The 72089-nt window shown below is 48.8% G+C and overlaps 1 long non-coding RNA gene across 1 annotated transcript; it reads left to right on the top strand.

Moving 5' to 3' along the window:
- Positions 1-31411: 31411 nt before the first annotated feature.
- Positions 31412-34740, top strand: LOC139181252 (uncharacterized). The gene is made up of 2 exons (XR_011565273.1): positions 31412-31555; positions 34054-34740. It is a non-coding gene; the product is annotated as an uncharacterized lncRNA (long non-coding RNA).
- Positions 34741-72089: the final 37349 nt, after the last annotated feature.

Below are 72089 nucleotides of genomic sequence, written 5' to 3'. Positions count from 1 at the left end.
CTTTCCACCATGTTGCCCAGAACACAGGGAACTCAGAACCCCCAAGTCAGGATTTCAGTATGGCTGGTTGTAAATAGAGAGGAGATATTGGAGGACCCTATTTTAGCTGCCCAGCATAGCATCTGAACTCAGATCTTACCCAAGCACTATTAAAAACAAAAAGCAATGCCAGCACCCCAGGTCAGCTCTGATAAACCCTGAAATGCAGAGGGGGGATTTTTTCCTGCCTGGAGCTTGTGTGATGGCAGTTAGTATATTTGCTCCATGCCTTTTCTGCTGTGGACTTGTCTTCAAGTGACCTGGCAGCTACTTCTGGTTGTGCCATGGACTCTTGGTCTGCAGGTTGGAGGCACAGGGGTGGCTGCAGTCATGGTGAGGATCGGAGGATTGCAGAGTCGATCTTAGTCACCCAGTTGTCCTCAGTGAGAAGCTGGACCAACCTGGCCACCCTGCCATCAGCAGCACTCCTGGGATGGCTAATTTCAAGGCACAGGATAACAGGAATGCTAAAAGGATGATGGTGTCAAGATTGGATGCTTCCAGACTCCATCTGGCATTGAACTCCTGTTGGGCCCTTTATACACCCTATTTGATGGTTCTCTGAGCACTTCTGGCTTCCCTGTTGGCTCAGATGATAAAGAATCTGCCTGCAATGCAGGAGACTTAGTTCAATCCCTGGGTCAGGAAGATCCCCTGGAGGAGGAAATGGCAACCCACTCCAGTGTTCTTGCCTGGGAAATCCCATGGACAGAGGAGACTGGTGAGCTTCAGTCCATGGGATCGCAAAGAGTCAGACACGATTGAGCAACTAACACTTTCATGTTTGAACAGTTCCGAGGCATGTGTTAGTGACTGAGAGCTACAGCTCAGCTGTCACACTGCCTGGGTCTGGATGCTGGATCTGCTGCCTCCAGACTGTGTGACTTTGTGGGCCTCAGTTTCCTCATCTGTCAAATGGGGTTCTACCTACCCCCATCAAGTTGTTACTGTATTAAATGCAATGGTATCTGTGATCTACCGTGGTCAGGGTCCAAGCTTAGCTCACTGGCAGCTGTGGGGCCTCAGGCCAGCAGGGCCCCAGCTATCTGGGGAAGTGGCAGGTCAGCTGGGCCCCTCTGCAGCACAACTTCCCCGTTGTCACACAGATGGCAGCCAAAGAAAAGAGTGTGACTAAAACTTTCCACTTTCGACTGTTGGCTCTGTGATGACATGCAGGCCCCAGATCTTTCCGCCAACGGTGGCTGCTGCTGCTGCTCCTCCTGTTATCGCCACCTGGGAAATTTCTTACTCTCACTGCCTCGAAGGCCGGGGGGCTTTTCACCTCAGGGGACAGACCCTGGGGTCGTGGTCATCCCCTTAACCTCTTAGGGTCACGTTTCTCCCCCACAGTCCTCACAGTCAGCTGTATACAGTGCCCAATGGGATGATGGGATGCAAACCATTCCCAGATTACAGAGGTTAAAGGTTAAAGGTTCGCAGAGCTGCCTTCTCCAGCCCAGAGACACACATAATCCAGGCCTCGGTAATCATTCCCAGCGGCCTAATTAGTTCGCCCTTATTTCCAATCACAGTTCAGGGTGCCAGATAGAATACGGGATGCCAGGTTAAATTTGATTTTCAGATAAACCACAATTTTTTCAGTATAATTATACCCCTGATAGCACATAAGGCATACTAAAAACGTATCCATTGTTTACCTGAAATCAAAGTGTAAATTGTAATAAATACTGGTTGACTTACAAACAACAGACCATAGACATTTATTGCTCCCAGTTCTGGAAGCTGGGGAAGTCCAAGGTCAAGAACTAACAGATTCTATGTCTGATATGTGTTCATAAGATGTCCATCTTCTTACGGTGTCCTCAGTGGAATGGGCAAGAGAATTCTCTGGGATCTCTTCTATAAACCACAAAATCCATTCATGAGAGCTCCACCCTCATGACCTAATCACCTCCCAAAGGTCCTGCCTCCTACTGCCATCACACTGGGGGTTAGGTTTCAGCATACAAATTGGTTGGGGGAGGGACACAAACATTCCATCCATAACAGGTACTCCTAGAAACCAACCCTGGGAAAGGGAGCGTGGCTGAGTTCGACGTGGTCTTGGGTGTCCCAGTTTGGATGTCTGCACAGAAGACGGACTGGATGAGCTCATGTGGGGCAAGGGTGTAGGCAGAGAAGAGAAGGGATGTGGGTGAGTCCCTGGGTGCCGCAAAGGTGAGAACGATGCCCTGGGAGTCAAGTAAAGGATGGGGTGACCTTAGGATTAAGGCATCATGAGTGTCAATGCAACCACAAAAGTTTCCCCAACAACAATTACAATCCTTCCATGGACATGGGACTCCTTGCATTCTGTATGCCTGGTTCCATGCTTTCCCGGCATCCCCTTGTAAACAAGGTTGCGTCTAAGAGCCCCATTGCCTGGTCCCCGTTTATTTTAATCTCTTACTGCTTGATCACCTGCACATGTCTAGTCTTGGCTTCTGTCCTGCCCTTTTGTATGGTACCTCTTAGCACCTAGCCCTGTCTTCGGCCAAGCACCCATGAGCCTATCTGTGTGTGTCTGTCCCAGGTCCCCTCTGGTTCCCTTGGCTCTGGACCCATCAGCCGCCCCTTCAAATCCACACCTGCCAGGGTTCGCACCCACAGCAGCCTCAAATAACATGGAGACGCCTCCAGGGCGCGCCCTCCCAGCACGAGGCTTGTGATTTGTGCTCTTTGTTGGCCGATGCACCGACCACCTACAGCAAGCCCCATCCTTCTGGACATTCTCCAGCAAGAACATCTTCTTGCCTCCCACGTGATCAAAACAAAAGCACCCAGCACTAAAAAGCAGAGCCGACTTGGTTGTGAAGAAGCACAGATGCACCCACGTGCACTCATGTGTGCACCTGAGTGTACACACACACACACACACACACACACACACACACATACCACCAACATCATCCTTTGCAACCAAACTCATTGCTGAACCACTCAGCTGTCAACAGCTATTGGGAATCATGACTGAAGAGGCCCAAATTGCGTGTGTACCTCTCTCCTCTTCTTGCCACTCCGAGGCAGCAAGAGCCCTTAAAAACCGATTAGAACATCCTCCCCTCCTACAGAGTAAATAAATGCTGGTCTCTGAGGAGGGAGCGGGGAAGGGAGGCTGGGAGGCATTGGGTGGGTTTTTTCCCTTGTCACAGCAACCTCTTCACTCATCGGAGGCTGCCTCAGAGGTTTTAGAGGGAGGCAGCGCCGTAACTCACGAGATTAAAACATGCCCGCTTCTCCTCAGACATGTATTCTATATGAAAATGTGGTTTATGGGCATCAGGTCCACAAATCTAAAGCCCAAGCAATTCTACCTATGACCATCAGTCATGGAAGTTACACTCACTGAGAATGAAAATTTACACGACCACTGTTAGCCCATAACCAGCCACAGAGCATCCCCCCTCCCCGGGAGCCAGGTCTCCCTGACAACAACTACCCACCCCGTTTTTACTGGCTGGTACCCAGGCTAGTGGCAATGACTCTCAAATGTGAGTATTTATCATGAGATGCTCTCAAGGCCCATCCCTTTTACTTTGTAGAGGGGGGACTAGATTAGGAATCAGAGAAAAGAGGTCAATTTCCACCTCTGCCACTTACCACCCAAGTGAAACTCAGCCATTCACCCTTTCTATCCAAGCTTCTCCCTCTATCCTGACAACCTCATTTGCAACAGCTGTTACAAGAATAATCTTAAATCACTGGAGCACAGTGGCAAAGCCCTAAGGATCTGGAATCAGACTGCTTTTCTTTTTTAAATATTTATTTATTTTTGGCTGCATCAGGTCTTAGTTGAGGCACAGGGGATCTTCGCTGCAGCATGCAGGCTTAGTTGTCCCGAGACATGTGGGATCTTAGTTCCCCAATCAGTGATTGAACCCATGTCCCCTGCTTTGGAAGGGAAGATTCTTAGCTGCTAGACCACCAAGGAAGTCCCCAGAGTGCCTTTCAAATTCTGACTATCAGTTGCTCTGCAACCTTGGGTAAGTTACTTAACCTCTCTGTGCTTAAATTGTCTTCTCCCTAAAATGAGGATAATAATAACACTTGCCTCACAGTGGCATTATGAGAATTAAAGGAGTTAACATTTGTGTAGGGATTAGAACAGTGCCTGGCATATGGTAAGGACTTAAAAAAAAAAAAGCGTGGCTTCAAATTCATTTATTCAAAAAGCATTCATTGAGCACAGTATTCGTTTCTCAGTGCTGCCATAACAAAGTACCAAAAATTGAGGGACTTACCACAACAGAAATATGCTGTCTCACAGTTCTGGAGGCTAGAAGTCCAAGATCAAGGTGTCGGTAGGGTTGGCTCCTTCTGAGGGTGTGAGGCAGAATTCGTTCAGTACCTATCCTCTAGCTTCTGGTGGTTTGTTGGCAATCTTTGGTGTTCCTGGGCTTCTCGAGGCATTCACCCCAATCTCTCCCTTCATCTTCACATGGCATTCTCCCTATGTCCACATTTCCCTTTTTATTAGGACACCAGTCATATTGGATTAGGGCCTGCCCTAGTAACGCCACCTCAACTTGACCACATCTGCAAAGACCCTATCTTCAAATAAAGTCACATTGTGGGATCCTGATAGTTAGGACTTCAGCCCCTAACAAGCACTTACTAAGGATCAAGGACTCTGCAAGGCGCTGAGAATACCTAAATTCATGAAATGTGGTCATGCCTGAGGAAGTTCATATCTGAATGTGGGAACCAAACTCATTCATATTAACTTCGTAAGTATTGTACCAGGGAAACAAACAAAAGACAAAGATGAAAGGAACAGGGGCAGTGTCACCAGAAGACAGATTTCAAAAGTTTTCCCATGTTTGCTGAGCCTTCAAGGATGGGCTGGATTGACATGCCCCCAAGGGGTAGCACATAGGTGGAGTCACAGAGAGTCTGGAATCACACCGTTTTCCAAGAATGCTAGTCCTTGATGTCACATACAACTTAGGAACAATGAATCCAGAAACATTGTTAGGCCAGATTTTGAAGGGCTTTGATTTCCAAATTTAGGGGAGTTTTTTCTCCTCAAATATTTGCCTTAGGTCAAAGTCCCCAGAAGCTGACTCAGAGACAAGGCTTCTTAGGAAAATGATTTATGAGGAGATGTCACCAGCAAGAGCTAGAAAGAAAGTAGGAAAAGGGCAAAAGCCAAGACAAGGGGCCATACTAAGCCAAGCCCTCCCAAAGGCAACTTCAGCCTAATCCTCCAAGGGAACGCTGGGGACAGAGCTCTCCAGATGGCAGCGGGGCAGGGGGGGTGGTGGTGACTTACAAATGCCCACCCACTAGTCAGGGCTGCCTCTTTGGGAAGTTGGGCTGTCCTTGCTCCACGGCAGAGAGGAAGTGGCTGTGGCAGCCTGAGTGTAGTCCTTCAGCAAAGAGTCACAGGCCATCAGGAGGAAAGGCACATTGGATGCCCACGTCTGTGCAAATGGCGAAGAGATTAGAGGGCAGAGTGCCGGTAGTGTCTGCTACAGTCACGGAGAGTTATTCCACTGTTTTAAATCAGGGATTTCAGTGATCTGATCTCTATGTCAGAAATCTAACTGGTCATGGTGAAGACAAATGGAATGGTAGGGAAATCGGCTGGCACCCAGGAAAGCTTAGAAAGCCATGGCAAAGGTCCAGGCAGGAGCTACTGGGATCTGAGCAAGGAGAGTAGAGGAGAGTAGAGAATGGGGATTAGAGAAACATTTCCAGTTAGGATCTGATGATCATTTGGCTTTGAGGGGATAAAAGGTGGAAAGCAGCTTTACTGAGGATTATAGAAGGATGGTTTTGGACATGGTGAATGTATATAGGATCCCCAACTCAAGATGCCCAGTAGGCTGGTAGAAATATGGGTCTGGAAACTAGGAAAGAGGCTGGATCTGGAGCTATAAATTTGGAAGGTATTGGTATGTAGACAGACAATGATAGTAGGAACTTGGCAGGAAGGTAGAGTTTGAGAAAAGATCAAGAAGAGAACAGTAGAGCATGTCAAACTTTGCTGTTGCTGCTGCTGCTAAGTCGCTTTAGTCATGTCCAACCCTGTGCAACCCCATGGACGGCAGCCCACCAGGCTCCCCCGTCCCTGGGATTCCCCAGGCAAGAACACTGGTGTAGGTTGCCATTTCCTTCTCCAATGCGTGAAAGTGAAAAGTGAAAGTGAAGTTGCTCAGTCGTGTCCGACTCTTAGCGACCCCGTGAACTGCAGCCTACCTTGGGCGAAGAAAAAGAGAGTAAGGAAGAGCAATAAAATGGGTTCCAAGCTATAAGAGATGTGTAGCAGGAAGCAAGGGAGAGGGAAGTTTGTAAGGAGAAAGTGGTGAATGGCATTGAATGATACCTAGATGCCAAAGGAGGGTAAGGAGTGAGCAGAAGTCACTGGGTTCAACTATTATACAATCCTGGTGGAGGGAGAAAGCACACTGTACCAGGTTGAAAGAGGAATAGAAGGACAAATGGAGGTGCCAATATATACCAGTGCTACCAAAGCATGGTCTGCGGATCAGCAGCATCAGCAACATCTGGAAGCTTGTTAGAAACACAATCTTGGGCCTTGCTGAGTCAGACCTATTGAATCTGAAATTCTGAGGGTGGAGTCCAGGAATCTGGTTTTTAATAAGCCCTCCATGTGACTCTGATGCAGGCTAAAGTTTGAAACCACTGATGCATATAATTTTCAAGAACTTTGTGAGCAGAAAACAGGGTGACAGCTAACTACAGGGGAGCCAGTGCACAGTTAGAAGTAAAAATTGGACCATAATTCTCACATAAAAGAAAATATTGAGAGAACATGCAGATAGTCCAGGCTTCCCTGGTGGCTCAGACAGGAAAGAATCTGCTTGTAATGTAGGAGACCCAGTTTGATCCCTGGGTCAGGAAGATCTCCTGGAGAAGAGAATGGCAACCCACTCCAGTATTCTTGCTGGAGAATTCCATGGACAGAAGAGCCTGGCAGGCTACAGTCCGTGGGGTCACAAAGAGTGGGACACGACTGAGCAACTAACACTTTCACCTTCGCAGATAGTCCATTGGTTTTTCAACTAACCAACTATAGACAACCTGCACGTTAAGATTGACATCCATAGATGAGCTAAGACAATGGGATGCTGGTTTCTTTAGGAGAACAAAATCATCATTTGGTTTGTAATTGTCACCTACATCCCTCACAGCATTTTCTGATCAGACCAGGAACTGATTATGGCTTTGTGTACCCAGTGCAAAACCACCCATCAACCAGGTCATGAAAAACAATTAAATATCTTAGGTTTTAGAGGCAGATAAGTTGAGATGCTGAAGTGAGCTTGTTGTGGCAAATCTTGCCATAGTACCCAGACTTCTAAATCCTATTGTATGACTTCAATTTAGTCTTCTGTTGCTGTGAAACAAGCCACCCCATTAGCATAAAACTGCAACAATCAGTTGGGGATTGCCTGGACTTTGGCAGGTGATTCATTGTAGTTTCTGTCACATGGTGGCCAATGCTGGAGTCATCTCAAAAGCGTGCTCATTGCTTGTCTAGCTATTGATTCTGGCTGTTAGCTGGGGGCTGTTGTCAGGATCCTTTCCATGTGGCCTCTCCATGGAGTGTGCCCTTTCTTACAACATGGCGGCTAGGTTTTGAGAGTTGTGTCCCAAGAGAGAAGCAAGCTGAAACTGTACTGCCTTTTCTGACCCAGCCTCGGAAATCACATAACCTGACTTCCGCCCTACTATATTCTTAAAGGCCACCATAAGGCCTTGCCCAAGTTCTAGGGGAAGGGACATAGATTCCTCCTTTGCATGTGAGTGAGAGAACATTTCCGGAGAGTGTGTAGGGCAGAAATTATTGTTTTAGCCATTTGTGCAAAATACAATCTGCCACAGGAAATAAATTCTCAGTGGTCAACCCCATTATGACCTTGCTCACTCTGGCAGGTAAGCTCCAGCCCACCTCTAATTACCCATGACCAGGCTGATTTGTCATTCCAGTGACCTTCCTTCAGAGGAGGGGTTTGAACAGTTGGAAGACAAATCCTCAGAAGGTCTCCATGGCCAGAAATACTGCCTGCCCTGGGTCCAGGCTGGAGGCTCTGGAAAACCCCCACAGAGAGTCCTCCTTTAGGAGTTAAGCACAGGGAGGGTGTGGTTGCCCGAGGGACAAAAGGAATTGATCAACAGCTGGAATTACATCACCCCCTCTCTTTGTTCATTTTTCTTTACTGTTGTTCTTTTTTCCTGTGTTTAATTTCTCTCCTTCCTCACTGTCCCCTAGGACCTCCCCCTGAGAGATGGGGTTGGGGGGTTTGATTGATTGGTGCTGAAAGCAGGGAGGTTGGAAGTAGAGAGAGATCACCTTACCCCAGATAGTTTCCATGGCAACAGGGACAGGTTGGTGGGAGGGGTGGGCAGATAAGGGCCCCACTTTGGGGTTCAGTGTGCAGTGGAGGTGAAGGCTGGAGTGTTTACAGTGGAGAGAGAAAAAAACAGCCTGTTCAGCTGTGTCAGGGAGTGGAAACCTAATTCGAGACAGCTTGGAGGCTGGCCTTTGCTGGCCTCACGCTCTTCCCTCTCCCCTCGTTCATTACCCACCAACCTTAGCAGTGGCATCTGCATGGCCGCCACCCCGTATCTGGACTTGTAGCCCTTCCAGTCATTATTGCCTCCAGGAGAGGCTCTCTCTTTCTCTTCTTTTCCTCCTTCCTCTCTCTGCTCTCACTTCTCTTGTTCTGTCTTGGCTGCTTAACTGGGGAAAGCAACAAAGCCCAATTCACATGCCGCCAGGGTCTTGGGTGAGCGAAACAGTCCAGCTTGCTCTGTGCTGCAGCCTGGGGTAGGAGGTTTCTCCTGGTCCACCCTCCCACCTCCCACAACACCCTTCACCTGCCATTGTGGGAGTGAGGCAGGGTGGAGGTCACAGGGAAAGAATCTGGAAAATCACCAAAGGCTGTTAATTAGCTCAGAATACATAGGAAGCCCCTGAATGCTGACCACCTAGGCCCTGAGTACCCTCCCATGCCTAGCAGTTCAGTTCTGCCACCAGACCTGGCCTCCTTGGCTCAGGTGCAGCCCAGCAGCTCCACTTGAGGGCAAACAGGGATTTTACCCTTTTACTTCGAGGTTACTCCTCCTTTCCCAAGGATGGGTCCAGAAATTGACTCTCCCTCCCTCCCCTCACCCCATGTCTTCCTCTCTCCATCTCTTGACTCTCTGTCTCTGGCACCAGCTCTCCACTCAGTTTCTTTAGCCCTTGTAGGCTCCTTCGGTACAACTGAGCAACACAAATCTCTGGAATTGGCTCATCCTACAGTAAATATGCCCCTAGTTCCCCCAAAGGAGACTAGAGAGCAGGAGAATGCAAAATGATGCTATCCAGCCTGGGCCAGCAACCAAAGGGACTGAGGGGCACTTGGGCAGGCAATGACTCACTATGGAAGGATGCTGGCAAGGGCAGAGTCCAGGTGATGTTCATCTCTGGATCCAAAGGGTCTTCTCAGTGCCCATCACACAGGGGGACTTAATGTGTGTTGTTTTCTCAGCAAGTTAAACACAGAACTCCCACATGAGCCAGCAATTCTGCTCCTGGGCACAGACCCTGAAGAACTAAATGCAGGGACTTGAACAGATACTTGTACAGCAATGTTCATAGCAGTATTATTCACAATAGCCAAAGGTGAAAGAGCCAAAATGTCCATCAAAGGTTGAATGAATAAGCAAAATGTCTCTGCATACAATGGAATATTATTCAATCATAAAAAGGAGTGAAATTCCAACACATGCTACAATGTGTTAAAAACACTTTGTGAAGTGAAACAAGCCAGATACAAAAGACCACATACTGTCCGTTCTATTATTTGAAATGTCCAGGATAGACAAATCTATAGACAGAAAGTAAGTTGGTAGTTGCCAAGGGCTAGGGAGGAGAGGAGAATGAGAATGATGGCTAATGGGTATGGGGCTTCCATTCAGGGGCATGGGAAACATCTGGAACTAGAAAGTGGTGATGGTTGCAGGACATTATGAATCTACTTAATGCCACTGAATCATCCACTTTAAGTGGTACATTTTCTAATATTTGTATTTGTAACCACGATTTTTAAAAAATGCTTATTGTGATGATGCTCTGCCCCAGAGACTGGGAGTTATCTGCACCTATGATGTGAATTGAACACGCACTGGTTTTCCTGAGGCCATGTTGCTTTTAGCACTGAAAGCCCCACAGTTCTGGTCGCAGAGGGCTGGGAGCTGGGGCAGCATATCTACCTTGTCTGAGTCTCGGTTTCCTGCCCTATGGATATGCTGCAAGAGTAGACAGATAAAGAATGGTAACACTCATCACAGTCAACTCTTAAAGCACTTACTCCACTCCAGGTGCTGTTTCCAGCCAGTGTTTATAGCATCCATGTGAACCCCCTGGGGATCTTGGAAATATGCAGATTTGGATTCAGCAGGCCTGGGACAGGGCTGGAGACTCTGCATACCTAATGATGGATGCAGATGCACGGCTCCACAGACTGCACTTGAAGTGCGTGCGTACGTGTGAAGTTGCTTCAGTCGTGTCCAACTCTGTGTGACGCTATGGACTGTAGCCTGCCAGGCTCCTCTGTCCATGGGATTCTCCAGGCAAGAATACTGGAGTGGGTTGCCATGCCCTCCTCCAAAGGATCTTTCCTACTGAGGGATCTAACCCAAATCTCTTACGCCTCCTGCATTGGCAAGCGGTTCTTTACCACTAGTGCCACCTGGGGAGTCCACACTCTGAGTACAGGGGTTCTAAAATATGAGAGAAGAACAATTATATCCCCTTCCTTCAGACAGCCAGAGAAGGTTCCATGACTCAGCCAAGGTCACACAGCTGGGATATGGTGATAGAGTCAGGATTGAAACCTAGGGCAGCGTGGCAGCAACAGGTCACGGTGGTTATCAGCGCCCTTTTCTGCTGCAGAGATAACGTGGGAAAGGATGCAGCGCCAGGCCTGCCACAGGGTGAGCTTTCAAAAACTGGTAGCTATTGTCATGAATTAGCGACTTAACTACAACAATTGTCACGAATTACATTAGAAGCCACATTGTCCTCGAGAAATCAGTCATCTTCGATCCCTCACCAGACCACATAATGGTCCTCCAGTTCTCATCTAATCTACAGGCAAGGGACAGCCCTTCCAGCCACGAGTTCAGAGCAGTCTTCCTTCTCTGGTCTTTGCTTTTCACTCAGTTGTATGGGATGTGCCCCAGGGATGGACTTCTCTGCAACTCTGTCATCTACAGGTCACAAAGCAAAGAGACGGAGCCTCCCACCCTCTCAATGAGCAATAAGCCCTTCAACCCTCCCAGAGCCAAGATTGATGACATCCTCATATTGGTTATCCCCTGTGCCAAATCCTGGGGCTTCCCAGGTAGCACTAGTGGTAAAGAACCTGCCTGTCAGTGCGGGAGACTTAAAAGATGCAGGTTCGATCCTTGGGTCAGGAAGATCCCCTGGAGGAGGGCATGGCAACCCACTCCAGTATTCTTGCCTGGAGAATCCCATGGACAGAGGAGCCTGGCAGGCTACAGTCCATGGGGTTGCAAAGAGTTAGACATGACTGAAGCAACTTAGCATGCACACATGCACGCCCATGCCTAACCTGAGCCTGGCATGAGTACGCAGTAGACACCCAAGTACTGTGAGCTAACTCTGTGCTCCCTCTCCAGTCTCAATTTCCCAATCTGTAAAATGGAGCCATCAGTACCTACCTCAAATTCCATCCCATTAAATCGGATGTCCAGTTAGAACTGGACATGGAACAACAGACTATTTCAAAATAGGAAAAGGAGTATGCCAAGGCTGTATATTGTCACCCTGCTTATTTAACTTATATGCAGAGTACATCATGAGAAACGCTGGGCTGGAAGAAGCACAAGCTGGAATCAAGATTGCTGGGAGAAATATCAATAACCTCAGATACTCAGATGACATCACCCTTATGGCAGAAAGTGAAGAACTAAAGAGCCTGTTGATGAAAGTGAAAGAGGAGAGTGAAAAAGTTGGCTTAAAGCTCAACATTCAGAAAACTAAGATCATGGCATCCAGTCCCATCACTTCATGGGAAATAGATGGGGAAACAGTGGAAACAGTGGCTGACTTTATTTTTCTGGGCTCCAAAATCATTCCAGATGGTGAGTGCAACCATGAAATTAAAAGACGCTTACTCCTTGGAAGGAAAGTTATAACCAACCTAGACAGTATATTAAAAAGCAGAGACATTATTTTGTCAACAAAGGTCCATCTAGTCAAGGCTATGGTTTTTCCAGTGGTCATGTATGGATGTGAGAGTTGGACTGTGAAGAAAGCTGAGCACCGAAGAATTGATGCTTTTGAACTGTGGTGTTGGAGAAGACTCTTGAGAGTCCCTTGGACTGCAAGGAGATCCAACCAGTCCATTCTAAAGGCGATCAGTCCTGGGTGTTCATTGGAAGGACCGATGTTGAAGCTGAAACTCCAGTACTTTAGCCACCTCATGGGAAGAGCTGACTCATTGGGAAAGACCCTGATGCTGGGAAAGATTGAGGGCAGGAGGAGAAGGGGACGACAGAGGATGAGATGGTTGGATGGCATCACCGACTCAATGGACATGGGTTTGGGTGGACTCTGACAAACCAAAAAAAGTTGGTGATGGACAGGGAGGCCTGGCGTGCTGCGGTTCATGGGGTCACAAAGAGTCGGACATGACTGAGTGACTGAACTGAACTGAAACCGGGTGGTTGGAGAACAACCCTTTGGCAGGGTCCTGTGGGTGTATGATGAAACACGTACTGTGTGCCTAGAACTATGGTGCAGCCAGAGAAGGAGAGAGACAGATATCTGAAACAGAAACCCTAGCCCTCATCTGGCAGTTCTGTGATTGCTCCCAGCAGATGGTTCTAAAGGAGCCAGGAATCAAGAGAGGGACTGCAGAGCACAGTGGCGTGTTTTTCGGTTTTCTGACCGGGCTGTGGGAGCCCGGGATGGCTCCATGAGAAAAGGAGGAGGACAGACTTGATCTGAGTTTTGATCAAAGTCCAAGACAATATTTAGATTTACAGGATGGAGGAGGTTTCCCAAGCCAGACAAATACCAGGAGCTGACAGCTGTCACCCCGTTCCCTGGAGGCCCGGTTCGGAGCCTCCCGGACAGCTCTGGTCTGGGAGGGAGCATGGGGCCGGAAGGCTTGCAGAGAAGGCAGCCAGGAGGACCTCTGCGGGCTGGGGCTCAGGTTTGTGCCAGAGAGGGTGGTCCCGAGGTGGTCCCCTCCTGCCCCGCCAGAACCGGAGCCCCTGCAGCCTTTCCAGCTCTGGCTCCCCCTCCCCCAGCCCGGGCCCTCCGCAGGGACCGCTTCCAGAGGTCTCCCTGGCTCCATATGTGGGTTTTGGCTCTTCCTGTTTTTGGCTCTGCTTGGCGGCAGGGGATTTGAGGGGTGGTTGTGTGATTTGTACAGCTGTCATTAGGGTAATTGCACGATATTTTCCCAAATTTCTCCTGCAGCTTCAGACTGGGTTTCCAAACTTCCTGCCCTAACAGGGGCTCCAGTGAGAGGGGGGCTGGCTCCCAGCCTACCCAGCAGCTGTCGATGGCACCCCAGGGGCAGCCCCCCCCAGCCCCGCCCCGCCACTTTCCCCAGTGGATCAGGCACCAGGGCGCCAAGAAAGAGATGGACTGGAGCCCCTGGATCAGAGGCCTGGTGGCTTCAGATAAAAGACACAACTGTGGCCATAGCTATTGGTACCCAGTGTCCCTTCCCCCTCTCAACATGGAAACAGATACAAATCAACTCGTGTCTTTTCTGACAAAGCAAAGACCCCTTCCCTGTGACACTGGGATTTGGAAAGTTCTTTAGTGTCCCTGAAAGAAGGATGACAGGCCAAAACCCTGCACCCTCTTGCTCAGCAGCTTATCAACCTAGAGCCTTAATGATACACAGAGTGAGGGTCTCAAGCTGGCTTAGGTTAGTGCCAGACAGTTGGCGTTGAAACGAAGTAGGGAGCTGCATGGGCCTGGCCCAGGTGGGGTCTGGGAGCCTTTCAGCAGGTAAATTGATGGACAGCAGGATGAATGGATGCCGGGGACAACTTTGGATCTGACTGATGAAGGATTACCTCCCTCCCTTCTCAAGTACATTTGCTCACTGGCTTCCCACTCAGCCTGACAGGTTAATACCCCAGACTAGCCTTCACACACACAGAGTGAAAAAGAAAGCAGCCACTTTTTTCTGCTTGTGTCTAGTAACTGGGGATGATGCTCTTCGGGTCTGGCTACCTGGACTGCCCTGGAAAGGTTCTCCTCTACCCAGGGTCCTCTGAGGCTGGAACAGCCAGGAAGATCACGGGGCAGATCTGCTGGCTTTAGGCCTCGGGGCTCATGTTCCTTTTGACCTGCTGACTAGGGAGTGGGATGCACGATGGAGAGCCTCGTCACTTAGCATCGCGTCTGCTCCGACATGATGCCTCCGAGTAATGTAATTTATATTTCATGCACAATTGAAGCAGCTAATGGTGTAATTCTCCAAGGGGGAAACAAGTTGTTATAGTGTTAATTACATTGCAGGCGTGTTCCTTCTCCTTTGCCCCCCAAGTGCTCTAGGGGAAGTTACCAGGTAGCAAGTGAGAGTGGGTGTCGGAGACACTGGCTTTGGTGGGCTTCACTGATGTCAGGGCTAAGGATGACTGCTTCTTCCCTGCTGGAGGCAGGGTGGAGAAAGGGACAGGATGGGGGAATGGCTTAAATTGCCAGGTGGTCTGGGTTTCCTTGTCCACCCTGGTGTTGGAATCCAACTGGGTTGGGATGCTTCTTTCTATTCACTGGGACACTGCTGGCAAGGGGAAAGTAGAGATGATACATTTAGAAAAGGAGGAAAAACACAATCAAAACAAACCAAACACAGCCTACAGATCTGCCAAGGCTACCATAGAAGGTGATGGTTGAGCGTGTGGCCTCTCAGGAGAAGCTGCTGGGATTTGAATCCCAGTTCTGCCACCAATAAGCTGGGAACCACTCCCATTCCAGGGAGATTGCTTCACCTCTCTGTGCCTCAGTGTTCACAGCTGAAGAATGGGAATAATAAATCACCAGCTTCATAGGGTTGCAGTGAGGATTAAATGAGTCAGTACAAATGCAGTACTTAGAACATTGACACATAGCAGGCACTCAGTAAGTGTAAGTTATTCTGGCAGGAGGGAGTAAATGGAGTTAAACTGTTGCAAGGTTCTGGCATTTTCTGTGAAGTGGTCAAAGTACATATTTTTCTACATTCATGGAAGCTGAAATCTAGTGAAAAAGAATAAATGTCTTGCTTTTCCAAAAAAAAGAAAGAGAGAGAGAGAACTGTAGATTTTTGAGGAATTATAGAACCATGAAATTGAGAATGATTCCTAGGAAAAAATTTTTCAACCATTTGAGGTGTGTTTTTTTTTTTTAATTCCTGGCAAAAAAATGAAAGAAAAGGAGGCAGAGGAAGGAAGGGAGGGAAGGAGGAAAGATCATTGAGAACCCACGAAGATTCATTATACACAAGTCAGGCCAAACTTATGGTATATCTTTTTATAGATAAATCAGAGAAAATCACTCAGTAGTACAGGGAAAAATAATACACATAATGATTCTTGATGTAAGAAGGCATTTTACAAAATCTCACAGATTATTCTTATGGACATTTTGCTAAATTATAGCTGATTAATTAGCTTTATGCCTATGTGGGTTTAAACTCCACTCCTGGTCCCCATTTTGGTATCAGTCAAGGTAGATTACATCCCCCAACTCTCAGTAACTCAAGCAACAAAATTGCCTGCTTGCATCACTTGCATGCATGTGTGCCAAGTCATTTCGGTCGTGTTTGACTCTTTGTGACCCTGTGGACTGCAGCATGCCAGGCTCCTCTGTCCATGGGATTCTCCAAGCAAGAATACTGGAGTGGGTTGCCATTTCCTTCTCCAGGGGGTCTGCCCGACCCAAGGATAGAACTTGCATCTCTTATGTCTTCCTGCATTGGCGAGTGGGTTCTTTACCACTAGCGCCAGCACAATGTAATCAGCAAGATGGGCTTTGGCCCCACATAGTCATTGGGACACATGGGTTCTTCCATCTTATGATGCTGCCATCTGTAATCTCTGGCCTTCAAGACTTTCAGAGAAGGGAAAGATAAGAGAATCTTGCAGGGGAGATAGTTGCTAGCCAGGACTAGAAATGGTGTACAGCATCTCCACCCACATTCCACCAGCCAGGGTTCAGTCACATGGGACCATCTGGCAACAAGGCTCTGGGAGATGAGATTTAGCCGTGGGACTGGCAAGAAGAAAACAATCAGGATGTCGGTGAGCACTAGCTGTCCACTAGTATGGATATCCATTGACGTGAGTCTTCAGGGAGGTCTCCAGTGGCAAGCCAAACTCCATTACTTGCCTTCTACTAAGCAATATTATTTTTTTTCAGTGACTCAGATGAAGACATAAGATGTGCCATACTTCCTGTTTTGTGTTTAACTCATTCGGGCAATCTTATGTAAAGGCAGCTCACTCGGGGTGTCCAGCAAGAGAGAGATATACAGCAAGATCTCACAGTGACTGGATTACTACAGAAATGGAAGAATCCAACACATCCGTAGGGACTGGGTTATCACATAGACCATCCCCTCTCCCAGAGGCAGCAGAAGTTCATGCATCTCCACTTGCTGTCTTATACGTGACTTAGTCACTCTCTCGACTCACCTTGCTCTCTCTTGGTCCTCTCGCCTTCCTCTCCGCCTGCCAGGCCACCAGCTCTCCAGCATGTCCTGAATGAGAGAGGAGGGGCACATTTCATCTCTTCATTGTTCAGGGGGCGGGAGGTGGTGATCCCTGCTTAGGTATGGGGCCGGGGAAAGCTTTTCACACCAGATCCCATTGGAGGCACTTGGGAGTTGTAGGACTTGTCTGACTTTGGACAGGAAACGCGGCTCGTTTGGCAAATTTCCAGGTAGAACAAAGCTGGAAACAAAAATTTCATTGGAGCAGAGGCTCCTGCTGCTGTTCTCAGGAACTCGCTATGAGAACCACTGAACTGGCTCAAAGAGGACTGGAGGAGCATATTCTGAAGAGAGAGAATGGCATGTGCAAAGACCCTGGGGTCTCCGGAAGGAGAGTCTGAGGTTCAGGGAGGCCAGCATGGCTGGAGTTTGCTGGGCACAGGGGAGTGCCAGAGGTGGAAGATGAGTCTGAAAATGTGCACAGGGTCTAGACTGTACAGCGCAACCACCCCAAGTTTTTAGCCTGAGAGTTAACCAAAGCTACCGGGGTCAGTGCTAACAAAGTTTTACTATATAGCATAGGGAACTACAGTCAATACCTATAACGGAAAATAATCTCAAAAATAATATGTATGTATATGTATGACTGAATCACCTTGCTATGCATATTGTAAGTTAACTATACATATATATATGTATATATATATACATATATATGTGTGTGTATATATATATGTATGTATATATATGCATATATATATATATGTATATATATAAAGAAAAACAACAACAGCAAAAAACAGGTCAGCGCTATGACCATATTTGCATGGTTCTGACTGCTTTGCAAAGAAAGAATGTGGACGGACAGCATTTGGCCAGTTAGGCAGCCTCAAGCTTACAAATGCTCCAGTGAAATTTTTGTCCACAGCCTGGTTACTGCTACCAAGAAAACTGACCACAACCTGCGTTCCTACCCTTTGCCCATTGAAGCAGAAGCTTTTGTTGCTGTTGTTAGCTACAAGGTAAAGGTTTTTCTCAGGGGCTGGGCTTACAGAGAAGGTATGGCCTCTCTCCTTTAGGGTTCTCTCTCTCTCTCTCTTTTTTTTTTTTTGCTGTGCCATTTGGCATTTGTCCCAAAAAGTAGTAAATTTAAGACCAGAGCTGTAAAATGTGGGCTTTTAAAAACATCAAAACCACTGCAAGAATCAGTATGAGTTGACATTCAGAGTTTATTTCTTAAAAATGGAGTGTTTGGGAAGGGATGAAAGTCAGTGTTTCGGATGCTGGGGGATGGGGATCACGTCCATGTATTTCCCACCATGTGTCGGAGGAGACTGGGCATAGCATGATGGTTATGTATGGAACTCTGGAGTGAATCTTCCTGGGTACAAATCCCTGCTCTGCCATCTATTCACCGTGTCTCCTGGGGAGACAATCTCTCTGTGCCTCAGTTTTCCCCATCTATAAAGTGAGAATAATAATAGTAATTAATTCATAGGGTTGTTGTGGTGATCTGATGAGTAAATAAGCATAATGTATGAGTTTCATACCATCCAAACCTGGATCAAGGGGGTTGTATTTGCCTCCCATGGATAGACATGAATGCTCTCAAGTCAAATAATTAAAGAACCCAGGAGGAAAGAACAAGGTTCCTGGGAAGGGGAATGGCCTTGCTTCTGGGATGCACTCATGTGTGCACATGTCTCCACCCTGCTCGGAGAGCTAAAGCACCCAGCCAGCAGACCTGGAGCTAAATGCGATAAACATAGCTTGTGTGCCCCGGAGGCGGGGCCGCCACATCTGACTGTAGCCCTTGCTCACTGCTAGGCTGGAAGGACTGGGCAGGCAGGGAGGCGGACAGGGCTGAGGGAGGTGCAGGGTGAAGAAATGCTGTGCTGGGCTCACTGGCTCCATAGTCTGCTCTTGCTTGCCACAGGATGCAGGAGAGAAACTGAAAAAAACGGAGAGAAATTGGGGTGGAGGGAGAGGTAAAGAGAGACAGCAAGACAGAGATAGGTGGAAATAGAAACAGAGAGAGACAGGGAGAAGGAGTGAGAGAAAGAAAGTAAGAGACACAAAAGCAGAGAGGCTGAGATATCTGGGGACACAGGTTGAAGTCGAGACACGGAGAGACAGAAAGGAGAGAGACCCAGAGAGATGATGAAAGTAGGAGGCACAGAAACAGAAAAAGGAGATTCTGAGAAACAGAACAGAGGAGAGAGAGCGAGGGGGCATAGAAAGAGGCTGGACATGGTCTCAGGGGCTCAGGTGGAAGTGAGCAGCCCCAGAACTGAGTATGGTGACTGCCCCCCAACCCCTCCAGCCTAGGGACAAGGCTGCACCATCGTGACTCACCTGAATCAAAGGCAAGGGTCCCAACATCCTAAAAAGTCCTTAGGGTCCTGAGGACTAACCCCCACCTCAGCCCATCGCCCCCACCTCCAGCTTCCCCCCGCCCCCCAGCTCAGGGGCTCAAAGAGACCCAGCATCAGCACCTACACATGGAGTCAAAGCCCACAGAGCACACAGTCTCCATCTCAGAAATCTCCTCCTTAGCAGCAGGGTGAGCGGTGGAGAGAGTCCAGAGAGGTCAGCGTTGTCGGGGAGCTTGTTGGCTCGGGAGCCGGCACTGTTCAGATGCGCCATGAGCAATTGCCACTCCAGCGTTCAGAGCTGTGCTGCTGTAAATGCCAGAAATCATGTACATTAAGCCCAGAGTGACGGCAGGCTTATGGATGGACTTACCTTCAACCAGAGGCCGCCGAGGTGCTCGGCGTGGGGGGCAGCACTTTATGGATGCGGCTCTCCGCTTGTCGAGGCCTTAAGCGGTCAAGTCGGCCGGGTAATCAATTTCTCATGTAGGCCTGGCTGGGGGCCATGTGCTCCCAGGCGGGGATTTGGGATGCAGCCCCTCAATCCACATCCCTGCCTCCCCCCCAACCTCTACCCTGAGACGGGTGTGTTTCTGTCTGCCTGGGGGTGCTGGTGGCAGGGGACCAGCCAGGGGAGACACCGTGCCAACTCAGGCAAACACAGAATTCCAGAGCCTGCTTGTCCTCCTCAAAGCCCTTTCCCCAGTGCCCCTTGCAAGGGGAGTGAGCATTCTCAATGCCAACTGGCCATTCTGGGTCTGACCCCCACTCTTAGCCCCTCCCCTTCTCCAAAGCAGAGTCCGAGCTCAGCTTCTCTTGGCCCACTGATTTGGGACGTCTGGGTCACTGGCTTTGCCATCTCCCCTGCACGGCTGCCACTCAGCCCCTCCTCCCATCCCTTGGGACTCCTTCCTTCAGTGCCCTCCAGCCCTCACCACCCAGGCAAGTCTCCAGCTGACATTTCACTGAGCAGTCCTCTCAGGTCCCCAGGTACCCAAGCTCTATAGGGCTAACACACTCTCCTGGAACCCTTGCCATACCCCATCTGTGGCAGACTGCATTTTCCAAAGATGGCTCATTCTTCTTGGTGACTTGGCCACCGCTCCTTCCATGGAAAGGTGAGGTCTATGTTCCCTTGCCTTAAACTGAACTCTGGTGAAAGTGACCCCAGGTGATTTCCAAGACTAGGTCATTGAAGATGATATAGCTTCTGCCTGGGTCCATGGAACACCCAGGCTTGGGACCCTGACCTACCATGCCTCAATAGACTGAGGGCCACCATGCTGGAAGGAAGCCTGAAGTAAACCAGACTGAAAGACCATGTGGAGAGGTCCTCAGGTCATAGGCAAAGAGAGAAATGGCTGCATAACACCCCCACTCCCGCCATTCTAGTTCCAGCCCCTTTCCAACTGTGACCGTATCAGAGGCCCTGAGCAGAAGGACCCGGCTGAGCCCTTCCTGAATTCCTGACCTGTAGAAATCATGAGACATTACAAAATGGCTATCTGTTGTAGCCCAGCCAGCTTCTGTGTTGCATAACCACTTTTCCAAGGTCGATGAGCCTAAATACAATAAAAATAGAAGATGTATGTGCGTGCACGCATGCTCAGCTGCTTCAGTCATGTCCTACTCTGTGAGACCCCATGGACTGTAGCTTGCCAGGGTCCTCCGTCCATGGGATTCTCCAGGCAAGAATACTGGAGTGGGTTGCCATTCCTTCTCTGGGGGATCTTCCTTTCTTCCTAATCTGGGGACTGACCCTGAGTCTGCCTGCGCCTCCTGCACTACAGGCAATTCTTTATCCACTGAGCCACCTGGAAAGCCCCAGAAGATGTACAGTAATTACCAATCCAAGACGAAATAATTCAACCTTTCTCTGGTCATCAAAAGGCATCCAGGGAGGTGTCTATTGTCATAGCACAGGACCCAGGTCTCAGATGCAAGGGTCCAAGCCACAGTGACTCCCAGACCCGACCTAGGTTGATTCACAGTACATACAGCAAACCAGAAAGCACGTGAGACCAGAACTGTTGGCTTCTTAACTCCTCAAAAGTAATGAACAAACAAATGACCTAAAGGCAGGAATGGCTTCCAAAAGCAGTGCCTATGGGTCAAACATATTCAGTCCAACAATTCCAGATGTTCTCTTTGGTGCCAGAAACTGTGTCCTCTACTGACTAGAGGGGTTTTGGTAACTGGTCATCTGGGACCTGAGGGATCTTTTTTCTTTTTTTTAACATGAAGCATGGATTTTTCCCATGGCCTGGGCACTGCTCTGGGGCTCTGCAATGGGAGCTTTACAGAAGTCCACTCAGGCCAAAGGCCATGCTGAAGCACCGAGAGGTGATGACAGACCCTGTTGTGGAATGGTTCCAAGTATTCATACTGCCACTTTAGCATGAACTGCCTGAACTGAGTTACTTAGCTTCTCTGTGCCTTGGTTTGGCCATCTGTAAACTGGGACGATAGTAGGACTTTCTCATGGGTGTTGTCTCATGGGTGTTTGTTTATTTGCTTGTTTTTTAAGTCATTCAGTTGTGTCCAACTCTTTGTGACCCCATGAACTGTAGTCTCCCAGGCTCCTCTGTCCATGGAATTCTCCAGCCAAGAATAGTGGAGTGGGTGGTCATTCCCTTCTCCAGGGGATCTTCCCAACCTAAGGATCAAATCCAGGTCTCCCGCATCGCAGGAGGATTCTTTACCATCTGAGCCACCAGGAAAGCCCAAGAATACTAGAATGGGTAGCCTAAATGATTTTAAATACAAAAAGAGATCAGAACAGGACCTGTGCATAGCAAGTGCTATTTAAGTGCTACATATTATTATTATTGAGGCTTCCCTGGTGGCTCATTGGTAATGAATCTGCTTGCAATGCAGAAGACCCAGGTTCAATCCCTGGGTCGGGAACATCCTCTGGAGAAGGGAATGGCAACCCACTCCAGTATCCTTGCCTGGGAAATCTCATGGACAGAGGAGCATGGTGGGCTACAGTCCATGGGGTCTCAAGAGTCAGACACAACTTGGTGACTAAATCACCACCAATTTTTATTATTGCTGTTGCTTTCAGATTCTAGGGTATTAGTGCTAAGAGATCTTGTTCATTCTTGATAAATGTAGCATTCCTGATACTATCCCGTGCTCAGCATCAACTTCTCTCCCTAATGTGCCTGCCTGCACACACGTGCACGCAGACACACACACACACATACACATCTACATTCAATAACTGGTGCTGTTTGCCACAGGCCACACCACGGTCATGTATCAGTGCAGGAGGAACAAGCTGCTTTATCTTCCTCTCCAGGCAAAAGCACGTGTGTGGAAGATGGATGCATAGCATCTGCCTGCATCGACAGAGGAAAACAAATCCCAGCCGACTCCACAGCCCCTAGAGAAGCAGAGCAGAGGCTGCCCTTTGGGTCAGACCTCGTGAGTCCTAGGCGATTTGGAGGCTAGGGCCCATGGGTTGCTCCCACTTCTAACAGCAAGCCCAGTCTCTTGGCAACTGCTCAGTTCCAAAGCCCCCCTCCCTTTTCTGGCTGCTGTGTCTGCCCCTGGCTTTCTGCTGTGGACACAGTCTCCAAGGGGACAATATGCGGGCGGCAGGGCAGGAGTGGGAGTGAGCCACAGAGATCAAAGGCTTCCAAGGCCTTTCCCTCCAGAAACAAGGGAGCCTCTGCTTAGATCCCTGACTCGTGGCAGATCTGACCCCAAGGTGGCTCTGCTGGACCAAGGCCCTTGCCCAGTGAGAGAACGCATCAGGGCCATGCTGTCCACAGACAGCAGAAAAGGCCCCTGGCCTCTCACCCTGTGAGACTTTTCCCAGCAGGCTACACCAGGCCCTAGCAATTTTTGCACACGCAGATTAATGTCACAAAAGGGAAAAACCTTCAGAAAGGAAGGAATCAATCTCATTGGGAGGGCTGATTGAGCAAAAGGAAAGCACACACTTCAGTACGGATTCACTCTGCAACTCTGTAGTCACTTAACAAATATTTATGGAGTGACAACTACAGGCAAGGTACTGCCATTGGCTTGGGGCCCCCATCCCGACTGAATTCCCAGGCTTTCCCCGTCTGGTAGGCACATGATTGGAAAGCGACTGTACTGGAAACTGTACCTCCCGGCCCTCCAACTTCAGGGAGCGTCACTGCACCAGGTTTCCTGCTGCCCAGCGCTGAAAAGCCTTCCAGGATTTGGGTTTGAGGACAGCATGCCAGCCTCGTGGAACCTTCCAGAGACTGCAGGATAGTCTAAGATGTTCCCACCCACCTCCCTGTCCTCCCGCCTTCACTGGGGTCAGACCACATCACAGCCTCTGCGCTCTCCCAGGTTGGCCAGCTCCCTCCCGAGTTCTCTCACAGCCATCTCTGCTAATAAAATCCTGGCACATCCCCTGCTGACAGCTGCTTCTTGGAGCACCCGGACTACCCCAGAAGCCCTACTATGTCCTCCTCTTCCATCCTCCACACAACCTTCCCGGAGAGACCACCCTGCCTCTAGCCTGTACGAACTTCTTGCAGACACCAGAACTGGCTCATTCCTTAGGAGTCTCTTGATAACTTGGCATCTCCCCAGTAGATTCTCAGCTCTGCAAGAAGTCACAACATCCGGAAGGCTCCTTGTTCAGCTGCCTCTCAGAGGCGTTGCTGACCCACTGCAGGGAGGTCTTAGCCACCAAGCTCTTATGTCAGATTTCAAGGCAGCTCTGTGATTTATTAATATAATCACAATTACTATTGCATGAGGAATCCAGAGCCCAGTGCTAAGCTGTTCATGTGCACCACCTCACTTGCTGTTTAACCCTCTCGGCACACACCCCTATCACCCACCTCACCCCCCATCCATCCAGACGATGCCCTTCTTCCCAACACACTTTGGTGGATTTACTCTCACTTGGTAGCCCCTCCTCCTCTGCGACTCTAAATCAAGACAGAACACCAAGATCTGATCTTACCCAGCATGAGCATTTTCTAAGAAACAACTGATACACGAGTTGAGCAACTCCAGGCACTTGACTTAGTAACAAAGTCCAGCTTTGCTGAGGCTTACAGATGATACAGTCAACTCCTCTATTTAATCCTATCCTGTTTTACGCTGCCTCTCCCCCCGCCCCACACCCACCAGCCATTTCTCGCCTCCGTGTGTCTCAGCTTCTCGGTCCTTGAAAACCCACATCCCAGGCATCCTCCAACCCTCCGAACTTGATCCATCACTACCCCTGCCCTGGCCCCCACATTCAGAAAAGTTCTCTGGCTCACTTTGGGACACAGCTCTACATACTAAACAGAGAGCTGAGGGCTGGCCAGCCGTGAGACCTCACATAAGGTACTTGGCATCTCTGAGCCTCAATTTCCTCATCAGTGAAACAGGGTCATTATGAGAATTAAAGGAGAACATGCATTTGGAAGTTCCTGGAGATCCTTACTACTCAAAGTGCGGTCCAGGGACCACCAGCAGCAGCCTCCGCAAGCATGTTAGAAAGGCAGACCAAGGCCCCAGCCAGACTCACTCAGTCAAAACCCCTGGGTTCGCAGCAGCTTTTTTCTTCCAGGTGATTCAGGTACACACCGACAAGACTTGTGACAAGCCTTGCTCTTTAAACTGTGGATCTTCACCATTATTCTCTTTCCCTGGGAGACACCCGAGGGAAGGGCTCCAGAGCCCATTCTACCTTTGCTATTTCTCCTGCTCCTCCCAGTTATCCCTCGTCTTTCCCCACTCCCCTCCACTTCCTCTCCCCCACCCCTTCCCGGCTGAGATCTCCTCTCTACCCTCTTCCATCACTTCCTCTCCTTGGGTCAATTACAGTCAGCACTCCCCAAACCCAGCATTTCTACTGCCTCAGCAAAAAGGGGAAAGCAGGGGGAGACTTGACAATGGATGTACACTCGGAGGGGGCCACTCATCACAGCTTCGCAGCCTGCAAGGCATGGAGAGAGGGCTGGAAAGGCACAGAGGGGCCCAGGCAGGGAAAACAACCTGGGGCCAGCCTGAGGCGTCCATTCACCTCTGATTCCAGGCCGTGCTGGGCGGTGAATTGCTCCCATCCCATGTGCCTGATGTGTAATATATTTTCTGTAATTATGATGATGCCGTCTGTGTATATGTTAAATGAGTATAGCAGTTAATTATTTGTGGGTAAACAAGGGATGCCTCTTTGCCCCAGGAGAGACTGAAAGACACTCAGTTAAACAGCCACAAGATCATAGAGAAAGGGAAGAGGGGGAAAGAGGAAAGGGCTTTCTTCTCCTGGGAGCTCCTGAGAAGGAGGAGTGAACCAGTCTGACTTTCGAGAAGACCTCAAGGGATCCAAGCCAAGGTATGGGGATGGTTTCCAAAGACAGGCAGAAGAGCCCCCAAGGCCTGGCAGTCCACACACAGCCTCCACCCTCCCCAGAGGTCTGCACTGCCCAGAGGAACTTTGTGGTTGGCACACATCCAGAGCCTACTAGTTGTTGCAAATATCCATCTTATTCTCTCTTAGACATAAAATCCCCAGTATGTAACTGAACACGAGCCCCTCTCCCCAAATAAAGGCCACACATACCCCAGCCTCAGGTGTGGCCATGTGACCAAATCTGGCTAATGGGATATAAGCAGAAGCAAGTTCTGGAATGTGTTCTAGAAGAGAAGTGAGTGCATGCCTCTTCACCCTCTCCTTTTTGCCCACTAGAATAGGGAGGTGATGGAGGGAGCTCAAGCGGCCATCTTGCTGCTACTGTTGCTAAGTCACTTCAGTCGTGTCTGACTCTGTGTGATCCCATAGACGTCAGCCCACCAGGCTTCCCTGTCCATGGGATTCTCCAGGCAAGAACACTGGAGTGGGTTGCCATTTCCTTCTCCAATGCATGAAAGTGAAAAATGAAAGTGAAGTCCCTCAGTGGTGTCTGACTCTTAACGACCCCATGGACTGCAGCCTACCAGGCTCCTCCGTCCACGGGATTTTCCAGGCAAGAGTACTGGAGTGGGGTGCCATTGCCTTCTCCGGGCCATCATGAACCATGAGGTAATTTTGGCGCTGGAAGCCAAGCTGAGTAAATCAACATGATCAGAGGCCCCTGAGTCACTTATCTTCTGACCTCTGGGCTTTTATGTGAGAAATCCATCTCTGGCATGTTTAAGTCACTGTTATATTGGAGGGCTTGTTATTCACAGATGACCAAAATCAAAATGAAAAAGCTAAGCAACATGGCATCTTAGATCAGGCTTTCCAGGACATACACAGACTTTGAGATGGAAATTTACAAGGAGTAGGTTTACTGGAGTGTGGTCTAGGTCAACACTTGAGTTGGAGTGAGAGAAGATCGGGCAGAGAAGTCAAATGGTAATGAGACCACAATAGTGGCCTTGGTGGACCCCACTGGAACCTCCAGAGTACAGATGGCCCTTCTAAGCTCTTCTGGATCGAAACAAGAGAGCTAAGGCTTTGGGCTTCTCTGGGCTTTGGTTTTCTCACCTATAAAATGGGTATGTTTCTGATCTTGCATTTGGAGCGGGGATAAAACAGTGCATGTGCAAGGTCCAGCTCACAAGTGAACAACCACAAAGACCAGCCTGAGAAGGACTTAAGAACTCTGTCCATATCCTCTAGGGCCTGTGTCTATGTCACAACTAAGCGACCTCTTGGTGCATTATCGAAGAAAAAGCAGATGACTGTCCTTCTCTGGAACCTTCTCTAACACTGTCACTTTCCCCAAATGGGAGGATTCCCCAAATGGAAGAATTCTCCTCCTGCGTGTTCCCATCGTACTCCAGTCTTAATACCGAGACTCTTAGCTCATTGCACAGGGCTGTTTTCCTGGGGCTTTGAGCTCTGCCATCACCTCTGTATCTCCAACTCCCAGCTCTGTGCAAGGCAGGCAGAAAATGTCTGATGCACGATTGTTAAGATAATGAGTGTCGCTGAAGGGGCCAAATCCCCCTGATGTCAAGAAGACAAAGACTGTTTCCCTAAAGCCAGGAGACACGGCTTAGAGTCTCTATCTTACAGTCTCCCCAAGCGTCAATGGGGATCATGACAACACATGGAACCGTTGTGATGATGAACTATTAGTTTAAAAACTGCAGAACACGATGAAGATGTTATCCTAGTGGTGGGGGATGGGGTGGGAGAGGTTTTCATCAATTGAATCTAAATATGTGATTCTGAGGGATTGTTTTCAGCCCATACACCCTGACTACACAGTTCTGCAAAATTAGGCAGCCACCAAAGTGAAGGTCCAGGGATAATTGGCAGCATCCCAAGGGTAGCCCTAACTCCAGCCTCTGCTGCCTGGAAATGCAAACTGTTTGGTTACACGGAGCACCAGGTAAAGGCCTTCCAGTGGGCCCAGCCCTGGAACGACAGATGGAGAGGGTCAGCTAAGAGGCAGCAGTTCGATGGGGAATTGGAGCAGCTTCACCAACCGCCCGCATTGATGAGGGGGTCCTTGCATAATGCACACAGCACTCAGGGACAGGCCAGGCTCCCTCAGAGCACCGCTGCGAGGAACCATAAATAACCCAGGCTCTCTGGTTGTTCCAAAGCAGGCACAGGTGAGGTGCCACCATAAATCTCAAGGGAAGTCATGATGCAGCTATACCCATCTGGCAGGAAGAGCTGGAAGCACTGGGGGCCCTAGAAGGAACACAAAGCACCCTGAACCAAGAACACAAGTGGTATATCAGCCAAACTTGTAAAAGGCTCTGTTGGTCAGTGTCTAGGAGCAAACTGGCCTGGAGTCAAAGCTTGCCTCCACAACCAATGAACTTAGGTCGAGTGTATAATGTTCCTGCGCCTGTTTTCTGATCGGGAGAATGGGAACCATCATAATTCCCACCTCAGGTACTTGTAAGGACTGGGCCAGCATAGGCCAAGCTCTCAGTGCCTGGCACCTAGTAACTGTGCCCGGGGGCCGGAAACTTCGAGGAGGCCGTAAAGGGGGACCATCTGCAATCCTGCCAGTAATGAACACCCGCAGGCTGCTGGCGCACAGCACAGAGGCCCCCTCAGGAGGGGCTCAGGCCAGTTAGCGATAGTTCTCTCCACCAGCAAAAAACAAATATCAGTGCAAAGTCAGAGCCCAGTAAGGGGTAGGGGAGGTGACGACCTAGAGCTGCAAATTGAGAGATGTCTCTGATGGCTGAGGCAGGCAGGACTCGTCTGGTTGTAAGGCAGAGAAATGCTACTCAAACTGGCTGAGTGGGGGGAAAAAAAAGTTCTTTGGCTTCTGGCATGGCTGACTCCAGGCATGTATCCCAAGTAGTGACAAGATGGCCACCAGCAGCCTCAGACTCACATTTCATCAGGAGAGCAACTGTGACAGGGAAAACACAGTTTCCCAACAGTTCCAGAAAAATCCCCACACCTGCCAGCTCGGGTCATGACCCACCCCAGGGTCCTGGGCACATGGCTGACTTCATCTGATCCCTAGAGACTGGGAGGATGATGGGGAAATGGATACTGACTGGTCAGGCAGAACGACAGCTCTCCCTTTCTGGAAGGCTTCTCTAAGGAGGTGAGACTTGAGCCCACCCCACCCCGTCACTCTTGTTTAAATAGTAACCAGTATTTGTTCAAAGCCACAAATTGCAAAGGGCTGGCACCTACATCATTTCATCTCTTAGCTTGCTGGAATCAGTTCTAGGCTGGGGGATGCCTGAGCATGTGAAGGCCCAGAACAAAGTTTAATCTAGCTGCTGCATGTAGGAGGGACCAAGGGTCCAGACCCTGCTGGGTTTAGTGGGGATGGTGGGGTATTCATTTCAGCCGGAGGGCAAGGGGCTCATTCCTATCTCTTTCCAGTTCATCAGTAAGGTCCCAGGGTGGCGGGGCAGGAGGGGCAAGGAGAAGGAGCGGGTGTAGGGTTAGGGTGACAACCAGCTCGGATTTGGAAGCTGGCTTCAAAGGAGGGGGCGGGTGAATCAAATACGATTCTCAAGTGTGAGCGGAGGGAATAGTGACAGACACCTCTTAGAGAAACAGAGAACTCTGTTGGGAAAGAACGCGGTGGGGGAGGTGATTTGATTCATTTGAATTGAAGGTGCCATGAGAGCATCTAGGTGAAAGTGACGACAAGGGGAGCTGAGGGCAGAGCTGTGGATTTCAAGGTCCTGAAGTCACCACTGAGCCCTGGGGGATGGTTTGACTTCAGGGGAGGTGTGAGAGAGAGGGAAGCAGGACATGGGAAGTGGGCCTTGGGAGATGACCACATTGAGGGGATCAGACAAGGAACACGGCCACTAAGAAGTCAGTGAACGCTCAGTTGTTGTTTAGTCGCTCAGTCGTGTCCGACTCTTTTCGATCCCATGGACTGTAACCCGCCAGGCTCCTCTGGCCACGGAATTCTCCAGACAAGAATAGTGCAGTGGGTTGCCATTCCCTCCTCCAAGGGATCTTCCCGAACTAGGGATCAAACCCACATCTCTTGCATTGCAGGCAGATTCTTTACCACTGAGCCCCTGGGAAAGCCATGAATGCTCAGTAGAAGTACTGAAAGATGAATGGAAGGGGGCGGATGCTTGGCGGGGCTGGGGGCAGAGACGTGGGTGGGAAGGGCTGCTGACGATGAATGAACAGTATCCTAACTCCAGTGGTCCCAGGTCATTGCAATGAGGCAGCTGGTGGCCTTACTGCTCTAACAAGGGCTGGTGGACTAGGGCTCATGTCCCTCCAATGGGTACATCCTCAACAGAATTTGTCTCAGCCTGGAGATGGGGGCAGAAGGGTGTTTAATGCTCTCATGCTAGTGACTAGAGAGGAAGAAAAAGAAAGGGACAGAACGCAGAGGCGAAATAGGAGGAAGGAAATAACTTTGGCACCCCTAAACACACACACACACATACACACACAGGGGCTTGAAAAGGGCAGAGAAATCATTTCTGTCCCCAAAGAATTCCTTGGAGAATTCTCCCCAGAAGCCATCTTCTCCTGAAACATAAGGTTTTCACAGGCGGGCACGCATGCACACACCCACAGGGACCAGGCTGCTTGGCGCTCACTCGGGTGGCTGTAGAATGACACAGCAGTGAAGGGGAAGGAAGTGAGGTGGGGCAGGGGGGTGGGTGGTGCCCACAGACTCCCGTCCGTGCCCAGCCTTGGTCGAGATGGCAAGGGCTGGGGCCATCAGTGGGTGGACGGATGCTCAATCCTCCCCGCTGGCAGGCCCGGGCAGGCACTGTCCCCAGATGTCAGCGCTAATGCCTTGATAAACAGGGAGCTGGCTGGAATGTGGCTGTTAATTGGGGATAGCGCCGCAGCCTTTAGCTCTGGGAGCAACGGTTAATGACAGGCCCACTGGGGGAAGCCACAGACAGTTGCCACTGTTCGGGTTCTGTCCTCTCTGCTTCTTAAACAGCAGTTTATCTAAAACTTGAAAACACTTTCCTGGGAATAATTATTTCTTGGAAGCTACCGGACCACTATCAGATTTCACAGGCTGCTGGCAGGCTGACCTTCTACAGCCCAAGGGGCCGGCTGCCTTTGGGGGCACAGCTTTGTGGCTGTTCTTCCCTGCATCCATCTCTTTCCTGGGTCCCCAGCGCACAGCCACTGTGGGTGGGTTGGAAGGGGCTTTGCCGCTCATTTTAGTGCTGAGCGGGAGGGTCATGAGGTGCATGTGGGCGGTAGAAGGAGGAACCCGAGGAAGGCAGGAGAGTCTTCAGCCTTCCAGGGGAAGATGTCCTCAAGGAATTGAGGGGAGGATTCTCCAAAGAATTCTGTGAGGACAGAAATGATTTCTCTCCCCCTCTTTTAGCATTGCCAAAACCACTCTGGTGCCTCACAGGGTCAGCACTGGCTCCAGGCTGAGGTCGAGCTCCAGGTCTCCCTGTGGGATACTGTCAGGGAAAAGGGCCTGTGGTCACCATGTGACCCTCTGTGGGCCCCACTGGTTCCTCAGAGGCTCTTCTAGAGTGCCAGCTCGCAGCAGCAGGCCTTTCCTTCCACACTTGGGTCTGAGTGCAGCTGCCCAGGCTGTTAAAGGAGGCAGGGGGGACCCATGCCAAAAGCTGACCCCACATGTGTCCTCCTAGGGTCAGCGCAGGCCAGACCACGACAGGGCACTCAGCCTGGAAACATGGCCGCAGGCAGCATCCTCCTTGGATGTGGAGGGCAGTGACACAGGCGGTTAAACTCAATGTGCTGGCCACAGGCCAGCCTTCCGGCTTGGCAATTACACACTGTCTACCTCCGCCTCTCCCAGCTGCCCCATCACCTCCCTGTCAGACAGCTTTAATGCCGCTCGCCTCTTCCTGTCAGCAAATGTTTGTGTGTGGCGTTGCTGGGCGACAGTTGAACAGGGCCTGCATTCTCCTGGCCCCTGGGCCCCTGGCGGAGCCTTCCCTCCAAGGGCTTTGCAGGCCTTACGTGTCAACACCACAGGAGCCACAGCATGAGGAGGCACCGGGCAGGCTCCTGCAGGAAGGGTCGCTCCAGCCAGATGGCCCGAGGATAACTGCAAGGTGAAGTAGGCCCTTTCTCAGGCTCCCAGCTCCCCAGGGAACTGTTCTGTTTGTCCCCTTCACAGATACATCCGGGGAGACTGGAATTCATTTTGCCAAATGTTGATAAAGACAAAACCCATGGCTGTGCCTCCAAGGGAGGTCCCACGTGGCTTCCTGCCCCTAGGCATCTAGACAGCAGGGTGGACCAACAGGGCATTTGGTAACACCGTGTGTGTGTGGAGACAACCCGAGATTGAAGAGGCAGACTTGGATTTCAGGTCAGGCTCTGCCAACCCACCAACTGTGTGGCCTCAGCCTCTCACACCTCCTGTGTGGCTCTCTGTTTTCCTATCTGTGGTTCAGTGTGGTAATAAGAAACCCTACCTTGTTCAAAACCAACGGGGCTTCTTTCTTGCTGTAAGTGCCAATGGCGAGGCCAGGATGAGGAAAATGCAGGAGAATCGGTGAGCCAGGAATTGGGAAAGGAAGAGACAGGGCCAGGGGAGAGGAAACCAAGTAATCACCTGGTCTTTTTTGGTTTTGGAAGGGGTGGGACCTGAAAAACCGGCATCTGATGGGACAAGATGCCAACGCGTTAAAATAGCTGACGAGCTTCGCTGAAGATGCGGCAGGCCTGGCTCAAGAAAGGCAGCAAAAAATTCAGGTCTTCAGGTCACACAGACCCAAACACAAATTGGACTGCATCCCTTCCTAGCTGTGTGACCTTGGGCAAGTTGCTTAATCTCTCTGAACCTCATTGATCAAAGGCACTTCGAGTCCTCACCTCATAGGGTTGCAGTGACGTCACAGCCTGAGGGATAATTGTGCAACTGCAGGTGTGCCTGTGTTTAGTAATGAAGCTGGCTCCTGGGAGCAGAAGGTGCACCGCTCGCCCCCAACGCCGCTCCACCGTGAGCTGGGAAGGCAGACCCAGAGGCAGCTGGGATGGGAGATCCTGGGTGTGGAGGCTGAGGGATCTAAAGCTCTGGAAACTGAGAGCCCGGCTGAAGGAGCAGAAATTAGGGTGACCAACCATTTTGGTTTGCCAGGGACTGTCTTAGTAATAGCACTGAGAGTCTCGTGTCCTGAGGAAACCCTCCAGCCCAGGAAAACAAGGGACAGGTGGTCACCTTGGCCGAGCCAGTCTGGCACCAGCTTCCAGGGGAACGCAGATTCTGAGCAGAGAAAGCAGAACAGAACCTGCCTAGACGGAGCAGACACACTAAAAGAGAAGATAGCTCAACATCCAAAATATCTTAAAAGAAATGCTTGCCTCCAAAAATACACACACCAAGAGGTCTAGCCGCCTCATTTGTCATGTTGAAAAATTAGCAGCACCGTAATTATCTAATAATAGAAGAGTAATAAGGAACGGTTAAAGGAATGGTGTATCCAGACTGTGGCATCCTTGGCAGTTAATAACAAGCAAAAAGTACCTCTCAATTGTCATAGTTTGGGTTTCTGCAGAAACAGACCCTAAGACAAGAATTAGAGTGCAAATTATTTATTCAAGAGGTGGAGGAAACAGGAGAAGCGTGGGTGGGAGGTGGAGGGAGAGGGGAAGGGAGGCAGGGAATGGAAGGCAGGTTTGAAGAGGTGTGTTCTCAAGCTAGTTATCAGGGGAGTTCAAGGAAATGCCCCAGAGTTACCACGCCCAAGAAATAGTGCAGGAGCTGGTAAAATTAAACAGCAACTCCTGAGATTCCTAGGTTGAGGGCTGCTGTCTGGATAGTTAATTCCCTGGCACTTCCAGCCAGCCCTCTCTGCTTTTGGCAGAGCATTGGGAAAGCGCTCAAGCCCAGAGATGCAGACCCTGGCAGTTAGAAGGCACGCCGGGAAGTGGGAAGACTCCAGGGATACAGCCGGTCGGGTACCAACAGCATCTGCCAAACATAAACTTCTTCTGATGCATTAAGTGCGTGTGTGGTGGCGGCGGGGGATGGGGTGAGGTGGGAGGGTTGGTGCAGATGGCTATGCAAGGTACGATTGCATTGTATTATTAAAATGTACATATACACATGGGTGTTTCTGGGTGCACCTGTACGCATGCGTAGAAAAGAAAAATACAGATACCATTCTGTGATCAAGAGCTGAGGCAGGATCCTCTGTTTTCATAATCTGAATTTTTCTAAACAAGAATTAATCTTGTAATCAATAATGATTATTTTTGTTATTGTTTAAAACAAAAGGGAAAATTAAAGAAATTGACTGCATCATCTATGAGGAAGAAAAGGAGATAAAGATATAGAACCCATTCAACCCTTTTGGGTCAGATAAGTTTCCGAATTGAGAAGTTTTACTATATTAGAAAAGCAAGATCTGTAGAAACCATATCTTATGAAGCATCCCCTGGCGGGTAATCAGACATGTTAATATTGCTGTGTTCAAACATATGAACAGTCACACAAAGTAGGATAAATAATGACTATAAAAAGCCTCACATCAGCTCAAACCAGGTTTTGCTGCCAAACACATTTGTGCAAAACTTACCTAAAACCTTTGCCTTTCTGTTGCAGATAAGGGCTTGTAGATCGGTAGTAAGGAAAGAGAGTTTCCAAAAGTAGAGCCGATGTGACAGTCAAGAAGGTGAAGTGGGCTTCCCTGGTGGCTCAGTGGTATAGAATCCGCCTGCCAGTGCAGGAGACATGGGTTTGATCCCTGGTCAGGAAGATCCCACATGCTGTGGAGCAACTAAGCCCGTGAGCCACAACTACTAAGCCTGTGCCCTAGAGCCCGTGCTCCTCGACAAGAGAAGCCACTGCAACGAGAAGCCTGTGCACTGCAACTAGAGAAGAGCCCGCGCGGCAGCAAAGACCCAGCACAGCCAAATAAACACAGAAGAGCCATTTAAAAACAACAAGAAGAAGGTAGAGCAACTAAGCCTTCATGGAATAATACAGCAGCAGCAGCAGGACATTTCTGCCCAGCTCCTACCTGGGGCACAGAGGCTAGAAGGCGGCCACCTGGGCCCAGGTGCTCCTTGGGATGCCTACTTCCTGAGAAAGTACCCGTGCCACCTTAGAGCCCCTCTTGGTGTTATGACCTACACATTATGGGCAGTTGAATCCCCTGGGGATCTTGTGAAAATGCAGATTCTTATGCAGAGGGTCTGGGATGGGGCCCAATTATCTGAGATCGAAGCTGTTGATCTGGGGACAGTGCTTTGAAGAGTGATGCCATAAAGTCCATGCAATTGAACCAAAGTGAGTCTCCATAAACTTGCATGCATCATTCATGGCAGTCACAAAGAATGTGTCCACTTATCCTATAAACCATTAAGGTTTTTTTGATAGGGTGCCAGCAGGGAGAGCATGACCAGGCAGGAAAGACCATCTTACTTCAGGAGCATGAAGAATTGAGATGGTGAGACCAGGACCAGAGAACTAATAAAAGCTTCATGAGAGGAAAGTGGAGGAGCAGATTCCTGGGCATGACTACTTTAGTGCTCTTTTATAATCTGGTTTTCTGAAGGTCCTACCCGAGCGCAGTAAACAGGGTACTCATATGTGAAACTATAACTCTAGTCAACCTCAGCAGAAAGGGTTTATATTCACTCACTCCTCCACCTTACCCTGGGTGCTGCAACCTTGCTTCTTAATTCTCGTCCTGCTTGGCTGCAATAGACAGGGAGAGAGGAAGGTTGCCTGAAAAAACACAGGTAGAGAGCAGAGGCCAACAAAAACAGGTCCCCTTTGGAAGAATCTGCACAGCCTGAAAAGAACCTATTATCTCAATGGTGATAAAACTCATGGTTACTTCTGAGATTTGGCATTGATGCAATAGAGGCAGGAGGGAACCTTCTGGTTGGGGGTAGTCCTAAAAATGTTCTATAACTTGATCTAGGTAGTGGTTACATGGATACATACATCTGTAAGAAGTCATCAAGCTGTATGCTTAAGCTTTGTGATCTTTACTGTGTGGTTGTCATATCACAACTAAAATTGGGAGAAAATGAAAAAGAACCACATCCTTGGGATAAAGTAGGTGTGCCAGTCCTGGGCCCGCTCAGAGCATTGCCCAAGGGGCTGTTGGACCGCAGGGGAGTGACATTTGCCTAGGGGATTTTGTGCCTTTACCTGAGCTGAACTAACTAGATGACATGAATCCACCCTAGGTGTGACAATTAAGCTAATGAGACTTATGCAAAGATACCTCACGATTTCACAGTCACATAACACATGCTAGTAAAGTAATGCTCAAAATTCTCCAAGCCAGGCTTCAGCAATACATGAACTGTGAACTTCCAGATGTTCAAGCTGGTTTTAGAAAAGGCAGAGGAACCAGAGATCAAATTGCCAACATCCGCTGGATCATGGAAAAAGCAAGGGAGTTCCAGAAAAACATCTATTTTTGCTTTATTGACTATGCCAAAGCCTTTGACTGTGTGAATCACAATAAACTGTGGGAAATTCTGAAAGAGATGGGAATACCAGATCACCTGACCTGCCTCTTGAGAAACCTATATGCAGGTCAGGAAGCAACAGTTAGAACTGGACATGGAACAACAGACTGGTTCCAAATAGGAAAAGGAGTACGTCAAGGCTGTATATTGTCACCCTGCTTATTTAACTTATATGCAGAGTACATCATGAGAAACGCTGGGCTGGAAGAAGCACAAGCTGGAATCAAGATTGCTGGGAGAAATATCAATAACCTCAGATATGTAGATGACACCACCCTTATGGCAGAAAGTGAAGAGGAACTCAAAAGCCTCTTGATGAAAGTGAAAGTGGAGAGTGAAAAAGTTGGCTTAAAGCTCAACATTCAGAAAACGAAGATCATGGCATCTGGTCCCGTCACTTCATGGGAAATAGATGGGGAAACAGTGGAAACAGTGGCTGACTTTATTTTTCTGGGCTCCAAAATCACTGAAGATGGTGACTGCAGCCATGAAATTAAAAGACGCTTACTCCTTGGAAGGAAAGTTATGACCAACCTAGATGGCATATTCAAAAGCAGAGACATTACTTTGCCAACAAAGGTCCGTCTAGTCAAGGCTATGGTTTTTCCTGTGGTCATGTATGGATGTGAGAGTTGGACTGTGAAGAAGGCTGAGCGCTGAAGAACTGATGCTTTTGAACTGTGGTGTTGGAGAAGACTCTTGAGAGTCCCTTGGACTGCAAGGAGATCCAACCAGTCCATTCTGAAGGAGATCAGCCCTGGGATTTCTTTGGAAGGAATGATGCTAAAGCTGAAACTCTAGTACTTTGGCCACCTCATGCAAAGAGTTGACTCATTGGAAAAGACTCTGATGCTGGGAGGGATTGGGGGCAGGAGGAGAAGGGGATGACAGAAGATGAGATGGCTCGATGGAATCACCAACTCGATGGACGTGAGTTTGAGTGAACTCTGGGAGTTGGTGATGGACAGGATGGCCTGGCGTGCTGCAATTCATGGGGTCACAAAGAGTCAGACACGACTGAGCAATTGAACTGAACTGAACTGAACTGAACTGAACTAACATGTTTGTGAAATACCTTGCTTGGCAAAGATCCCCCACGTCCATTCTGCTCATTCTCCTTAGTCACAGGAAATGTATTAGAAGTATCAATGTGCCCCAGCTTTTTCTGGGCCTCCCTTGCAGGTAGGTGTGTCCTGTACCCATGAGGATCACTAATTTCAGACCAGTGAAGAAGCAAGAGTGGATGAGACTTAAGAAGCTCTCCTTTAAGAGAGGGTATGTCCTTCTTCTACCTTTCTTCCATATTACTGCCTACAGATGTGGTAGCTGGAGCTCTGGCAGCCTTTTTAACCACGAGGACAAGGGAAGTTGTCCAGGGAGTAGTAAATCAGTGAGCTGGAAGAAGCCTTGGTCTCAAGCTGTTTAACCTCAGAGAGAGAACTTCCTATTTTATTTAAACCCACAGTCATTTGGATTCATTTTTGCTGTCATATATTCCCAGAGATGGTCCCTTTGCCTATGTGTAACGGCATCTGAAATTTCTCATCAGTTCAGGTCAGTTGCTCAGTCGTGTCTGACTCTTTGCAACCCCATGGACTGCAGCACACCAGGCCTCCCTGTCCATCACCAACTCTCAGAGATTGCTCAAACTCGTGTGCATTGAGTCGGTGATGCCATCCAACCATCTCATCCTCTGTGGTCCCCTTCTCCTCTTGCCTTCAGTCTTTCCCAGCATCAGGGTCTTTTCCAATGAGTCAGCTCTTTGCATCAAGTGGCCAAAGTATTGGAGCTTCAGCATTAGTCCTTCCAATGAATATTTCTCATACTGTAGTACAAGTTGGCCCCATACTGACGGTGTGCCCTGGATCGTGGGGTGGCGGGGAGGTGCACTGGGGAGATGCTATGCCAGACAAGAAGTGGAAGAGAAAGGCTAGGATTCAGGAGTGGTGGGGTGCACAAGTGACTCCAAACTATTCCCCTCCCTGTATCCCCGTCCTTACAATGTGACTTTATAGCTCTTCCCATCAAGGAATAAAGCCTATTTCCCTACCCCTTAATCTGTATTGGCCATGTGACCCACTTTGGCCAATGAGATAGGATGAAAGTGACCCAATCAGAGTCTGAAAGGCACTTGAGCATTGGGACTTGTTCCCCTGTTGCTCTTGGAACCCTACGATGGCCTTATGAACAGCCCCAGAGCTAGTCTGGCAGAGGGAGAGAGATGCCCCAGCCAACTTACCAGCTGGATAGACCCATGAATGAGCCCAGTGAAGATCTATAGAGCCCAGCCCAGACTGGAAGAAGCACCTGGCCAAGACACAGACAAGCAAAAAATTATAAACAGTCATGTTTTGGACCACTAAGTCTTGGGGTAGTTGGTTAAACGGTAGCAGTTCACTGAGGCAGGGGTCGCAGCTCTTGAGTGTTCTCACCATCTTAGTTTAGGGTGATAGCACTGAAGAAGGAACCAAAGCTGATCTGGAAAATACAAGATGCCCCAGTCCTGTGTCCCTCAAGGTGCCACCCTTGACCCCCGATTCTTCCCATCTCTGAGTGACATACATACCTCCTTTAGGGGCACAGAGAGAAGTCCTGGGGGAACCTCTCTGTTCTTCAGCAGTGGGGCTTGGGGTAGGGGGATAGCAGATGGTCACAGGGGCATGGCCTCACACGCATCGTTTTCCTTGGGAAAAATGCAGGCTCAGCTCCAGGAGCTAAAAGAAGGGTGTGGGTGGAGGAAGACACAGACCTTGGGGCTAGTTGATGCCTTTAAAACATGCAGACGTACAGAGAGAGTGAAGAAGTCTGTTTTATTATAAAATATGTGCTTAGCATATTTATGTAATAGTTTGACCATGTGCAGTAAATTGAGTTCCTGCAATAGGAAAGGTTTGCTTCACTGTTTTGACACACTTTGGTGGGTCCCTAGCCTTTGTGCAGTGGTCCTCACACACTGAAGGAACTCTTGGTGGCTGAAAGTGATGGGGTGGGGGGGTGGCCTGAGGTAGGAAACTGGACCCTGGGCCATGCCTGGCTTTTAGCTTCACTTTGATGGCCTTTTGTATACTGCCTCCATGAAACACACATGTGAAGGTGCTTCCTGCAAAAAGCCCCATTCAGGGTACTGTGGGGGGGGTGCTGCTGTTTCCTGGGAGCACCTCCCAGAAAGATGGGGTGCTGAGAAAGTTGGAAGACTGCCAGGATCCTGAGGCTCTGGCCTCCTGGGGCCTCAGGTTGGGGTGAAACGGTATGAGATGTGGGGCTCAGCTGGCAGAAAAGACCCACCTTGCCATGGTGGCTCTTTGTCCTGTCCTACCTTCTCCCCATAACAGCCCCTCATATTTTCTTCCCAATTCTTTCCCCTCTTACTTTCTTTCCCTCCCTCTCTTCTAATCTCTTTCTCCTTAACTTTTTCTATCTTAATTGGCCATAACGTGGACGTGAAATTCTTTTTATTATCTGCTATATTTATTGAATACAGTTTTATGTTCCTTGCTCTTAATTTTTAAAGTGGATGAGCTGAACATTTTATGGTTTTCTTTCAAAAAAATTTTATATCTCAGCGGGAGTCATTAGGGCTGTTCACAAATATTCTGCGTCTCCATTTGGGCACATGGCTGGATGGGACATCCCCCTCCTGTTGGGGAGTTAGCTCTCTGTGTGTGGCTTGTTTGGGCCAATTAAAATCGAGCCCTCCTGGGTGGAGCCTTGACAGCCCTCAAGCTTAGAGGCCAACTTGCTCTCTGCTGCTATAATGATAGGGGAAGCTTATGTAGGAGGTGAAAACTTTCTCAGCCTGGGTGTGTGAGTGACTATGGTGGGCATACTCTCCTGGCCCACCCACATCAGGCATGGAGAGTAAGGAATAAGCTTTTTTATGTTAAGCCACTGAGTTTGTTACTGCAGCCTAGTTTTACTTATTCTGTCTGATGCAATTGTTTTACTAGGTATCTTTTTCATTTGACTATCTCCTCTAACATGAAACCATTAGCTGTGATGCTTGTATCAAAATGTAGTGACAAGGCACTTGACCATGACCCTTCAGCTGGTTCACCTGGATTTCTTTGTGCTGAGAGCGCTTCCTTGATCTCTGGCATGCAATTCTTTAATCTTTGGTGGTGGCAGGGGGAATGATCAGGACTCCTATGACAATTGGAAAACGATGAGCTCCCGTCCCTCCAAAATGTTACACGGGACACTTTGCATACAATTGTAGGTGTTTGCACTCCAAAGTGCAAACGTCTTTTCTCATATGGTAGATGCTAAGTCACCACCACTCCTGCTGGGTTTCACCAGTTCAAAGTGTTGGGATGGATCAGGTCCTCTTTCGTCCGTGTCCTGGCTCCTGCCTACACATCGCAGGGACAGGATCCTGACCATTCTAGTGGCATCCTGATGACAAGAAGCTGGGCATCATTTCAATTGCTGGAGCAGTGGCAATCATTGCAATATGGATAATTTGGTTTCCATGGAGGTTTCTCAGGGCAAGAATGAACTTCTTACAGAGATGCCCTTGGCAGCAGACAGGGATTCGGACACTTCCGAGGCAACCCTGCAGAAAGCCCTTGTCAAGGTAGAACTCAAAATAAAGGCTAGCAGAGAGTGGAGGAGTTGGGCAGAATGCAATGACAAAGCACTTGACCATGACACCGCAGGCTTGTCCTCGTGGATTTCTTTGTGCTGAAAGCACTTCCTTGATCTCTGGCATGCACCCTACATCTGGAGGAATGCCTTTTTTCACTCTGACACATGTGACACCTTTTGGCCTTTCTGAATGTCAGTTTCATCATTTGCCCAGCCTAAATTAGTGACTGAAAAAATTCTCTTGCAAGCTGGTTGTTCAGAACTGGGAACAAATGTCCCCCATGGAAACAGTGGTTGGTCTCCTTAGACAAATCACCAAAATCTGTCACATGCAGCTGAATGCTAGAAAATGGCAAAGCCAAAAGTCTGTGTAATGTGACAGAAGAGGCGGAATTTGCCTTCCTCACTCATTTTCCATCTCATCCCCCTCCCTTCATCCAAGGCCTCAGACCCTGTAAGTCTCTTCACCTCTCTAAAGCACATTGTTCCTAAAGTCACCTCCTCTTTCTCCAAATCTCACTTTCTCACTATGCTGCTGCTGCTGCTAAGTCGCTTCAGTTGTGTCCGACTCTGTGCGACCCCATAGACGGCAGCCCACCAGGCCCCGCCGTCCCTGGGATTCTCCAGGCAAGAACACTGGAGTGGGTTGCCATTTCCTCCTCCAATGCATGAAAGTGAAAAGTGAAAGTGAAGTCGCTCAGTCGTGTCCAACTCTTAGCGACCCCATGGACTGCAGCCTACCAGGCTCCTCCGTCCATGGGATTTTCCAGGCAAGAGTACTGGAGTGGGGTGCCATTGCCTTCTCCCTTTCTCACTATAGCTGAACTCAAAAAGGTGTTCAGAGGAAAGCAATTTTATTGGACTAATTCTCACTAAAATGTGACTGACTTGGTGTGGGGGGTGGGGCAGGGGTGGAGGCAAGGGGTGGTGGGGCTGGAATGCCTTCATCCTCTCAGAAGAATTCCTATTTTTTAAGACAAATCTCAGAAATCCAATTGGATGCCAAATCGGTAGGCCAGGTAGCAAAGGAAAAAAAATCTGTCAAGAGCAGTGAAGGAACGTGTTCTGAGAGTTTGTCCCCTGGGATCAGATCCCCAAAGCACAGCTCTTAATTATTAGAGCTACTTTCCACCAGCCCACACAGTTTCTAAAACAAAAGTATTTTTCAAACTCACTCTTAAGGTCACCATATTCAAGTTTCATGTATACGTGTCTGTATGCACGTGCGTGTGTGTGTGTGTGTGTGTATATGTACACACATGCATGCACAGGTGTAACTGAGGGGCCCTGCAGACAGAAGCAGCAGCTGCTACCAGCCACCCTGGATAAATCTAATGTCCATTAAATCAGAGGACAGCCTAGGACAGGAGTAATGATGCCCTCTCCATGCCAACTTCACACAGAATCTCCCGTAACAAGTGAATGGCATTGTCTGCAAAGCAATCTGGCATCTTGGGAAAGGGAAACCCTTTTCTGAGGGAGTGGGTGGTTGGGGGTAGGAAGGATAGATTTTTTCATTCCTCAAAAACCACTTGCACAAAATAAAATTAGTCACAGCCCCTTGATAGTGGGAACAGCGATCAAATTCATGAGGTGGCTAATTTTGCCTAAAAACACAGTTCTCTGTGCCATGGGGCTATGTCTAGAGTCCTGACAGAGCACACAGAGCTCTGGTCCCTTCCACAGGGGTTCGGAGAGACACCTCCCAGAAAGAGGCTGGAGGCACAGGGGACCATTTTACCCCTTCATTCAGCAGCTTTATCTGCAAGATTGGGGAAAGGCTAGTTGGTATATTTCAAGGGAGCAAATAATTAGCTCTCTTGGAATCTCATTTTAGATTTTAATTCTTAGTCTCGGAGCCAAACTCTAGGAGCAGAAATTTCTATCCACGGCTGCAGGGACTCAGTTCCGGCGCACTAAAAAAAGGCCATGCTTCAGAGGCATTTTTCCATGCATGAATCAAATTATTCCAGCTGGGTTTTACCAACACGTAGGCAATCAAAACCTACTTTAACTTGCTATTTTATTCTTTATTTACTAGTTCTATAAATACGATGATGGGTGTGCTTTTATATTGGGCCTGGGGGTGGGGGTGTGAGCAGGAAGAGCGGCAGCTGTTTGCAGCAACGGGTCACATGGATGTCCAGGGTTTGTGGGCAGTCAGGCCTGTTGCCATTGCCATATCTGCGGCCATGACTCCTCCACTTGCCCAGATAGTGATCTTCAAAGAACTATAGGGGGAAGAAGGCTTTTGCTTCTGAATCTGGTTTTTCAAAGATCCGTAAAGAGCGTCTTTGCCACCCTCCCTCCTTCCTGGGATGACAAGGCCAAGGTGATTTTGCCGAAAGGGCATCCAAGCCTGGCAAGGTAATAAGAATCACATTCTATTCAAATCAGGGGAGAAACAGACGCATACAAGTGGCAGACAATTCGGGCCAAGGCAGGAGAAGGACCTTAAGATGAGGGGTTGGCCTTTGGTGGCCCTCTGCTCTGATAGCCGACGATTTGATGAATTATACTTGTGCGCCAGGCTCCAGTGGATAAACCAGGATTAAGGGGTGAAGTGCCAAGGAGGCAGATTCTGACTCAGCCTCAGGACGAATTTGATAAAGATTAGAGTTGTCTAAAATGAATTGGGCTGCCTTGGGGGCAGCAAGTGCCCTGTCTCTGCGATTTTTTTCAAGGATGGGGTGACCCTGAGAAGAGACCGTGGAGAGAAGACTCAAAGCTCCGAGGAACGTTGGATTTGATGGCAGTTAATGTCATCTCTGCCTCGGGGAGGCAAACTTCCAGAGGAGGTGGTGCACATGCTCCTTGGGCTCCCTGCCCCCTTTCCTATATGGGCATGGTTCCTTCTGCCCTTGGGGACCAGAGCCCCTCCTGTTAGAGCCAGCATGGGGGGAGGCACAGAAGCAGGGAGGAGGCCACCAAGTCTCAAATGCAAGTTTCCCACAGCAGCAAAGGAGGGTGGACAGGTGGAAGGCCACATGTATATGCAGCACTGGACAGTGATATCTGAGGCATAGGCTCCTGAGGGCCCCTGGGGCGTTAGCTCAGAACAGTCAGAGCTTCATCAGGCAGATTATTTATTTGCTCCCGCTTCTCCTCCCAGAGTTTCATTCTCAAGCCATATAGCTCGTGGTTTCTTTGTTACAGCAGCCTTAGGAACCGAATCCAGTCAGCCTGGCTGCCCTCCAGCTTCAGTGGGTTCTCGCTAGGCAACTGTCTGCCCCCTCAAAGACTACCGCCACCCATGCACTTTTGACTGCTCTAGATTTCACTGTATTACACATTATTGAAAGGGGAGCAGGCAGCATCATCTGATGGAAGTAGTCCCAGGAAAAGGGAAGAACCAGATCCAGAAGCAAAAGCCTTCTTCCCTCTATAGTTCTTTGAGAATCACCATCTGGGCCCCCATGCCCTTCCCAGTCCTCTGGCCCTTTGATACAGCCCTGTCATCTGGATCATGTCTGTCTTGAAAATGTCACTCTTGGGGGAAGATGACAATCCTGCATTGAAGGGGACTATTCCCAGTGGAGATCTAGGGGCACAGGTGCAAACTGGGATCCACACCCCCAACTGGCCTCTATACATAGCATTGTAAAAAAAAAAAATGTGAATTAGAGCCAATTTTTCAAAATTGAAAGACTTTATGTTAAAATAATTTCCCTGTTTCATTTGCAAAATTAGAAAATCTGATCTCAAAAAAGAAGAAAAAAGAAAATCTGATCTCAGCAGCTAAAGCAGAGAAGCCGTGGCCCCGTGTCTGTCTGGTGTTTCACAGTCCCCAGCACCCTCTTTTACTCCTTGACATTGAGGCCAGGTATCAGTTGCCATAAATCATTTCTCCTCATTTGGTGGGTCTGGTATGGTGTTACTAAGAGGAGAGTGAAATATTCCTTATATACCCATGTCTCTTTCAAAAATTCAGAAAAGAGACAGCCAAGTCTTAAAGGAAAGTGGAAATGAATGTATATCTTGGTGGAAATGGAGATTCTTCTCCCATGATCAGTATGCAAAATGTATCTGCATCTCACACACAAAGCCTATCACACCATTTGGGAAAAAGAAAATTCCAGCCTGCTCCCTCCGTTACATCACCCTCTCCATCCCTCTAGGAGGTTGACTTTGAAATTTCTGCTGAAAAGACTAAAGGTTGGACCTCATTTTCTCTTCCCCAGCTCCAGCGACGTGACCCAAACCAGTCCAAGTGAAAGTGTTAGTCACTCAGTTGTGTCTGACTCTTTGCAACCCCATGTACCGCAGCCTGCCAGGCCCATCTGTCCATGGGATTCTCCAGGCAAGAGTACTGGAGTGGGCTGCTGTGCCCTTCTCCAGGGGATCTTCCTGACCCAGTGATCAAACCCGTGTCTCTTATGTCTCCTGCATTACAGGCGGATCCATTAGCATCTCAGTCACCAGGGAAATCCTAACCAGGGTTCCCTCTCATATCTCTCCAGTCTCCTCCATCTTCCTCAAGACTTTCAGCAGAAACTAGATGAAGTTTGGAGGATGCCACTTCCCCTTTTGAACAGCTTTTCTGGTTCCCACCTTTTACAAGGACAAGCCCAACCCTCTTAGCCACTGTCTGTCCCCTCCACCAGTGTCATTCTCCAGCCCTGACCATTTCCAATGGCCCAGACCCACTGAGCATGTTCTCCCAACACCTCCGCCATGCATACCCCTTCATGTCTTTCAGCAAGTTTTCACTTCCGTCTAAAATGCCTTTCTTTATGGAGTTGTCCTGCTGGCCTCATCAGTTCATCCAATTCAGAAGCTTAAGGATGTTATGGCAGACTCCCCAGAAATCGCATTTTCACGAGCACCTTTAGATCCCTTAAAAGATGACTTTAAGACCTTGGAGTGTTTAATCATGCCACCCTGAGGGATTTATTATGCTTTTCTAAAAATAGAAGCTCTCACCAAAAGTTGACCCAGTCTCTGGGAGGAGAGCAAAGACTCCCAGGAGGCAGGGATCTCCCCCACCCACACAGGGAGGGTAGTTGAAGGGAAGGCATCTTGGCTGATCATGTATTTGAGCCCAGCGCTAGGGATGTCAGTTCTGGGCCCCAGTTCCTGGAAAAGTCAGTCTAAGTTACACTGTTTGGGAGTCTCAGAGTTTTATAATCACTCAGAGATCAAACCACATAATTTCAGCAGTAATTACTCAAAGAGGAAAAATCCTGGAACCTCAGAGGCAATAAAACCTCAGTGACCTGCAAAATAGAGAGACAGCTGTGGACAGCAGGGTAGCCTGGAGCATCAAACGGAATGCTGGGGGCGTGAACAAGTCAAAGGTAACAACTGCAGAAATTTTATAGGGAAAGGAGGGGTCTATGTGCCCTGGAATTATCACCCAAACCCCTGTAACTCCTCTTCCCACCATCCAACCTCCACGTACTAACAAACTCCTACTCACTAGCCATGTTCCAGTTGGAATGCCCTCTTTTCTGGGAATGTTCCCCAGATTCACGTCCCTTTTCCTGTCCTCCAACTTGATGACTTTCGTAGAGCCTCCCCTGCCTCCAACTCAGTGCAATAGAACCCCCATCAAGCAGCCTTTACCCTCCAACCTCAGGCTTCCAAAAACCACCATAGGTTTTGCTTCCCCAAAGTCTCACTCATGTTTCTGGTTTTATGTGCCAGCCCTTTGATAAAAGGCCAGTTCTCCTTCTCCACTGTTCTCTGCTTTGGACTAGGTACTTTCTTTCTGGAACAAACTTGCCCCAGCCCAGGCACAGATTCAATTCCTTTTGCTCTATGTCTTGCAGCTGTGGGCCAGCTCGGCTGCTCCCACACACAGTCCTGGCCCCCAGAAATGAAGCCTGGGCACAGTTCCAAGGGCCTTGGTCGCACCATGTGGGAGGGTAGACATCCCAGCAATGGGAGCCATTCCCACCTCCATGCTCCTGCTTCTCATTTGCCCTCCACTCATCCATATCACCCTCTTGTATCTTTGTCTGCCTGTCTTGTCAGTCTGTGTGTCTCAGAGGCTAGGACCCTGTTTTATCTTCCTGCATCTTTGCAGGACTTCATGTGTAGCCTGAAACCTAACAGGTTGGGATAGATCGATAGATGGAATGATATTTGTCCATTGTTCTTTCTTTACTCCTTGTCTCTGACACCGTTTACTGTGGACAGAATGTATCTCCCCATCCTCTGACCTTGAGCTTGGCCATGTGAATTGCTTTGGCTGGTAGAATGTGGGTGAAAGTGACAGCGTGTCAATTAAAAGCTAAGGTTTACATTTCCACCAGCCCTCTCGAATCTTCGGTCCTCCTTTTTGAAAAGAGCATGTCCCAGGTAGCCCTTGCTTCAGCCTGGGTCTCCAAATGAATCCGTGTAGGACAAACATGAACCCAAACTGAAGCCTGGACTCAAATCTAGCCCAGGCAACCTCCAGATCTGCAACCGTGAAATAAACATTAGTACTTGTAAGTCATTGAGATTTGGGGGGACTGTTTGTTACAGACTGTGATAACACAAAATAAAAAAACTAATACACAACCCTTAAGGATACTTTTGAGGGATAAACCAAGAGGGAATGAATGAGTGAAAGCAAAATGTATTCACAAGTGTGTCAGCTCAGCCCCAAATATAGTTCATAGTAACTCAGTGTTTCTCCAGCTGAGCTCCACAGACCAGCAGCATCTGCATCACCTGGGAACTTTTCAGAATTGCCAACACTGGGCCTTTCCCTGGACCTACGGAAATAGAAATTCTAGGGGCGGGGCCCAACAGCCTGTGATTTCACAAGCCCTGCAGGTGATTCTGATGTACACTTAAGTTTGAGAACCACTTTAGTAACTGCTGAAATAGAAAAGCTGTTTTCAATCTAAGAACCATTTATTTCCTTAAATGCAGACACTCTAGAATTTTAAATAATGGAGCCCAATTAACCAAACGCCTTGACTGTCTCCAACACCGTCATCCCATTTAATCTAAGGTATTCGGAGGCATTCCATCCAGGCACGGAATTTTTTAGTCTAGTGGCTCTCAACTCTAGGTGCAAAATAGATTCTCCCGGAAGCTTTTAAAAAATTCTGTTGTCCAGATCACACCCTGACCCAGGGAAACAGAATCTGTGGAGGTTGAGACCCAAGCATCAGGATTTTTTTTCAAGCTTCCCCAGGCTATTTTAATGAGTGGTCAAGGTTGAGAATGATCTTTCCTTTTTAAGGGGTCCGAGCTAGCCCAGCATTGTATGTATTCTCCATGCCCCAGCTCTTAAGAATCTAAAGGTTTGTTGTTACATATGGGATGGATAAACAATAAGGTCTGACTGCATGACACAGGGAACTATAGCCAACATCCCGGGATAAATCATAATGAAAAGAATATTTTTAAAATGTATATATACAACTGAGTCACTTTGCTATATAGCAGTAATTCACACAACGTTGTCAATCAACTATACTTCATTTAAAAAAAATAAAAAGAAGAGTCTAAAGACTTGTTAAACGTCCTATGTCTTGGGCACATTTGCAGTGTTTTTAAGAGACTGGATCCTACCAGGTAGGCCTTGGGGAAGCATGGTGCATGGGCTGTAAGGATGTGGAGTCACTCCATTTATTCATTCATTCTTCCTGCATATCCAGGGTACCTTCTACCTGCCAGGTAGCACGCTAAGCACTTCCTAAGTCTTACCAGTGGCCAGACTCAGCCAAGCAGCCTCCGAGAGTGACGGCTGGTATCTGGCTAATAGGCCTTCAACACAAACTTGCACTTTGGAGCATCACTGATAGCAGTGGGTTCTCTGGAAAGATGTAGGTGCCTAGTCCCCTCTCAGGAGGCCAACTGGCTGTCAACCCTTCGGTTCTGGTGTAGCCATGAAGGAATCAGGAATCAGAGTGGCTTAATTTCACCAGCTCCCTCTCCCACATATAACTTTTCTCCCTGGAAGCTTTCCCCATTGCCTTTCCCTTCCCTCTTCAAAACTCCATCAGCTCACCCACCCCCTGAAGACCCCTCCCTTGCTTAGCTATCTTGGGCAGAGTTCCCCCTGAAGCAGACCTTGAGCTGAGGATTCCAGAGCAAACAACTGCTGAAAGAAGTGCTCCCTAGAGAAAACTGGGAAGTGGGCGGGGCAAGCAGGACAGGGAAGGGGAGGAAGCCAATTGCATGTGCACCCGTACTCTTAGGCCCACCAGCTCTGCAGAGGGGAGCTTCAGTCTGACCTTGCTGGACCCACGGCACCAGAGCTAGTCTTTCACACTCCTGTGCCCCACAATCCTTGGCGCTTGGCTAAGGACCACCCTGGAGCAGGGTGGGGGGATGTGTAAACTCCCAGGCACTTCCACTCACCACATCTGCAGGCAAAGCAGCTCCAGCAGCCCAAGAGCAGGCCTGCCAAGAAGAATCAGAGATGCAGCCCACTGGGAGCAAAACCACTGGAAGCTGCGGGGATGGGTGTGCAGAAATGGCAATGGGGATCCAAGGTAAGGCTGCCAGATTTAGCAACTGAAAATACAGGATGGCCTTTCAGATACCTTTGCATTTCAGATAGGCAATCTTCTTTTTTAGTACAAGGATACCCCCAGTTCAGGCTTTCCAGGTGACACAATGGTAAAGAATCCACCTGCCAATGCAGGAGATGAACAAAATGCAGGTTCGATTCCTGGGTCAGGAAGATCCCCTGGAGGAGGAAATGGCAACCCAAACCCACTCCAGTATTCTTGCCTGGAGAACCCCATGGATGGAGCAGCCTGGCGGGCTATAGTCCATGGGATCGCGAAAGAGTTGGACACGACTTAGCAACTAAACAATGACAACAACATGCACTATTTGGGGTATACTTATACTGACAAATATTGTTTATCTGAAATGCAAATGTACCTGGTTGTCCTGTAGTCTATCAGGCACCCCTACTTCAAAGGTGACACTGTAGGCCTTTGCTGCTGTGCACGTGTTCTGTAGAAACTCTGGTATTGTCCTGGGCCACTGCTTAGAGTATTGGAGGACTAGCCACTGTGGTGTGGCTAGGGGCAAAGTTCTAGGCTAAAAAGACAGTGGCAAACCAGTACTATCTTGTTAGCCCCTGTGACACCTCTTTTGTATTAGACTATAGTAGTGAGGCTTACTCAGAGCCACCTATCCTAATGGCAGGGATAAAACCACGTCTGGATGCCCAATCTGTCCACCTGTCCTGTAATCAGAGATCAAGATGCTAATGGCCTTCTGACAGCCTGGGCCTCCAGTCCTAAGCCAGTATGTCACTTGGTCAGCTTGATCTTTTCATTAAGTATTTTTGTATCCTTTCACCAGTCTTTAAATAACAAAAATAAGGCTCCAAGAGTTCTGGGAGTCATCCTGATGGCTGGCGGGTCCTGAAAATAGGTTGGGATAGATTGATTGTGGTTATAACCAGCAGGACCCACCATAGGCACCCCCGGCCTGTGTATCATATGAAATATACAAACAGCAGACAGGGAACAAAGCCAAGACTGTAGCTTTTTACTTTGATTTGTGATCAGTTCTTTTGAAACCCCTGTATTTAGAAGACAGAATGAAAATGATCCATCTTCACATCCCTGGTCTTTCCCAGGGTCGCAAGAACTCTGGGGCTAAGGAGATAGATGCAAAATATAGGCAATGTTTAAGGCTTTCATGGGGGTAAAGCAGGGTAAAGGGAGTAGAAAGCAGTAGGCAGTTGGATGGTTTTGTGAAATAAAGGTGTGGATCCGCTTAGGTCATCACCTTCCAGGAAGTCTCACTCATAATTTTTTTTTTTTTTTTAATGAATGAAGACATAGGAGGGATAGAAAATGCCTCCTGATGGAAAACCTGGGTCAATGGTGATAGGGCTGAATTACCCGACCCTGAGTACTGACTGAGCTTCTTAAAATGGAAGAGAATACATTTTTCTTATTATTTTAAAACAAAAGAAAATGCCTCCTGAATGATTCTAAAGGCTCTTGAAGTCTTGGTGTTTTGTGAAAGGGTGTTTCCATGTAAAAACACTAGGCATTTCATCTCCTAAAGTATAAACACTTGAAAAATCACAGAATGTCACTGGGTTCTAGAATAAATTGGACAGACCAGGAATCATTGTCTTAGGTTTGGTTCCCCCTCAAAGCAGACCCTGAGGCAAGAATTTATGTGAGGGGACTTCCCTGGTGATCCTGTGGTTAAGAATTTGCCTGTCAATGCAGGGGACACAAGTTCGATCCTTGGTCTGGGAAGATCCCACATGGCCATGGAACAACTAAGCCTGTGAGCCACAACTACTGAAGATCTCACACCCAGAGCCCACGCTCCACAGGAGTATCCACCATAATGAGACGCTTGTGCAGCGCAATTAGAGAGTAGCCCCCACTGGCCACGACTAGAGAAAGCTTACACACAGCAGCAAAGACCCAGAGCAGCCAAAAATAAGCCTATAAATAAAAATACTTTAAAAAGAATGTGGGCTTCCCTGGTGGCTCAGTGGTAAAGAATTCACGTGCCAATGCAGGAGATGCAGGTTTAACCCCTGGGTTGGGAGGATCCCTTGGAGGAGGAAATGGCAATCTACTCCAGTATTCTTGCCTGGGAAATCCCACGGACAGAGGAGTCTGGGAGGCCAGAGTCCATGCAGTCACAAGGAGTCAGACACGACTTAGCGACTAAATAACAAAGAATTTATGTGTAAATAGTTTATTTAGGGGACTATCTCAGGAAGCACTGTAGGTGATGAGGAAGCAAAACAGGGAAGGGAGATAAATGGCAGAGCATGCATTACTGAGCAATGGGACCCAGGACTGAATTTCACTGCTGGGAAACGGTGGACAACAGTTCTCAAACTACCTATGGTGAAGGACTAGGGTTTGTTTTTTTAATTTTCAGTGGACTAGTACTTGCCCGCCCCCCCCCCCCCCCCAGTACTTTTTTCTTTTTTTGGCAGCGCCACATGGCATGCATGGAGCAGGCAATGGCACCCCGCTCCAGTACTCTTGCCTGGAAAATCCCATGGACAAGGAGCCTGGTAGGTTGCGGTCCATGGGGTCGAGAAGAGTTGGACATGACTGAGCGATTTCACTTTCACTTTTCACTTTCATGCATTGGAGAAGGAAATGGCAACCCACTCCAGTGTTCTTGCCTGGAGAATCCCAGGGACAGAGGAGCCTGGTGGGCTGCCGTCTATGGGGTCACACAGAGTCGGACACGACTGAAGCGACTTAGCAGCAGCAGCAGCATGGCATGCAGGATCTTAGTCCCCCCGCCCCCCCACCCATTATACTTTTGAATAGACAATAAAACTGAATTACTCTAAAAATTTTTAAACATGCAATATACAAGCCCCAATTTAAAAAAAAAAATGCAGGACCCATGACTACTCTATGAAATTACTGCAGAAGTTTCCAAATGCTTACTCTCAATTTTGGTTCTTTTTGCAAACCACTGAAAGACAGTGCTCAGACTGGCACCAGTCCAAGGACCACACTTTGAAGCCGTGTCTCAGAGCTCACTCAGGTGAGGGGTGAGAGAGCAGTGGTATTTATGTACCCATGCATTGGTTGAGGCTTGGTCCCAGGCAAAGGTCAACACCAGTACTCTCTCACTTTGTGTGTGCTGCTGCTGCTAAGTCGCTTCAGTTGTGTCCAACTCTGTGCGACCCCATCGACGGCAGCCCACCAGGCTTCCCCGTCCCTGGGATTCTCCAGGCAAGAACACTGGAGTGGGTTGCCATTTCCTTCTCCAATGCATGACAGTGAAAACTGAAAGTGAAGTCGCTCAGTCGTGTCCGACTCTAGCGACCCCATGGACTGCAGCCTACCAGGCTCCTCCGTCCATGGGATTTTCCAGGCAAGTGTACTGGAGTGGGGTGCCATTGCCTTCTCCGCACTTTGTGTGTAGGCGCAGTAAAAGCTCTTGGACAAAGAGATGCAGAGGGGTTTGCAGCTGGAAGGGCAGGGAGCACATTACACCAAAGGGCTCTGGGTGGGGCAGCCACAGCATTCTGGATTCCTGTGGCAGGAAAGGACCATAAAACAGTTGGACCAGGCTCTTCTGCAGGGGATAGAAAAACTGGTCCCTGAACCACTCGTTGCCCCACTGCGGCACTCAGATATCATTGAGTAACACTGCTGCCAGGACTCGGGGAGAGAGATGGGCCCTCCCCACTTGCCTACCTTGGCATTCTTCTAGACCTCTGCTTGCCTAGTCCCTGGCATCAGAGAGACAACAGCCAACTGGGAGACAGATGGTGTCATCTGCAGCAGCACCATCTCCCACAGGGACGAGGCCTGGTTAAACTCTCGCCTGCCCACTAATCTGCTGGGGAGTGAAGGAAAGGTCGGGGGATTAGCACAAAGCCAGGGCAAGACCACAGATCTCCAAGCTTGAATCCATAGCGTGACCCTCTGAGGCTCTGTTTCCTCATCCATAAAATGGAGATACTAACCTATGCCCTACTTACCTCACAGGCCTGTTGTAAGGATCAAGTGAGATAAATAAGTGAAAGAAGTTTTTGAAAAGTTTAAAGCCCTCTCGAGCTGTCAATCCTGAGAAACACTCATTATTTGTAGATGAGTCGTCAGGCACCCTCAGCTCACAGAAAACAAACCCCAACTTAATAGTGATTTTACAAGGTCTCTGATGAAATTCGACACGGGATCTTGATTTGGATCCTGGATCAGAAAAACAATGCTATAAAGTACATTACTGGACAAATAGCACTATCTGGATAAGGCCTGAATAGTAAATAATAGTCTTCTCAATGTCAGATTTCCTGTGGTGACATGTGAGAATGTCCATGTCCCTAAAAGGTACATACAGAAGTATTTAGGATTAAAATATCACGATGTCTGTGATTTACTCTCAAGTGATCAGCCGTAACAATAGCAACAATAATAATATTAGTAGCAACAATAAAAATAACAATCATATATGTGTATCTATGTTTACTGAGGGATAAGTGGGCTTCCCAGGTGGCGGCAATGTAGGAGATGCAAGAGACGTGGGGTTCAATCCCTGGGTGGGGAAGATCCCTTGGAGGAGGAAATGGGAACCCACTCCAGTATTCTTGCCTGGAGAATCCTATGGACTGTAGCCTGGTAGGCTACAGTCCATGGGGTCGCAAAGAGTTGCACACGACTGAAGCCACTGGGCACACACATCTTGTAATAAATCCCTTTCTGCTTAAACAATTTAGATTGAACCCTTTGTTTGCAAGGGAGAACCTTGAGCTACTGGAGAGCAATTAAAATATTCTGCCAAATTAAAAAGAGATAAAACTACTGTCTTTAAAAAAAATTTTTTTTTCCTCTCAGTAGTGTTTACTTTTTTTACCATTTTTAAAGATTTATTGAATTTTTTACAATATTGCTTCTGTTTTATGTTGGGTTTTTTTTGGTCAAGAGGCAGGTGGGGTCTTAGTTCCCCAAGCAGGTATTGAACCCACACCCCCTGCATTGGAAGGCAAAGTCAACCACTAGACCACCAGGGAAGTCCCTAGTGTCTTTTTTTTAATGCAAACATTAAGACATACAACATTGCCAGGAGCCTGGAAAATATCCTTGTACCCATTCCCAATCAGTAACCCTCCAAAGGTAACCATTGCTATGATTTTTATCACCATGGATTATTTTGCCTGGTTTTGAACTTCATGGAATAAGTCATACATTCTAACTTTACTCTTGTGTCTGACTTCTTTGCTCAGTATTTTTATTTTTTACTGTGAAATTCATCCCTCCTCCTATTTCAATGCTGTGTACAGTTTATTTCTCCATCCTCATATTCACAGACATCTAAGTGGCTTCCAGTCTAGGGCCATTATGAATAAAGCTACTGTGAACATTCTAGGCATATACCTGAAAGTGGAATTGCTGGTCTGTCAGCTTAGGACTAACTTTAGCAGATATTGCTAAACAGCCATCCAAAGGGGTTGGAATTTACATCCCACTAGCAGTGTACAGGGCAAAGGTCTTTGTCTTTTTTTTATTACAGTAACCTTGAAGAGTAAGGAAGTCCACATCTACCTGATCATAGTGGAAGTGATGCTGATTACCAGAAGTTTGAGGTGAAGACTTCAAAGAAGTCTATGCCTGATTCTACTGCAGAGAGCCTGGGCTACACAAGTCCAGGTGGAAAGTTCAGACTTCCAGTACCCAGACTCGTGGGACAGGCAAGATGCAATTGCATAGAGAGAGAACAGAGCCCTACAACAAAAATGATCTTAAAAGGTCAAGTTCTGGCACAATGGAGTACAAAGGGATTATTTTCCTCTCCTCTCCTTTTATCCCACCAATTTCAGGTTAGAGTTCTTGTTCCTTCGATCTTAACTCCCTATTCATTCCATCCAGTGAGTCCCCTACTAAAGAAAGAAAAATCCCTGGGCTTTCGTCTAGGAATGTAGACTTGGAAAGTATACAGACATAGGCTTGAATCCTGATCAGGGCCAGGGTTAGGATGAGGCAAACAAGGTGACCGCGTGCAAAATTTAAGGATCAGCATTCTCTTGACCCTGAGAGTGAGGGTGTCCTTATATTTTACATCCCAAGTCCTCCCTTGCCTCAACCTAGTCCAGACCCCAATCCTGATTGTTACTAGTTATATATCTTGGACAAGTGGCTTAAGTTCTCTAAGCCAGTTTCTCCAGTTGGAAAATGAGAATAATACCTACTACAGAGGTACTCATCTTATAAAGTGGTAGCACAGTGCTCAGTTTAGTTCAGTTCAGTTGCTCAGTCGTGTCCAACTCTGCGACCCCATGAATCCCAGCACGCCAGGCCTCCCTGTCCATCACCAACTCCCGGAGTTCACTTAGACTCACATCCATTGAGTCAGTGATGCCATCCAGCCATCTCATCCTCTGTCGTCCCCTTCTTCTCCTGCCCCCAATCCCTCCCAGCATCAGAGTCTTTTCCAATGAATCAACTCTTTACATGAGGTGGCCAAAGTACTGGAGTTTCAGCTTTAGCATCATTCCTTCCAAAGAAATCCCAGGGTTGATCTCCTTTAGAATGGACTGGTTGGATCTCCTTGCAGTCCAAGGGACTCTCAAAAGTCTTCTCCAACACCACAGTTCAAAAGCATCAATTCTTCGGTGCTCAGCTTTCTTCACAGTCCAACTCTCACATCCATACATGACCACTGGGAAAACCATAGCCTTGACTAGACGGACCTTTGTTGACAAAGTAACGTCTCTGCTTTTCAATATGCTATCTAGGTTGGTCATAACTTTCCTTCCAAGGAGTAAGCGTCTTTTAATTTCATGGCTGCAGTCACCATCTGCAGTGATTTTGGAGCCCAGAAAAATAAAGTCTGACACTGTTTCCACTGTTTCCCCATCTATTTCCCATGAAGTGATGGGACCAGATGCCATGATCTTCGTTTTCTGAATGTTGAGCTTTAAGCCAACTTTTTCACTCTCCTCTTTCACTTTCATCAACAGGCTTTTTAGTTCCTCTTCACTTTCTGCCATAAGGGTGGTGTCATCTGCATATCTGAGGTTATTGATATTTCTCCCAGCAATCTTGATTCCAGCTTGTGCTTCTTCCAGCCCAGCGTTTCTCATAATGTACTCTGTATATAAGTTAAATAAGCAGGGTGACAATATACAGCCTTGACGTACTCCTTTTCCTATTTGGAACCAGTCTGTTGTTTCATGTCCAGTTCTAACTGTTGCCTCCTAACCTGCATGTAGGTTTCTCAAGAGGCAGATCAGTTGGTCTGGTTAGATTCACACAAATGCTCAATGACATTTACTTTTTGTTATACTTAAACCCAAACCAGGTTGACTTTTGCTAAGAATGAGATTGCTAGAAACTTAGGTGACCCTGAGCAAAAATGATTACAACCCATACCTCTTCCCCCGTCCTACTCCACCTAGTCTCATGATCATCCCATCTAGTCACATGATGGTCCTTTTCCTCAGCACTCCCTGGACAATTCAGTTTGAAACTAAATTAAAAATTTTATCTTGGATAGTTTTGGCCATGACAGACCCAGTGCAGCCCACCTTCCCAATTCAGAGACTCACCTCAGTCTGCTTGGGGAGATGGTCTACCAACCTTGGGTGGGGATAAGGGTCAAACAAATCAATAAGATGATTCCCTGTATTCTATTTATCTGGAAATTCAGGAGGAGGTCCACAGAGGGAGATGGATGAACTAATTGAGAGCTTTGGAGACAGAGTAAATATCTAAGCCCCCATACCATCTTCAAAAGTGAAGTCTCATTCATTTCCTTTGAAGTACATCACCGAGGTGTGTGTGAACTGGCTCATCACGTTCTGATGAATTTTCTCCCCCTTTCCAGCCCAGAGTGTAGGGAAGATGAGAGCAAACTCTTTTACACAATCTTGGGGATCTCCCCCACCCCCATCAAGTATTCGTGGCATTTATGTGGTATCAGCAAGATGCATGATGTGAGTTAGAATTTTTTTCACTTTCATATGGAAAACTTGAAACATCCAAAAATAGAAAGAATCATATAATAAACCCTCATGTAGCCATTGCACCATTCCAACCATTACTAATTCATGATCAATCTTCTTTCACACCCTCAGCCACTTCTCCTGTCCCTATATAATTTTAAAGCAAGTCCCAGACCTCATACCATTTCATCCATCAATATTTCAGTGCACATCACTAAATATAAGGACTCTCTGTTTAACATAGCCATCATTCAATTATCGCACCCCCAAATTAACAAAAATTCCTTAATGCCATCAAGTACACAGTGTCTGAGTTGTCTCAAAAATGTCATAGAAATGATCATGACACATTGTTTTGAATCCAGATCCAAATAGGCTTGGGACTTTTAATTCATCTTTACTGTTAGTCTTTTCTCCTCTCATGGGATGATTACATCATAGTTCTAAAATTCCTGCCCCAAATGTGCACATAGCTCACTTTGCTGATACCACATAAATTCCATGAATACATGATGGAGGAATCGGGAGGGGCTTAGCACACACTCCTAATTGTAGCCCATCAGACTGTTATGTGCTGGGTCTCAAACTGTCGACACATCATAAATTCTCAGCATTCTCAGCAGGGGGTGGGGGGGGCTGGGACCCTTTTGATTGCAACCTCTCAGGGAACATTGTGTTCCCCGGTTCTCTGCTTTGCTAATTCAGCATCCATTCTGCCAGCGCAGGGAGGGCTGGGGGACAGACTGGTTTCCAGAATGGACTGTCTCTGCCTCCAAAGTGGTTTGGCTGGCTCCATCAAGCCCCACAAAGTTCCCAACCTCCCTCAGACCCCTTTGATCAACCAGCCCATGGGCGTGATGGTCCGCCAAGGCGACAGGTGTTGGCTTGAGGGCTCAGGCAGCCACCGTGATGGGGAGCACACCGAGGGAGACCAGGACGTGGGAGTGGGAATGTCTGGTGCCGCAGCAGCCCCAAGGAGATACTGTGGCTGTAGCAAAGACTCCCACATGTCTTCTCACGGGTGCCACTACACCTGCACTTTTTGTGACTTCATTTCAGGCAACTACCCCCCACCCTTCTAGATTCTGGAACCCACCTCCACTCCAAGAAACAGATACACCAGCCAAAGCCTTGCCTCTCAAAATATGTTCCGTGGGGCCCAGCAGCACTGGCAGGTTTGTTGAAAATGCAGCGTCTCAGGCTCTACTCCAAGCCAACTGAGTCAGAATCTGCGGGTGAACAAGATCCCCAGGGGCTTTGTGTGCGTGCTCAAGTTCCTGAGGAGAGGATGGCAGGGCGAGAACTTGAGGGCTGGGATCGGTTTTTCTCTCCACATCCTTGCATTTCACCTGCGCTTCCCGTGAGGGGCCGCTGCTTCTTAAAATTGTGAAGGCGGGGCCGGTGAGAACTGGCAACCTGGTAATCAGGACTAATGGGTCTCAAAATGGAAAATGAGGTTCTCCTCTGCCTGTGCCCAAGGGCACAGTCCCTGGCCCCCTCTCCCGATGCCCAACAGTGCCCTTGGAGATCTCTGTTCTGGGAGAACTTGCTTTTAAATGAGAGTCAATGGACCAGGTCGCGAAGCTGTCAGAGGCAGGAATTTCTGGTGCTCGTGACTGTTGTAATTAAAATCATCCGAGTTGACTAAATTGGCCGAAAAGGAACCAGGCCCACATGACTGCTGTTCAAAGGGGAACAAAATAGCTCCTAATTTGTTAATTAAAAATATGAATGCACTCCACACGGAATGGCTGTGCGTTAAATTCTATTCAGATTCCATTAGAAAACAAATAAGCTCTGTGCCCTGATTAGAGGGACCCAGTTCCCCCAAATCTGTGTGGATTTGGCCGGGCTTTTTTCAGAGAACACATTTAGAGCTTGCAAAGACCTTGCAGTGAAGTCAAATTCCTGGGGAGACTTCTCTGGTAAATCAATCTGGTAATTAGAAAAACACGCCAATAGATTAGATCTGCTCTCTGTTTCTTCATCATACTGATGAGACGGGTTCAAAGAACATGTATTTCCAGAGAGATGGGGGAGGCATTCCCTACTTGCTCGGAAATTCATGCACTATGGAAACTGACAGCTTCGAGACAGGAGGGGGAAGACAGAAACAGAAAAAATAAAGCTGAGTTATTTTATAGAGAAGGACAAGGGAGAAGCCACACCTGCCTTCTGCTCAACCTGCCCCTCTCGGGCCACAGATTTGAATTCCCAGCCCCACCACCAAGCAACCCTGGGTCGGGCAGTTGAGCCTTATGCTTCTGAGAGTCAACGCTGGCTTACGGGCCCTCCTGGGTCATGCCAGCATCGGCCAGGTCCTGCCGCTCCTCAGGCCTTGAGTGTCCCTGAGGCTGCCTCACTCAAGCTCTCCACCGCTGAACACCGATTCCCCATCTCAAGCCCGGCCCATTGGGGCCCAGTGCTCCCAGGCAGTTTCGGGATCACTTATAGCCTGAGGCTGGATTTGCAAGGCTCTCTCCAGAGGAGCAGGGTTAATCTCTGCCTCCATGGGGTTCATGCTTTCCTGAGGCCCAAGGTTTTCCCCAGAAAAACACCAGAGCCCTGCCGGCATACCCGCCTTGCCATCACTGCCCTGCCCCCTTCTCCTCCTTCAGTGGCTGGATTCTGCTTTTCCCCTGCTGCCAACCTCCCTGCCCGTTTTGCTGCCTAGGGGCCATGGCGACCATGCTGCGGCCCCAGCCCGCAATGGAAATCTGGGCTGACCAGAGGCCATGTGTCCTAGGCAGCCTGGATGGACGAACCTCGCTGTGTTCACACCTTCGGCCTCCTGTAGCCTCTATAGGCATTTATAATGGCCCAACTCCCCCAGCCCTCAAAAGTGAGGCCTTTGATCTCAATCCCCGCCCCTGGATGGGTGCCAATCACACCCTCTCAGGACACATGCAGCCAACCCGAGGCCGTGCTGGTCTCTGAGGGCCTCCCTGAAATGGCAGGTCTGCATCTGCTGGGAGCATTTTTCTTAAACAGCTACAGCTCAGGGATGTGTCATGATGTATTTATTTTCCAGACTCACTGGGGTTCTTGCAAGGTGTGGAAGCTGTGGCTTTTGCCCTGATTGGAATGAATTATTTTAACACCCTTTAAAATGGGTTGTCAGGAAAAGGTGCACACACTTAGAGTCAGGCCCACTGGGTTCAAGTGGCCGCTCCCGCTTCCTCTGGCTGTGACCCTGGGCAAGTACTTAACGTGGCAGATGCTGCCAATGGCCTGCTCACGTGCACCCGTTGCTCGCTATTCCCAGGCAAGCTGGCATCTGCTTACTGCAAGAACCTGTGAGAAGCCTGAGGGCTTTCTCTCGTGGTAGGAGCAAATGCCACTTTCTACAGGGCAGGACTGAGGTGCCAAAAAAGTTGAGGCTCCCAGGAGCCATCTTCAGCCAATGAGGGTGGGAGTTAGAGAATGAATCCCGCGGTGCCCTTGCACTTGGGGGAAACAGCTCTGAGGCCTGTTCCACAGTCTCCCAGAGTTCCCTGGGAGGACAGGGTCCCAGTTGCCCACAGCAGTCACCTGCCCATGGCTACTCTGGCTCCCCACCTCTGCTTCCTTCTGATGCCTACTGGAAGCACCACTTTTTATTTGCCAATGATCCTCAAATCTCAGCTTAGGGTCTGATTCAGGGAGGGACAGTGAACGTCACCTAAATCACTTAACTGTCAAGCTTGCGTGCATGCTAAGTTGCTCAGTCGTGTCTGACTGTTTGCGACCCCATGGACTGTAGCCCACAAGGCTCCTCTGTCCATGGAATTCTCCAGGCAACAATACTGGAGTGGGTTGCCATGCCCTCCTCCAGGGGAATCTTCCCGATCCAGGGATCGAACTCGTGTCTCCTGCATTACAGGTGGACTTTTTACCACTGAGCCACTGCAGAAACCCCTCATATGATTATGGAGGCTGACAAATTCCAAATCTGCAAGGTGGGCCAGCAGGCTGGAGACCCACAAAGAGCTAATGGTACAGTTCAAGTCCAAAGGCCATCTGCTGGGAGAATTCTCTCTTGCTCAGGAGAAGCCAGTCTTTTGTTCTACTCAGGCCTTCACTGATAGGATGAGTCCCACTTACACGAGGGAGGTTGATCCGCTTTATTCAAAGTCCACCAATTTAAATGTTAATCTTATTCCAAAGCACCCTCACAGAAACATCCAGAATAATGTTTGACCATACATCCAGGCATACTGTGGCCCCACCAAGTTGACACCTATAATTAACCCACACAGTTAATTTCTCAAATGACAGCCAAGATTCTATGACTAGATCAAAGGGAGGCAAAAACACTAACATCGACTAGAATTACAAAATAAATAGTGAAGCCCAGCAAAACCATCTTTCAAGTGTCTGGGGGATGGTTACCTGGGTCTCCCCTCGGCTCTCCCTCGAGGCACTCGCTCCAGCTGCATGTTTTCAACCATTTCAGTGTTTGGAAGGAGTCTTCTTAGAGGGGAAGATACAAGAAGCAAAGCTCAAGTCAGTAAATTTTCTTACTTGCTGATAAACTGGTTCCAAGTTCCATAAAAAGGAAGGTAAACAACTCTGTAAAATAGTGCAGAATGTTTTGTTGTAATTATTATTATTATCGGCATCATCTGGTGATTCTAAGTGTATTATCTAGTCATTTCTGAGACCGTAAGTTATCGAGAATTATTTCTAGCATGACACAGACCTTCTTTCTAATGATGGAGAACGGAATGTATCCATATGAAAGGATAGTTGCTAAGAAGTAAGGGGAATTCCCCACTGACAACTGAAAACTGGTTACCACAAGTTCTATGCACAGCTGTTGCAAATGCTGCGTAGGACTGCTGTGCATCGGTAGCCAGCAGGCAGTCCCAGGAAGCCGAGGACAGGGCAGCAGCGTCATGGACCAATAGCCCCTTGGAGCAGGCTAGGAGAAGGAGAAACAGAAGCAAAGAGAATTCGAGTCCATCTCAAAGTCATCAAAAGGTGAGGGGTCCAGGGCACCACAACCTTGGCTTCACAGGGGCCTCTGAAACTGGAATGACCTTCTGAGTTGCCCCCCTCCCGCCCCCAATCTGGTCAGTATCCTACTGATTAGTCATTGGACATGAGCTGCCCCAGGAAGGGTTGTGACTGAGGGTCCCTCTCTCTGAGGCCGTCCCTGAAGATGCAGAAGACTCAGTACCACCACCACCCCATCCTTTACTAAAGAAGGGACGCCGGGACTGGCATCACAGTGCCCACCCCAAGTGCTGTCATTTGCACCAAACTTCATGGAAGATATTAGATATGTAATGAAAATAGCCCTTGTTACTGCATCTTACATGCCACCGATGTCTCCAGTAACACCTTAACATTTAGGAAAGGAGGTTGTAGCAGAATGTTCTGTTGGAGATTCAACTTGAATTTTCACCTTTATTATGTTTAGAGAAGGACCAGGGAAACTCTTGGGCTGCCTATGGGAGCGTGAGTCAGCACTGGGGCATGACGTCCCACCAGGCTGGATAAGAATTGGCTTTTTATGTTTAAGGATCAAAAATAGGGAGCCACCAGGCCTATGTGGGCCTCCCTGAAGCCAGTGTATAAAGGGCTTTTTGTGACCTAAAGGTCTGGACCCAGTTGTAGATAATCAAGATCAACTGCCTGAAAAAGAGGGAAGATCAGCTCACTGGGGTCAGAGGCTGTAAAGGAGGGGTCTCTGGCCCCGAGGAGCAAAAAGGGGGCAAGAGGATGGCCAGGGAGGGTACTTTGGGGTTCCAAACCTAGTGGAGGAGACTGCCCTAGATTGTCAGGGTTGGTTTCTGGTCCAGGAGATTGGGAGACCTGTGGACGTGGGAAGCAGACACCACATTAACTGACCATTCAGAACAGTGGCTATATTTTCCCTAACATTCAGGAGACTCAGGCAGGCAGGCCATCAACCCAGATAGATCCCACCCATTTCTGTGCATTGGAAACAAGTTCAATATAGCTGCTATGCCTCTGTCTTGGTTCCTGACCCCTGCTTGCAGCCCACCCGTTTCTGCTCCAGGAGAAAGTCCAAATTCCTGGTGTGGGAGGGATTTGGGATAACTTGCTTGTTCCTCTAAAACTCTTCTGTTCTTCTGCCTAGTTTTACCCACAGATCTTTTTACAGGAGATAATTCCGTTATTCCACAAGACAGGGATGAAGTTTCAATTGCAAATAATCCCAGGGGAAGCAGCTCCTTTATCTGAATTCACACTAAGGTATAAAGGACAGTGAAAAGAAGAGCATCTAAAGGAAAAAAGAGGTTACATGGATGGAGTGGGGAGGGGAACAATAGTAAAAAGACAGAAGGAGCACTAAAACAAGAGGTTGTATACTAAAAACTTCATAATTTTGCTTACGCCACCCCTGATTAATACATGTAGGTCTGGGCTGCTATGACTTTGGTAGTCTAGATACATTGTTCTCAACCCTGGCTGCACCTTAGAAACCTCTCCCCCTATGGTAGCTTTGAAAAACTACCAATGCCTGCTCCCCACCCCAGACCAGTTCAATTAGAATCTCTGAGAAGGGTAATGCCTGAGGATAGGGATATTTTGAAACTCCCCAATCATCCTAAAGAACAGTGTTAATGTATTAGTTAGCTATCACCATGATACTCCTGCATAACAAACAAACCCCCAAAGCCAAATCACTTATAACAGGACACATCTGTTTTTCTCACTCATAGATCTGCAGGTCAGCTTCAATGTAGCTGATTTCAGCTGGACTCAGTTGGATTCAACATCAGATTATAAATTGGATTCGGGTCTGCTGTGCTTGTCTCATCCTGAGACAAATGGCTCTGCAGGATAAATTCCCCCCACAGGATGGTTGGAACTAAGAAACCAAATCACACAAGCACGTGTAAAGCAGCTCACATCACAGTCATTATCGTTCCATTGGCCAACACAAGTCTCATGGCCAAGTCTAGCATTGATGGGGTGCAGAGATATAGCTGACTCTAGTGGTAGGAAGTACCACAAAGTTACATGGCAAAGGCTATGGCTCATTTCCTAACAAGGAGGGAGTAAAGAATTGGAAATAGTAATCTAATCTATCTCAGGAAAATCATTAGCCTATGGAATAAGAACAATTATCCTAGAATTTTTATACATTTATTTAGTTCCTTTGGGCTGCCTGGGTCTTCATTGCTGCATGGGCTTCTCTCTAGTTGCAGTGACTGGGGTACTCTCTAGTTGTGGTGCCTGGGTTTCTCATTGAAGTGGCTTTCCTTGTTGTGAAGCATGGGCTCTACAGTACGCAGGCTTTAGCAGTTGCAGCTCCTGGGTTCTAGAGCACAGGCTCAATAGTTGTGGCACACGAGATGGCTGGATGGCATCACCAATGCAATGACCATGAACTTGGGCACACTTCTGGAGATGGTGAGGGACAGGGAGGCCTGGTGTCCTGCAGTCCATGGGCTCACAAAGAGTTGGACATGACTGGGTGACTGAAAAACAACAACAATGGGCTTATTTGCTCTGCAGCATGTGGCATCTTCCTTGATCAGGGATTGAACCTGTGTCTCCTGCATTAGCAGGCAGATTCTTTACCACTGAGCCACCAAGCTGCCTTCTTGCTCCAATTTCAGAACAACTCTGCAGGGCTCTCTTGCTTCCAGAGCTCCCTGTGGGATCAGTGGAGCCCCTGGTGCAATCATGTTGCATGCAATTCAATTTCTCCTCTGCCCATCCTGCTGCCTGTACCCCCTTACAGATGCTGTTCTGAGACCATTCCTCCATCAGCTCTGTACGTGCAAATCTCTGAGCAGAGCCCAATTCCCAGGGGAACTCCACCTGGACAGCATCCCGGAAGGAACAGTCACCAGGTTCTTACAAGACCAGAGGGTGCCTTTACCTATGTCAGAGACTGTGGAAGCCCTGAGAACTGTCCACCATATGTCACTGGTCTGTGTGGTGTGGGAGGATACTGTGTGGCATCAGATGCAAGACTCAGTCGGAAAAGGCAGAGTATTCGGTAGAAAGGCTCCAGCTGTAGCTAAAGGTAGACCCCCTAGCACGCTGCCTCCCTGCTGTTTGTGCTGAGTGCGTGTGCGCACATGTGTATCTGTGTGGTTGGAGTGAATAAATGTTTAAATCAGTGTATCCGTTATAATTAGAGTGACTCTTCCTTCTCCCCTGAGGAATACAATTCCCCCACCCACATGCAACTCCCCATCCCCTAGACGGGATCTGACACTTGAGCCCCAGCCTTTTGAGTTGTACTCACCATCCTTAGCATCCATTCCTCCATCCTGAGCTTTTCAAGGACATCCGCTCTGTGCTGGTTACACAAGGAGTGATCAAAAACAGGATGGATGAATGAAAAACAAGGCTGGGAGAGAAGCAGTTAATTCTGGCTCTGCCACCAGAGAAAGCACCCTAACTGTGACTCAGGGGTTCCTGTCCCATAGAGCTTTTCCTGGAGCGATAAGATTCCCAGCATTCAGAAAGAAAACAGACCCACCTGCACATGTCCTCCCAGACCCCACCCCCACCCCACCCCACTTGGTTAGCGACCCTCCAGGCAAAATATTAATACCTGACTTCCCCATGTTAAGTTGCTTCAGTCACGTCCGACCCTTTCCGACCCCATGGACTGTAGCTCACCAGGGTGCTCTGTCCATGGGATTTCCCAGGCAAGAATACCGGAGTGGGTTGCCATGCCCTCCTCCAGGGCATCTTTTGACCCAGGGATCAAACCCACATCTCCTGCATCTCCTGCATCTCCTGCATTGCAGGTACAGTCTTTACCGCTGAGCCACTGGGAAAGCCCCTGACTTACCCAGCACCTGGGAAAAGGCTGGAGCACAGCTGCCCGCATCCCACCTGAGCACAAAGGAGGGCCACCCTAGACCTTCCTCCTCACCACCTCATCTTTCTTGACCCAGGAACTGCCGCCTGCAGGGCCAGCCACGGAGCACTCAGGGCGCGGCTGCTTTGGGCTAACAGAGCGATGCGTTATTTCAACTGATCAGCTTATCAACGCACAGTCTGATGTGTGTTTGGGTCTGGTGTTAACCCAGAAGAAAAGCCATGGATTTTCACTTGAAATAAATCCAAGCAGAAAGGCTCACCTTGCTGAAGGCGCCTTCCCTTACCCCACGGCAGCATGCCCCACTCCCATGCCCAGCCTCAATGAGGATCTCCTTAGGTGAGGAGATGAGGCAAGACCAGATCTTACCTAATCCTCTCTCTCAAAACCACAGCCGAAGCAGCCAAACATGCCTGCCCTTTGGAAGGGCCTTTCAGACAGCAGCTTGTGTCTGGGGGACCTTGTGTTTGGTAATGTTCTCCAGTGACTTCCCATGGGGAATCAAAGAACCATGGACTCTGAGCCTAGGCTCAGCATGCACAGGACTAGGGAGACCTCACTGGAAGGTGGGCTCCCGGCTAGAGCAATATTCCTCCTGCACAAAGCTGCACAGGAGAGCCTGGGTGGGGGCTCAGGCCCCCATCCTTCTGGGGCCTGCATTCCTCAGGGGAGAAATAATTGGCCTGTCTATAGAGCATCAGGATTCAAATAAAGCTTAAAAACACATGCAGCCCTGCGAATTCTATAAATGTGGAATTATAAATGATGGCCCGCCACCACATACACACGTGTGTACACGGCGCTGAAGGCTGCCTCTGCTTTTCTGTCTGATTGTTTCCCAGATCTACCTGATTCAAATAAGCCCACTCTCATTTGAACTGGAGGCAATCAGGGTGCAAAATACCCTGTTCCGTTGGTGCGGGTCCAAACTATCACCATTTGGCATCCTGACATGCCGATGTCCCCATCAGCTGTTCAACATCAGCCCAAGGGGGCCTCCCCCAGCCAGCAAATCAGAGATTTCATTAAGCAGCAAAGCCTCCCTCCCGGAAGGATGGGTGACCTCACGTGGGCCTCCCCCGTCCCCTCCCCCGCCCCTCCCCCCTCACTTCTGCTGCACAAACAGGCTCGCAGCCACTAGATTGGATTCAGATCTTGTAGATGAAGAAATTCAGAAACGACAGGGGCGCCTCGCCAGACCCTGAGCGAGGGCCGAGCCCTGCACGGCAGCTGGGCTGCCTCGGTAATAACCACTCGTAATATCTGACAGAAAGAACCCACGCTGGTCACATCCGATCCTGCCACATGAAAAGAAGTATTACATCGGCCTCTCGGGGGCCGGGGCTAGGGGAGAGCCTCCGCACAAATCAGAAACATTTTCCACGAAGCTGCTATTCAAGAGCTGGAAAATCAACAGGGGCTGTTTTCCTGACATCCTGGGAGCTGCTATTATTCTCTGGGCAGCGCGGCTCACAGAACGCAGCAAGGCCAGCTTAACCCAAATTCACTGAGCATTTGGCATTTCTGAGCTCAGAGGCCTTGGCTGGGTGGGACTGAAAACCCATGCTGACTGCAGGAGCAAGCTGCAGGGCTCCATGGGGGGTGACAGCAAAATATTTAACAACTAGGACAACCTGGGTCCCGGCCTCAGAGCCCCAGGGTGGATGGGGCACTTGGGACAATGGATGCAGGTACATTTCAGTTCTATGACAACTAGTAGGGCAGATAGGTGAGCTCCGGTTCTGAAGCCCCTTCCTGAGCCAGGCTTGGGGGCACCATAGTACCTCATCATTTGGTGCCCAGGACAGCTGTGAGTGAACCCCCTGAGCCAAAAGCTTACAGATACAGGGTCGTGCCCTTGTAGACAGGATTAGATGACTGGCTCTTCCAAGGTCCCTGCCCATCTAAAGCAGAAACTTATAACTGGCAGTTCCCAGCATGTTTCTCCAAGGCTGGATTTTACATTCTGAGCAATTCTAGACACTTCCAACCACCTATGACAGCTACCCAAAGGGATGGCCCTGCCAATATTCCCCAACTCCCCAATTTTTGTCCTTCCCATCTTCTCATTGCCATAAACATGATCCTAACCAGGAAGAGGGGCTTCCATGGTGGCTCAGATGGTAAAGAATCTGCCTGCAATGCAGGAGATCCAGATTTGATCCCTGGGTTGGGAAGATCCCCTGGAGAAGGGAATGGCAGCCCACTCCAGTATTCTCGCCTGGAGAATCCCATGGACAGAGGAGCCTGGTGGGCTACAGTCCATGGGGTCACAAACATGACTGAGCGACTAGCACACACACTAACCAGGAAGAAAGATCCCTCCAGTCCTGTTTCTGTCTCTATAACCCCATGCTCCCAGTCACTATCTACTTCTGGCTTCATCTCAAACACCTATGTTAGTCTTAGGGGCCACAGTTACTTGGGGACACTGGGTCCACAAGACATTGCCTTTTTTATATGAAGCAGCTTCGGTGTCAGGGACCTTGTAACATGTCTGCGAGGTGAGGTCACCTTGATTTTAAAGCAACAGATGTTGAGCTGGTTGATAGCTAGTAGAAGATGATGTATCCTTAAAACTCATGGGTTGGGATGGAAACAAATGAGGTGTAGGCAATTTACTTCACTTTGCTCTTATGCAATTTCTCTGCGGCTGACATCAGGCCACTTCTCTTTGCCTCAGTTTACTCATCCAGGAATTGGGATGGATCTACATCCTGTACCATAGGGTTATCGGGAGGATCAAAGGAGGTTGCGTATGAAAGTGAGCCCCAGAAGCTATAAGAATGGACACCCCAAAGGAGCCCCCAAATAGCCCGAGCCCCTGCACAGCTAAAATGCCCTCTCTGCCAAGCCTGTTTCCTTGGGGAAGCAGAGTCTGCCCGAGCTTCCTCGGCCAGCATTGCTGAAGTGCAATTTTCCGAGGACAAAACAGCCCAGGCGCTCAGGCAAGGACCCGCCACAAGACAGTCGCGTTACCTCAGCGTTTCTATAAAAAGATTGCTCGGGCTCCGGAGCCCGGCTGACAGGCAGGGCTGGGAGGGTGTGTGCGTGTATGTGCAACGAAATGCTCTTGGAACAGCTGCCCTCGGCCAAGAATCCACGCTCGCCCCAAAGCCCCCAGCCCCACTGGCAGGAGAGGGATGAATGCAAGGAGAAGAGAGGCAGAGAAAGAGAGAGCTAGAGAGAGGATGCTGTGCCCTGAAGAATGGGGCTGAGCAAAGAAATTTCTGCGGTGTGGATCTGTAGCTCCATGCAGCCAACACAATGGACCTCTGGGTGGGCTCAGAGACCCCACCCCCACCCCCAGCCTCCTGCCCGTGACAGAGATAAGGACCTGGTGGACGGCTCCAAGCCGCTGCGTGTGCCCTGGGCCAGCCAGCAGCGAGGCCAGCCTGGTGTGAGTGGCAGCAAAGATAAACGGCGGCCGCGCGGGCATTGACTGGCCCCACACAAAGGCCGTCTCTCCCTGAGTCCCTCTGAGGCCCAGATGGTCAGGGAAGCCCTTTCCCGCCTCACAAAGAGGATCGCTGCGTGTCTTTTTCTTTTAAAATGGCATAAAGAAAAAAAAAGCCATTGCTCACAAAGGACCTGGATGAAAAATAAACCCTTAAAAAAAAACCCAGCCTCTCCTCGCTCAGCAGCCCGGCATTTCTTCCGACTGTCAGACTTAGCAGATTGCTTTCTGGAAAGAATCCAATTGGCAAGACCTGCCGCTGTGCAAATGAAATTTTAAAACCCCGCTCCTTGTTGCACTCAAAGAGCTTTTCTCTCTCTGCTTGTTCGACACGGCCTCGTCGAATTATTCTCTTGTCTCTCGTTGTATCGGGAACTAATATTCCCCTGCTTTCCCGCCCCATGTGAGGGGTCCTCACCCCAGCTGGGGATTTGGGTAATCAGGGGGCGCCTAGAGCACCACTCCAGACCCCCATCTTCATTCCCCACCTGGGCTTCATCTCACAGAATCACCTACTAATTAGGAGAGAATCTCGCTCCTGAAGAGAATAAACACTTCCAGGCTGCCTCCCTCCCTCCCCGACCCCTCCATCACCTCCCACCCCACCACCGGCCCCTCCGAAATGAGATAAGTGTTTGGGGGAAGAAGGAGGAAGGGTAATGTGCCCGGACGTTCTTCACACGCCAGCCTTGACACCCGTCAGGCCCTGACACCCGCTCTGTTTGGCTGGCATCCCCCTGGTGAAAAGTCAGCGGAAAAAAATAGCCACAGGACTTGTCTGGGTTTGACAAGCTGCCTCAGCGTGTGATGAACTTGTACTGAGCGGGCAGTGTGATGTGTCGGAAGAGTCCCAGGCCGGGGAACCGGGCCACCTGGTTTCCAAGTGCTAAGGCTGCTCCTCGTAACAGCGTCCCGGGCACCGTGCAAGGCTCCCTTCGTGGGTTCTGTCCCGCTCTCTTCTGTGCTCGTGCCATTCGGGGACAGGTGCCAGTACTGTGAGGTAGGCAGTAGTTGGCCACAATATTGCTTTGTGGACCCCGTTATTGAACCCCATTGCTCACCTCTGCTGTAGCCGTACCCTCCAGTGTGACTTTTCACAGCTCCTCCCACTAAAGGAGCAAAAATATCAGGTTGGCCAAGAAATCCATTTGGGTTTTTGTATGCCGATATAGAAAAACCCGAATGACCTTTTTGGGCCAATCCAATACATTCCCCACCCTTTGACTCTGGATTCGCTCCTGTAATCTACTTTGGCCCCTTGAATGAGACAAAGCAGACAGCATGGCCAGGTTCCCCTTGGCCTCTTGGGTCTTTGCATCCCCCGAGAAGAAATTCCTCCAGTGGCTGCGGCCTCCTGAGCCTGACACCCCTCAAGTGAGTACACGTGAAGTGCATCCGACTTACAAATGCCCTTTGGGGCAGTAGCACCCTCTCCTCCCACTGGTGGCTGCCTGCCTTCCGCTTTTGCAAAAGAAGGTACCCCTTCTGCAATCCCGAGGATGTCTGTTAAATTCTACCCTTGCCCTATTTGCAGGGGGAGCACTAACACCTAATTATTCATTCATTCATCACTCACATATTCACTGAGTACCTATTGTGTGCCAAACACCCCCAGGAAGGAATATGAGCTGCCAGGCGGTGACCATGCCATCCCCCAGGAAAGGAGGTCCATGATAAGTTGATCCATCAATCTGTGAATCCTGATATTTTCAGTCATAAGGTATTAAGAAAAGAAAGGGGCTAAATGGGCTTCCCCTGTGGCTCAGATGGTAAAGAATCTGCCTGTAATACAGGAGACCTGGGTTCGATTCCCTGGGTCAGGAAGATCCCCTGGAGAAGGGTATGGCAACCCACTCCAGTATTCTTGCCTGGAGAATCCCATGGACAGAGGAGCCTGGTGGGTTACTGTCCATGGGGTCACAAAGAGTCAAACACGACTGAACAACTAACACTTTAATTTTTCAAAGAAGGCAAGGCAGGCAGGCAAGCCTACGTCCTGATTTTGGAAACAGTAAAATGCAAAGTGGAAGTAGGAACAGGGGAGCCCATTCCCTATTGGGCTGCAGTGTTCAGGACACTGTCCACTGAGACTGCAAAGATGTTGAACCCGAGTTTGGGGTTCAGAGCTCAGAATATTGGAAAGAGTCCCCAGAATCATTTTGTTTTCAATGATTCACAAGACCTGGCTCACCTCTCCAGGTGATGTGACATACCCCATGTGGGTCACCAGAAGATCCCCCAATATGTTCACCACCCAAGTGCCTTCCCACAAGTGAGGTCCGTGCTGTCATTTGGGATGCAGGGCTGGCTGCTTGAACCATCAAGCCAGGGCTTCAAAACACATCAACCTGACAGTTCAAATGGCCGGTGGAAAGTTCAAACGACTGGCCACAGGGTTCCCTGGAGAAGGAGGGACAAGACTGGGGAAATGTCAGGCACATGTAACAACTGTTCCCCACCAAGGGACAAACCCTTCCCCGGCTACTAATACAAACAGGATGGTGTCTCCTCCATCGCAGCCTTTCTAAAGGAACCAAGCACGCCCCGCCTCACCAGCCCCCCCGCCCCATCCTGGCTCCTTGGATCTATGACTCAGGATTTCATTTACTAATTTGAACCTCAACATTCCCGAAAGACAGTGGCAAGCATTGTGCAGCTTGCCCAGGTTTTCCTATGGTCCCTGATCTAAATCACAGGCAGGGCACTAAAAGTATGAACAAATATCAATTCCCTTTATTCACCTGCAAGCAGCGGGGTGCCTTGCCCAAAGTGAATGATGCCACCCAGGACAGTTGTCATCACTTGGCCCAGCTTTGCCTGCTGCCCTCCCTCCCTGGGGGTTTCCAGAGAATCTGTCCTACTCTGTTAGGAGGGGAGGACCCTTGAGTTCACACCAATTAAAGTACTTCCCCCACTTCATGCCCGAAGGCATCTATTTGATGGTTCTGGCCA

Source organism: Bos indicus, chromosome X, assembly GCF_029378745.1.
Source record: "Bos indicus isolate NIAB-ARS_2022 breed Sahiwal x Tharparkar chromosome X, NIAB-ARS_B.indTharparkar_mat_pri_1.0, whole genome shotgun sequence".
Lineage (NCBI taxonomy): Eukaryota > Metazoa > Chordata > Mammalia > Artiodactyla > Bovidae > Bos > Bos indicus.
Note: the sequence above shows the minus strand (reverse complement) of the source record. Positions and strands in the feature narration are given on the sequence as shown.